The sequence below is a fragment of the Pipistrellus kuhlii genome, unplaced genomic scaffold, assembly GCF_014108245.1.
Source record: "Pipistrellus kuhlii isolate mPipKuh1 unplaced genomic scaffold, mPipKuh1.p scaffold_m20_p_2, whole genome shotgun sequence".
Taxonomy (NCBI): Eukaryota; Metazoa; Chordata; class Mammalia; order Chiroptera; family Vespertilionidae; genus Pipistrellus; species Pipistrellus kuhlii.
Genome location: NW_023425515.1, coordinates 134,914,443 through 134,968,864, shown reverse-complemented (window position 1 = coordinate 134,968,864; position 54,422 = coordinate 134,914,443). Strand labels below are relative to the sequence as shown.

At 40.2% G+C, this 54,422-nt stretch overlaps 1 protein-coding gene and 1 long non-coding RNA gene across 2 annotated transcripts; one reads left to right on the top strand and one right to left on the bottom strand.

Moving 5' to 3' along the window:
* Window positions 1-6,973: 6,973 nt before the first annotated feature.
* Window positions 6,974-39,248, top strand: CLCA1 (chloride channel accessory 1). Its single transcript, XM_036445636.2, is given in 14 exon segments — window positions 6,974-7,214; window positions 13,514-13,654; window positions 13,824-13,971; window positions 17,614-17,719; window positions 22,569-22,746; window positions 25,386-25,604; window positions 26,103-26,330; window positions 29,218-29,392; window positions 31,511-31,617; window positions 33,576-33,791; window positions 34,328-34,589; window positions 35,626-35,796; window positions 37,610-37,849; window positions 38,822-39,248. Coding segments are annotated over 14 exon segments (2,742 nt in total). The 5' UTR covers window positions 6,974-7,052; the 3' UTR covers window positions 39,211-39,248.
* Window positions 32,932-53,456, bottom strand: LOC118723385. The gene is made up of 3 exons (XR_004989247.2): window positions 53,293-53,456; window positions 50,617-50,626; window positions 32,932-32,941 (listed from the first exon to the last, which is right to left on the bottom strand). It is a non-coding gene; the product is annotated as an uncharacterized LOC118723385 (long non-coding RNA).
* Window positions 53,457-54,422: the final 966 nt, after the last annotated feature.

Below are 54,422 nucleotides of genomic sequence, written 5' to 3'. Positions count from 1 at the left end.
ATGTATGGTCAATAGATTTTCTATAAAGGCATGTGCAAGCCAGTGGGGCAAGGCAGCCCAATTGGTGAAAGAGTTCTTTTCAATAAGTGATATTGGAACAACTAGACATATATTTTGGAAAACAATTTTATTCCAACCTTAAAATATGAATTCATGATAGATCATAAAAAGAAGTCATAACTACCGTATTTTTCGGACCATAAGACACACTTTTTTTCCCCCAGAAGTGGGGGGAAAAAGTTCCTGCGTCTTATGGTCCAAAAATAGCCTACACATATACTTTTTTTAAAAAAGTTTTTTTACTTGCCCAGCTCTGTGTGGTCTCTGTGTGCTTGCCCGGCTCTAAAATGGTTCTAAATGCTGCTGTTTACTTTACAGGGTTGATTACATGTGTTTATGACTGTGATGTTGGGTTTTAATGCACATAAAATATTTTAGGACACTATTTGTTTCAGAATCTTTTTTTCTTCATTTCCCTTCTCTAAAAACTGGTGCGTCTTATGGTCCGGAGCGTCTTATGGTCCAAAAAATACGGTATGTATTAAGATCTATGGCCCAACCAGAGTGGCTTAGTTAATTGAATGTAGTTCCTGCAGCAAAGGGTTGTGGTTAGATTCCTAGTCAGGGCACATAACCTGGGTTGCTGATTTGATCCCTGGTTAGGGAGCCCGTGGAGGATGGCTGATCAATGTTTTTCTCTCACATCCATGTTTCTCTCTTTCCCTTCCTACCTCTAAGCATGTCCTCAGGTGAGGATAATAATAATAATAATAATAATAATACAATAATAAAGATAATATATCTGTGAATGTAAAATTCAGGAAACGGGAATAGAAGCAGAGAGGAAGTCAGATAAGCAATGGGCTCTGAAGAATTGAGAATCTGATTTACTGTGTATGTATCATAGGAAGTAGAAAAGGCATAGATCAGGTACAAAGAAAAAGACAAAATAAAACATGAAAGTGAGGGATACAGGTGATGGTAGAGTGAGAAGCCATCAAGGACACAGAAACAGATGATCATATCCAGGAAGGTAATCAGAGCTTGTCCCAAAAGGTCAAAAGGAATCAATAAATCCCTCCTGTGTGTAAATGCCTATCTCTTATCAGCAAGAGGGTTTCTGGGATGGGTGGGGAGTAACCCAGATGGTAGCCAATTTCATTTCCCACTCCCTCTCAGCTACAAGCTTATGTGTCTTATCAAAACACTACTTTCTGAGATCAATTGCCTCAAAGCAATTGACTCAATTGCACAAAAATGAGAAAGCTATTCAGTACAGTGGGAAATTGCTTTCTATATCTTTGACACTGGGGAACAGAAGCAATATAAATGAACAAACATCCAAAGGAAACATTTCTTAAAATTGACATGACCTTATTATTCACCAATATAGGAAAGAAGAACCAAGAACCCAAAGAAGATAAAAGGAAATGAAGAGAGTAAAATGGAAAAGAGAAAAAAAAGGATTAGAAATTAAAAGTAGAGAAGACAGGACCACCACTCTTATGTTAATATGTTAGGATTTCAAAATGATGGCCATTAGTACAATATTTTTATTTTTATGTATAAATTTATTTCCATTACAAAAGTAATACATGCTATTATAAAAAGTACAGATGTTTAAGTAAGATGTGACAAACAAAATAGATATGAAATAAATAAGCTTACTTATTATTTTATTAATGGACATTTGGTAATTCAGTTTCTTATTATTATAAAGTAGGCTTTGAGAGAAAGTTATATTACCTTTTTACATATAATTGTATGTTCCTGTATTGTCTCTTGTATATGTAATCTGTGTACCTGTGTGAGTATTATCTGTAAGGTAAATTCCTAAGAGTAGAATTGCTATATTAAAAGATACATATACTTCCCTGGCTGGTGTTGCTCAATCGTTGAGCATTGACCTATGAACCAGGAGGTCTTCATTCAATTCCTGGTCAGGATACATGCTCAGTCCGTAGTAGGTGGCATGCAGGAGCAAGCCGGTCAATGAATCTCTCTCATCATTGATGTTTCTCTCTCTCCCTTTACCTTCCTCTCTGAAATTAATAAAAATATAGTTAAAAAGGATACTCATCCTTAAATATTGATAAGTATTTCCCTCTAAAACATCTATACTAATTTTTGTTCCATCATTAATTATGAATACCTGTTTCCTCATGGCCTGAAACAAGTAATGAACTGGGGGTTGAACATCAATGTCTTTAAAATATACTTTGGTCATCCTTTCATGTTGCCAGCTAATGTAAATTCCCAGCTTTCTCCATCTTGATGAATTCTCTCCTATCTCTCCCTTCAAGGCTAAGACTTGAATAATTGGGAAAAAAGGGGAAGTGTAAATATGTTTTGTTTACTGAATGAATTCTGTGTGTCAGGCATTGTATTGGCTGAGTTGCATTTGTTTTGTTTAAATTTTCAACCTTCAAAATACCAGTATGCCATAACTAATATCTAAAAACTAGATTTTGATAAAAGTGATATTATTAGAAATAGAAAGACATTTTATAATGCAATCCAAAATTTGCATGCACCAAAAACAAAGCTTTAAAATATATAAAGCAGAAGTTGATGGAACTAAAACAAACAAACAAACAAAACAAAACAAAACAAAAAAAGAAATGAACAAATTCACAATCTTAATTGGAGATTTTAACACACGTCTCAGAACAGAATAGGGAGTCAAGAAAGACTTGAACATCTGTGGTCACATCATTCACAACAAAAGCACAACTACAATTCAGTGGAGGAAAGGGTTGTCCTTTCAATAAAAGATCTGGGCCTATTGTTGTCCATAAAGGAAAACAAAACAAGACAAAAATCCTGAATTTACATAATACACACAAAAATATTTGAGGTAGATTACAGACCTGAAAGTGAAAGGTAAAACAATAAAGCATCTAGTACAGAATATTGTATAATATCTTTATGGCCCTAACTGGTTTGGCTCAGTGAATAGAGTGTCAGCCTGTGGACTGAAGGGACCCAGTCAAGGACATGTACAATGCGGGCACATCCCCAGTAATGGCTGTGCAGGAGGCAACTGATGGATATAAAATTTCTAGCTCTCTATCCTTCTCCCTTCCTCTCTGTGAAAAATCAATAAAATATATTTTAAAAATATATATCTTTATGAACTTGAGAAAACTATCTTAAATATGACCACATAAAACATTACCCATAAAAGAAAAAATTAAATTGGATTTCATTAAAATTAAAAATCTCTGCTCATTCAAAGATACCATTAAGGCAAGCCACAAACTTGAAAAAGATATTTGCAATATATATATCCAATAATGGATTCAATACTAAGAATGTATAAAAAAACTTCTATAAATCAATAAGATAAAGACAACCTGATTAAAAGTTGGGCAAAAATACTTAAATAATCACTTCACAATGACTATCAAAATGAAAATAAGTATATGGAAAGGTATGTTACACCTATAATAATAAAATCATAATATTCTAATTAGACCGGATGTCCTTCAGGACAACCCTCTGGATGAAGCCACCACGGCAGGGCCCGATGCAGAGGCCAACAGCCACTGCAGTGGGTGGGGGCTGAGCCCCTTGCACAAATTTCATGTATCAGGTCTCTAGTTGGTTATAAAAGAAAATGTAAATTAAAACCACAGTAAAATATGATTGCACTTGTACCAGAATAGCTAAAATAATAAAGACTGGCAGTAGCATGTACTGGTAGAAATGTGGAACAACTGGTACAATCACTTTGAAAAGAGTTTGGGAGATCAACTAAAGTTAGGCATAGATACAACCTGTAACTCAGAAATTCCACTCTAGTACATACCCAACAAAAATCAATGCTTGCACCTATGGCAGTTTTATTTATAATAGCCCAAACAGGAAATACACATGTTCATGAACAGGAATTGGTAAGTAAATTGTGGTTTATTTTTACAATGAGGTACAATGAAAAATAACATATTACTGCTACCTAAAATAGCATGGCTGAACTTTATGCAGAAAATGTTGTGTGAAAGTAGTCAGACACAAGAAGACATACTGTATATTTCTGTTTATATTAAATATAAACACAAGTAAAATTAGTCTATATGGCAATGGAAGTCAGAAGAGTGATTACCATTTGGGAGTTTTCACTAGAAGGAAACCTAAGAGAGATCTGGCATATCTTTGGTGAAAGTTTGTCTCTCAGATGTTACCTGTCTTTCCTTCAAGTTTCCTCCCTGTCACCTGGCCTCCAAGAAAGCTAGATTCCAGGTGCCATGGTGCAATGCTTTATGTGAGTGAAAACCTCTGAGAATCCGTTTAAGTTGGACTTGGGCACCAGAGATTGTGGCACTACCACCACAGCCTGCCCAGTGGAGGTCATGCCAAATTAGGCCCCCTCCCCGGGGAAACAGAGTCAAGCCCCTGGTGTTACAAGACGAAGCAACTGTGGCAGCAGCAAGGACACTCCATTGAGCAAGAGGCAAAGGCCTAGCCAGCAAAGTTGGGGAGGCACCTAAACTGGTCCGTCACACCAGGTGACCCCTGCCACAGGCATCTGCAGCAGCTACAGCCCAACACGAGTTCAGAGCCCTCAGAAATGAAGGGTTGAGTTACAGCAACAGGCATACAAACAATACAGGTCAGCCAAAATGCTGACTAAAAGAGGGAGATTGGTGATGAAGATGAAGGAAGGAGGTAATAAGTATCTATAATGGCCTTGATTCATGCTGTAGCATTAGGCACTACAATTTATTTCAATAACTCTTGCTCTGGGTTTCTCAGGATGTTGCAGTTGGTCACCATCTGGAAGGAGATTCTATGAATGATTGGACCTGTACTTTCACGGTATAAGTGAAACTGCTTGTACACACACACACATACACACACACACACACACACACACACACACACACACTAACCCAAACTCTACATTACAATATTGGAGCTAGACATGAAGGAAGGGTATGAATGGATCTGAGCAGTTCAAGCAATGAGTTGTGTTGGACTCATCTCCTGGAACCTCCCTAAGGCTTGGCTTCCTCTACTTTACTGGATCCTCGGTCACTTACTCCACCTCTGTCACTACACCTCCTTGCAGTTCTGAGTGGTTCCACTGCCAGAGATCAACCAGGCACCAGTTGGAATCCTTGACTCCTCATACACCACAGGGCATGGGATTTCTCTGTACAGTAGCTATTTGAAGGACTGGATGACAGAGCCAGGAGGTTCAAGGGAATTGATCACCTGTAGAATATGAGAAGGAGACAAACACTTTCCCTTCCTCCCTCCAATGGACTGCCCCAAGGCATGGTTTCTTTGTATAGCCTGTTAGGAGACATCCCAGATGGTAGGGCAGGTGCACCAGCAGCTTGACTGCATTGTACCCCAATAGTCAGCTTAGTAATACTTCATCTTTCATTGCATCTCAGCCTTCCCTAACTCATTTCCCCTTTCCCTAATTCTCACTGTTTTGGGATCAAACTCTCAAATCATTAACACATAAGCTTGCCTTATATTTTTTTAGAGAATCCAGGAAAGATACCTGTGGTTGGGGATTTGAGATATTTTGAAATCTAAAAAATTTATATCATCCTAACACATAAAAAGCCAGGGGCCATCCTGTCTGAAACAACCAGATGGATGACCGAACAGCAGGTTGTGTGGGCGACCAGGCCAGCAAGGGGGGGGGGGGCGGAGGTAGTAAGGGGCAACCAGACTGGTGGAAGGGGCAGTTGAGGGCAACCAGGCTGGCAGGGAGGGTAGTTGGGGGTGACCAGGCCGGCAAGGGGGGGCAGTTGGAGGTGACTAGGCTGGGCTGAGGGGACACCCCTCGCTGTGCGCAAATTTTGTGCACCAGGCCTCTAGTATGCATAATAAATGCATGCATTTATTAAATAAGCATTGAATAAATTGTTTTTATATAAAAGCATTTTAGGATTATCTGGACAACCACTTTAAAATTGAGTACATCCACTCTATTAAATGCTTCACTTTTGATTGCTTAAAATTACATACTTAAGCAATAGGTATTAATTATTAGTGGTAAGTAATAACTTAAGTTTTATGAGCTAATGTCAACAAAAAGGAACAGACAAGTTGAAACTGATGCTTTGAATCATGTGAGACCAAATAAACTGATGGGATGAGGGCTATTTCAAGTAATCTGAATACTACAGAAAAGTTGTAAACCAATTTGAGTTTTCATCTGAAGATTGTCTACATTTATTGATTGTGGATGATTCCACTAAGGCAAAAAGTGCATGTAGGTAGTAGCTAGCAGCCCACAGTTCATGTTTGAGAGACATTTAGCTTCAGTAAAATAATGGTGTTAATTTGAATTGCAGTAAAATAATGCAATATCGTGAATTTGAATTTTATTGAACAATAGAGGTCTGATGAGGAAACTTGAAGGAGTTTGCTTTGCACAGTGATATACAAATTTTTATCTATTCTCACAAATAGGAAATATTCAATAATATCTATGTTGTTTGCTAAGGCTTTTGATACAAGTGGATTATCTAAGGAGGCACCAAGAAGTGCTAAGGTTATGTCAAGGTCAATGAGGATAAAAATAATGACCACCTTGAGAGATAACTGGATATATGACTTACACTTCATGAATAGTTATTGAGTGCATAAAATAGCCAGGCCTCCCCTAGGCAGGGCAGGGTTGGAGGGTGACCTCATGTGGGCTAGTATCCCGGGTTGGGCAATCATTTATAAGAAGTAAACATTTTTCAATGGCTAAGCCGCTTGACACCTGTAAGTCTTTCTAGAAAACCAGATGTGGATTTCCCACCCTCTTTCCAAGCATCTGGCAAAGGTGAAGGCAAGGCTAATGATCCTTTCAAATAAAATATTTAAAGTACATAAAATTTAAGACTAAGGTATTGTTCCTCATAATGGAGACAAATGCACAAGTGAAAGAGTTTAGGGTCAAGAGGTTAAAGTCCTGTGATAAACCACCTCTGATAACTTGGGGAAATGTGTGTCTCGATAGTCATATAAATAGGGGTAAAGAAAGATGCCTCAAAAACCAAAATTTTTCCAAGAGAATAATCAAAGGGAGATATATAGTAATGGGATCACCTAAGAGTTCTGTTTTCATCTTGGTCCTTCACATTCTGGAAGGGGCCCTGAGCAATTCACTCATTCAGCTGAATAACAATGGCTATGAAGGTATTGTCATTGCAATTGACCCCAATGTGCCAGAAGATGAAACACTCATTCGAGAAATAAAGGTAAGCTGGAAACAGTAACTACCCATGCTTTAAAAAAAATTAAGTATAATGTGTGGAAGGGCAAACATGAGTTCTCTAACTCCATCTGTGTGATACTGGCAAATTATTTTTATGTCTACGTCTCAGGATCTTCGATTGCAAAATGAAAATAGAATAGTTAGCCATTAGAAGTCTTCTGAGGGAGAAGATAATAAAAGTAATGCACTTCACTAAGAGTTTCATACATTGTTGGTGCTTTATAAATGACTGTCTACGTTTATTGATTGTGGATGATTCCACTAAGGCAGAGCCAGCTGTATCTGGTAGATATTGTGAGATGTACAGAGAATAATTCCTTTGCCTGGCTCATATTAGATTCTCCTTTTATTCTTCTAATTATGAATATTTTCTCTGTGATCCTAATAGAGAAGCCCAGGATGCACATCTCTAACTTAAGAACAACCCCGATTCTTCCAATGGGAGGAAACTCTGCATTTTACCAGCCCCAATGCAAGGGGTCTTCTTCCATTGCTGAGCAGCCTTGCCTTACTTATTACTTCTTCCATGGGGGAAGGAAGAATTAGGGAGGAAGACACTTCCTGTCCAGGGCAGAGGTGTCTAATTGTGTAAGGTGGAGAGGTCATGTACAACAGCAAACAACTAAGAAAAAGAGGGAAATGCCTTATAAATAACCACCCAGAGATCTGGCAGTAGCACATCCAGAGGCAGTAGTGAGTAATGAGGAAAAGTACTGGTGTGTAAAGTGGGCAATAAGTACGGCCCCATAGGATTTTGTGAGGATTAAATTTAACAAGGCATGCACACAAGGGAAGCTTGATAAAGGGTATATGGGAGCTTTGTACAATTTTTGCATGTCTTATAAGTCTAAAATCATCTTTAGAGAACTTTAAAAATGCATGCATAATGTCTGGCACATAGTAAGAGCTCAGTTAATGGTAGGCATAACCATAATCCTTCTAAATGGAAAGGGTTCAATTTTTTAACCAAGCGCAAGTTCCTGAGTGTGAGTCCAAAAATTAATATCACAAGCGTCCCATTGGTTGTCCCCAAGTGTTCCTTGCTCTGAGCAGAAACAAACCCAGAAAGATGGAGTTTGGAGGGAGAACCAGCTCTACCATCTGGAGGAGTTTGGGGCTGGAGAATGGCAGTGGTTGTGGAAGGACGGGAATCTTACCTGTTTAACCTATCTGATATTACTGCCATGGTGAAAGGGAAAGCTTTACCTTTAGAAATCTCTCAATAATCAGAGAGCTTGGGTAAGCTTTTGATTGCATCTAACCTTAGAAATGGCATCAGGAAACATGAAAGTGCCCCTTGGAGCAACAGACACTGAAAGTATGGGAGAAAAATGTAGCCAACGTGTTTCTGTCTCTGGCTAGACAGTTGGGTTTGTGCCAGAAGAACATAAATTCCTTATCCAGAATGGCGATGCTAATTCACATTTACATGGTGCTTTAGAGCTTCCAGGTGCTTTCACCTCACTCTTGGGGGTTTTCCTCCTGAGAAATCTACTTCTTAACACAATTAGTAAGTTGGCTTTCTGGTATGAGTCCTACTAAATGAGTTGGCTTTGAGGTAAGTTGGTTTCCACGTATTATAAAATATATGATTGTCTAACACCTTGAATGTACAAAACAACATTGAATGTACAAAACAACATTGAATATACACTAAAATTGAAAAATAAAATTATACAGTTAAGGGCTATAGTGTACCCAGAATCCCTAACTAAGTAGTTTATAAAAGTGAGTTCCTCACTACTAAGGTTCAAATCTGCAGAGTTAAGGACCTTATTTGTGAGCTTGTCTGCCTTTCCTGGCCACCCCTCACTCTGTTTTCTGAGGGGAGACTCTCTCCTGGTGCTCTTGTGGGAACAGAAACCTTTAAGTCAGCTCTTAAATACTTGCTTCTGTTCAGGGCATTAATCTAAGTGAAATAAGCCAGTCAGAGGAAGACAAATACCATGTAATTTCACTCACATGTGGACTCTAATGAACAAAATAGAAATGGATTCATAGATTCAGAGAACAGACTGACAGCTGTCAGAAGAGAGGGGGGTCGGGGGGCTGTGTGAACTAAGTGAAGAAATTAAGCAAAAAACACAGAGAACAGTACGGTGATTACCAGAGGTAAGGGGGGATGGGAGCAGAAATGTACACTTGAAAACTACATAGTTTTGTTGACTAATGCAGCCAAAAAAAATTAATTTTAAAAAATTGAATGACAGTCCCTAAGGTTTCTCCACCTACAAATTGCACCCACTGCAATTACCCTGTCAGTGTGAGCTGTAGAGGCAGAGAGAGCACACACCATAAAATGAGGGAGTGAGAGTCAGGAAGAAATACTCTCTCTCTAAAACTCTCTCTCTCTCTCTCTCTCTCTCTCTCTCTCTCTCTCTCTCTCTCTCTCACACACACACACACACACACACACACACACACGATACATAATGGGAGCAGTATATCTTGGATGCATCCTCAATGTATGCAAATGCAGGAACCTCTTGTCTTGGCATTCCTGGACAATTTGCCATTCCTCTCAACCATTTTATTCATTCATTAATTCATTCAACAAGTATTTACAAAGTTGGTACCAGAGGAAGAAAGGACCATTTCTTTACCATTATTTCAGGTACCAGAAATCCAGTGGAGAACAATATCCTTATCACTAAGGAATTTCCAGCCAACCCTGTAAGCTGTCTCCTTGACCTCTCCAGGCCTCAAGGGTTTAAATGTCTACTTAGATATGAGGTTGTCTTCTCAAAATCAGCAACAGAGGCCAAAGCAAAAAACCATATTGATGTTTCTGTTAAAACATGGAAGACAAGAGCATTTCGTGCTGCTGCTGCTTCTTCCTAGGAGACACTGAAAATTCACATTTCACTGGTCAGATTCTAATGCACACTCTTACACAGAGAGCTTTATACCTACTTTTATTACTATCTGAAAAGAGGGAAACTGAAACTCAGAAAAATAATATAAATTCCCCAAATTTATCCCCTTAGGAAGTGGTAGAGAGGGATTCACCCGGCATTAATAATAATCATGTGCTGCTTCCCCTGTGAAGGGAAACTGGTTCTGTGCCTCATGCTTACCTTATGTGTAAGTGAAACTGCTTGTACACACACATATACACACACACACACACACACACACACACACACACACTAACCCAAACTCTACATTATAATGTTGGAGTCTAGGCACTTTGGTCTGCTCGGGGAAGGACTTTCCTCCTGCAATGGTACCTTTTTTCTCTGGTTTAACAGTGTTTTTTGTTTGTTTTCCCCCAATTATCACATACATACATCATAATAGTTCACATTTTTTAAAAAAAAATTCCCTTGCCTGAAGTGCTCCTTCAGCTTCTGCATCATGTCTCCATTCCCCTTTAATTTACAAAAAAACCTGCCTGAGCTGTTGTCTATATCCACTGCCTCCATTTCATCTCCCATTCTCTTGAATTTACTCATGTGGAGCTGTCGTCTCCATTCCACTAAAATGTCTCATCCAAGTTGCCAAATACTTTGGTCAGTTCTTATCCTCGCCTTTCTTTTTTATTATTATTAAATTTATTGGGGTGACATTGGTTAAGAAGATTACATATGTTTCAAGTGTACATTTTTATGGTGTATGATCTGTATATTGTATTGTGTGTTCACTATCCCTAAATCTTCTTCTGTCACCATATATGCAGTACCCTCACCCCCTTTCTCTTGTAACTACCATACTGTTATCTGTGTCTATGAGTTTTTGTTTATTTTTCCTTTCTTAATTGCTCAGCATCATTTGACACCGCTAATCACTCTCTTCTCCCTGAAACACCTTTGCCCCATGCTTGCTGATTTCCTTCCCATGCACCTGAGTCTCCTTGGCTGACTCCTCTTCCTATCACTAAATGCTAAATACCTGTGGCTCCCAGGACTCAGTCTTCAGCCCTCCTCTTTCCTCCACCCACACTCACTTTTAAGGGCAGTGATTTTCAGTCCTAATAGACTCCATGCCCTTTTCAATAGTAAATCTCCTATAATACCCTCTCTACTGTCTTCATAATGCATCTCAGGGGAATTTATAATTTAACACTACAGCTCCTTCATTTTAGAGAAATAAAGTTGTGTGTAACTTGAAAGTAAGTTATATAATTGTGCCACTCCCTTATATCTGACACTTAATATTATACTAAAAATAAATACTACCACAACATTTAGCTAGTCCTAAAGTAACTGCAAGAGCCAGAAGGTGAAGTCATATTTTAATTTGAGTTTCTCTCCAATATTAGTTGGTGTGGGACCTTGATACTTACACTCTCTAATTCTCAGTTTCTCCCTTAAAGGTTTATTGATCCTCAAAGGATCAAATGAGATGACACTCATTTCACAAGCATTTGTGCTAAGTAAACATGGTTCCCAGGACTTTCTTGACTTCATTTGATCCCCACAATATCTTATGAGCTAATCACCATAATATTTTCCATTTTATAAATGGTATAACTGAGGCTCAGGAGGGCTTAAGGAAATTGCCAGATGACGCACAACAATCCTCTTGGAGCCAGGATGAGTGTCAGCTTCTGAAGTCTGCATTGTTAATCATCACACTCTGACACAGAGCATGTGATAAGTGATTCAAAAAGATTAGCTATTATTCTAGACTAGGGACCCAGTGCACGAATTCATGCACCTTGAAAAGAACTGTGGGCCATGAGGTGGGAACAGGGGCTGGTCTGGTTCATCCTCTCTGCATCCCCGCCTGGCCCCTCCCTCCATGGCCCCAAGCCCTCTGTCTGCTGGCAGCCCCCCTCCAGCCACCACTTCTCCCATGCACTAACAGCACCAGCCCTGCTCACACCCACATATGGTGTGGAGTAATTGGGGCCAGTGCCAGCAGCAGGTGTGAGTGAGGCCATCACCATCAGTGGGTGTGAGCGGCAGCTGCTGCTCCAATCTTCCCTTAAGAGCAGGGGGAAGTGGAGAAGCTCCCAGGGGTGATTAGAGCCAGTAGTTGCCACTCGCACCCAGTGATAGCACTGAATGATCAGGATGGGCACCAGGCACTAGCAGCGGGTGCAAGAGGCGGCTGTTGGCCCTGATCACCCCTCAGGAGCAGGGGGAAGATGGAAAAGCCCTGAGGGGTAATCATGGATAGCAGTCATCACTCACACCCACTGCCAGCACCTGGTGCCAGCCCCAATCGCTCACACCGTCAGTGAGTGCAAGTGGCAGCTCCAGTGCCATCAGTGGATGTGAGCAGGGCCAGAGCTGACAGCAGATGTGAGCACCAGGTGGGACTGCAGCACACAGGAGCAAAGAATTTTCAGTAACCACTAGAGACTTGCCCCAATGACAATGACCAGCACCCCACCTTGGTCTGGCACCCCTGCTCACCTGCACCACCATCCTGCGATTAGGAGCCAGCATTCCTGAATTGTGATAGGGATGTTTGACTACCAATGGGATCGGGCCTCAATGGGCAGTCAGACATCCCTCGAGGGGTCCCAGATTGGAGAGGGAGCAGGCTGGGCTGAGGGACACAACTCCCCTCACAAATTTCATGCACTGGGCCTGTAGTAGATAATGAAAAGCTAATATGCAAATCTAAATGGTGGATCAACCGATCGCTATGATGCACACTAACCATCAGAAGACATACGCTCAATGCAGGCATTGCCCTCTGGTGGTCAGTGTGCTCCCACAGGGGAAGCTCTCAGCCAGAAGCTCATGGCTGGTGAGCACAGTGGGGGTAGTGGGATCCTATCCCACCTCCATGACAGTGCTAAGGATGTCCTACTGCCAGCTTAGGCCCGCTCCCCCAGACATTGCCTGAGGGCTCCCAGGCTGCCAGAGGGTGCAGGCTGAGGGAAAACCCCCCAAGTGCACGAACTTTGTGCACTAGTCTTTAGTTATCAATAAAAGGTATTTCTACATCTCCCCTTCCAGTCTTTTTATATATATATATATATATATATATTTTATTGATTTTTTTTCAGAGAAGAAAGGAGAGGGAGAGAGAGTTAGAAACATTGATCAGCTGCCTCCTGTACACCTCCTACTGGGAATGTGCCTGCAACCAAGGTACATGCCCTTGATCAGAATCGAACCTGGGGCCCTTCAGTCCGCAGGCCAATGTTCTATCCATTGAGCCAAACCAGTTAGGGCTCCCCTTCCAGTCTTGATAAATAACTAGTCTTTACTAGCTAGTTTTTCTAATGTGAAATACAAATGTAAATTTGAATGATTGGTATTTAGTCTACAGTCCTAATTGTGCTTGCTAGATATGTTTTCTTCCCCCCCCCCCCCCCCCCAGGATATGGTGACTCAGGCATCTCCATATCTGTTTGAAGCTATAGAAAAAAGATTCTATTTCAAAAATGTTGCCATTTTGATTCCTGAGAAATGGAAAACAAAACCTGAGTATATGAGACCAAAACTGGAAACCTACAAAAATGTGAGATTATCAAGTTCTTTTTTTAAATTCAGTTTCCTTGAGTGATTTATATTTTTTTCATCATAATATTCTAGAACCAAATGAAATTGTTTCACAATACTCCAGTGTGAACAAGGTCGATTCGTTTGTTAAAATTTTGTAATGATGAAAACATTTTCTTGAATTTCAGGCTGATGTTCTAGTTGCTGAACCTAATCCTCCAGGAAACGATGAACCCTATACTGAGCAGATGGGAAATTGTGGAGAAAAGGGTGAAAGGATTCATTTCACTCCTGACTTCATAGTAGGAAAAAAGTTGTTTCAGTATGGACCACAAGGTATGGGTAGAGAAGAAACATTCCGCTATGTTCTTCATAACTTAATCATTTTATATTCACAGTAGGTCAAAATAGCATTATCTTTCCGAGTAAGCACATATGAGCCAAATAACGTCACAGCATGCATTTTCACTTAAAGCAGGGGTTCAGAATAGTGTGTTTCTCAGTTAGAAATTTAATGTATTAATATTCTGCAAAAATATGTAACTATAGTGTTTTTAATTTTATAATTATTATTATCATAAAATAGTTGTTGTAATTTATTGAAATGTTATTAGGTTTCTATGGATCTGTTGAGTCTGCTGAACAAAGTAAACCTCCTGCCCGTAATTCACATAGTAGCCAGCAGATGGCGGAGACTCACAGTGCTCTCAGACTTAGTTCAAGCAAATTGACAAGGAGGATTGTTAATCAGATTCTGATTCAGTAGGTGTGGGGTGGGTCTCAACAATTTGCATTTTTAACAAACTCCCAGGTGATGCTGATCTGCTGGACTATGGACCATACTTTAAGCAGCACAGAGAATATCCCTGCAGCTCAGCTCGCAAAAAAACTATAACTAAAGAAAAACATCCAATTTTCCTTCACAAAATGAGCTTTTTATCACGCCCATGGGCTACATAAAACAATCTCTGGAGAAAAAAATGTTAAAACAAACAAGCAAGGAAGTATATATAAAATATGTACTCTCCAGGTATAATCAAATGTGATTAGTATTAGCAAATTAGGTTATTTAATAACTACTACAGGCATTTTATTATTTTCAAAGTATTAGAATCAGCTAGATTTTCTTCACTCAAACAAAAGAGCCCTGGTACCTCCATGCCCCCTCCCCCCACATTCACTGGAGCACTACAGACTTATCAGAAAGATTTATCAAACATATCTCTTGTGCTTCTACAACCCTCTCTTTCACCTCCATAATAGGACCAGAAAATTCCCAATGGATGGCTCAGTCAGTATGTGCTGAATTGATACACTAATTGCCCCATCTCACTTCTGGGCCCACTCCAGCCATCTTAGTCACCACAGAGAATGGCATTCCTTCATAATCTCTCCTTCCTGTTCTGTGACCCCACTTATACTCTCTCCCAGTCTTTCCTTACCTCTAAGAGGCAATCCTCTGCTCCCAGCACCTCCAGAACAGGGTCCAAATCCTCAGTGTTAGATACCAGCATTTCCTCAGGGGTACCCCCTCACCTAACCCTCCAAATTCAGCCTATCTAGGAATTTACATTCCAGGAAAACTGAGCTGTACATAAGGAATTAGTGAATTCCTCCAAATTTAACAAGTACTCAGTGAGCACCTATTAAGTTCTGGGTGCTATATGCCCAGGCATGACAATGAGGAAGTCATGGAGCCTGTCCTCATGGAGACAAGTATTTAGTGTGGGAGACAGGAAGAAAGCAGCAACTATAATAGAATGGAAGTGCCATATGGAATATGATGAAAGAGTTAAAGAGGGGTTCTGGGCCTAGACTGGGGATGTCAGAGACAGCTTCTAGGAGGATATAAGCTTGATTTTGAAAGAAGAGAAGCAATTATCCAGACAGAGCGAGGGAAAGTATCCCACACAGAGAAAGAATACGTGAAAAGAACAAGAGATGAGAAGGGGCCGCAAGTGGCTCTGGAAAGTAAAAGCAGTGCCAGGGATTCATTGTGATTATAGAGTCCTAGAAGTAGGTAGAGAACAGCAAGACACATGGCTGCAGAGAAGAGCAGAGCTGGGGTTATCAGGGACCCCATATTAAGGAGCGAATTTAGCCCTGAGCACTATAAGGTAGCCTCTAAAGACTGGAGACATGGAGGGCAGCTGGGTGGCTATGGTAGTAATTCAGGAGTAAGTGGCAATAAGACTGGAAGGTGAAGCCAAAGCCGGTTTGGCTCAGTGGATAGAGCATCAGCCTGCAGACTGAGGGGTCCCAGGTTCGATTCTGGTCAAGGGCATGTGCCTTGGTTGCAGGCACATCCCCAGTGGGGGGTGTGCAAGAGGCAGCTGATCGACGATTCTCTCTCATTGATGTTTCTGACTCTCTATCCCTCTCTCTTCCTCTCTGTAGAAAATCAATAACATATATATATATATATATAAAGGCTGGAGGGTAAAGTAGGCAAACCTTGGGGTTTGAGCCACTGGGGGTGCTGCCTGGCTGCCCTACCACTGCTCCAGGCCCCACAGCAGCATGTCCCGCCCTCCATCACTGCACTTGCACCAGTAAGGATTTTAGTTATCTAATTGGCATGCCATCCACTAGACCACATGTGTCAAACACAAGGCCCGCGGGCCAAATCCGTCCCGCCAGGCCTTGCAATGTGGCCCGCACTGCGCTGTCATCACTGCACTCTGCTGCGTTTCCATCACAATGACAGTTTATGACTGTTCAGTAAACCATTCGGCCCGCGATTTAGGCTGGATTTTAGATTTTGGCCCCTTCTCTGATTGAGTTCGACACCCCTACACTAGACTGTTCGCTATGCCAAGGACAGAGCAGTTGTTCTTTCTTTTTTTTTTTTTTAATATATTTTTATTGATTTTTTACAGAGAGGAAGGGAGATGCCCTTGACCGGAATCGAACCCGGGACCTTTCAACCCGCAGACCGACGCTCTACCACTGAGCCAAACCGGTTTCGGCTATTCTTTCTTTGTATAAAAACTCTCTGGCACTTCCTGTGTGCCTAATTAGCATTTGATGAGCCAAAAAAGTAGTTACATTTTTAAGAAATGTAGAGTTGTCATATTAGAGTTTTCTTTCTAAGGAAGCCAAGATTTAAAAAAATAATAATAATAATTAACATAGCATAATTGTTTGGAGTTCTGTGCGTTTCCTGGACTTGTAAGTCTAATTCTTTCACCAGGTGGGGAAAGTTTTCAAACAAAAGGAATCCAAAGAGGACCACACCAAGACAAATCATAATTAAGATTCCAAGAGCAAAAGACAAAGAGAGAATATTAAAAGAAGCAAGAGCAAAGAAGGTAGTTACCTATAAAGGAGCACCTATACGATTGTCAGCTGATTTCTCAACAGAAACCATGCAGGCCAGACAGGAATGGCAAGAAATATTCAAGGTGATGAATAGCAAGAACCTACAGCCAAAGATAATCTATCCAGCAAAGCTATCACTCAGATTCGAAGGTCAGATAAAGAGCTTCACGAATAAAAAAAAGCTAAAGGAGTTCATCACCACCAAACCAGAATTATATGAATTGCTGAAGGGGGTTCTTTCAGAAGAGAAAGTAAATAAAGATAAAAATTATGAACAACAAATACATAACTATCAACAAGTGAATCTAAAAACCAAGGAAACTAAAAAAAAAAAAATCTGAGGAACAATATTAACTGTTGAATATAATAGAATCAGAGGTATGGAAGGGGAGTGAACTGTTTATTCTTGGGGAAAAGGGGAGAGGGGGATGTGGGAAGAGACTGAACATAAACTGTGCACCTATGGATGAGGACAATGGGGGGTGGGGAAAGGGCAGAGGGTGGGGTGAGAAGGGGGGGGAAAGGAACATTTGTAATAATATGAACAATAAAAATTTATTTAAAAAAAAAAAAGTCAGGAGAATTACTTTCTCCCTGCATTAGAAAGTAATTTTAGCATTCTTACTGTAACTAAGTATTTAAAACATTTTCTCACAGGAAGGGTATTTGTCCATGAATGGGCACATCTTTGATGGGGAGTATTTGATGAATACAATAAAGACCAGAAATTCTTCTTATCTAATGGAAGAAACAAAGCAATAAGGTAAGGATATGTTGACTTGACTTTTTCCAAACTATTTTAAATCACAACCCATTTTTTCTTGATTACTTTTTTAATGTCCATTTTTGGGGGGGCCTTGTTTTCTGTCTCTCATTCTCTATTAGTGGCTCCTGTTACAGAGTTCCACAAAACTACCACTTTTGCTTAGCTTACAAGCACTTCAATTAGTTGAGTTCTCTATTCTTCAGTTAAAAACCATTTGCCTTTAAGAATGTGCATATACAATTATAAGAAATCCACAGGTGCTATGTTCAGGGACTCAATCTTTCTGTATCTGAGTCGGCGAAATAAACAAAGCTACTGGGGCTATTCAATGCTTTGAAAGCAGAGTGATATCTGTGTGGACTTGGTCAGTATGAATGGGCCCAGGAGAGATTATGGAACTTACCTGAAAGACTATCCAAATATTAAAAGAAAGCAGAAAACTTCTCCCAGTTTAATTAACTATGTGATGTCAATAGAAAGCAAACTGAACACTTGGAAAGTAACCTTGGCTGCCATGATTGTATAGGTGAATTCTTGCAACCAACAGTTTCAGTGAACTGCTTTAGTACAAACATAAAAGATAGGGAACTTCACAATTTATTTAAAAGAGCTAACACAATTCAGATACTTAAAGCTGACAGAAGACATGAAAAAGAATTCTGCAGATCAGATGCAGCTTTCTAAAAAAAAAATATTTTAAATAAAAGAACAGTAAGTTATATCTGGCAGAATCAAAGGAATAACAAACACATCAAGCCCACATAACAAGTCTTCCAGAAATCCCAAAATGCTGTGATATTAAGTAATTAATATAATATGTTGAGTCATGAAGACAAGCAAACATTTTTTCCAATAGATTCTCAGGAGGAATTTGAATACTTTGAACACCTATGCCTGAGTCAGGAAATAAGAGTTTCTTTTTAAATACTGGAAATTGGTACAACACCCACTTTTGCTTCCAATGCTCTTGCCTGATGACCCCGTAAGGGTGTGGTTTAGCCAAATTTATTATTCTCTTAGATATATTTTTGGTGTGGTTCCTCTTTATTTGGAACTTGCTTCCAAGCAGAGCATAGCCTTGGCTTAGAGCTCAGCCTTGGCTTCCCATTCTCCCAGAGGGACATCACTGCTCTCCACTTTTTCCCTTTCTTCATTACATTCAGACTCTGTCAGCTTGGTGCACTTCCATTATATTGTATTTTTCCTCATGGTTATATCACTTCAGGCATAAATAGACTAAGTGCCAAGTAGCGCCATGCACAGTGTACCAGATTCCTTTAGCTCTTCCCTCTGCACTATGTAAACTACAGCCCAGGGTCACTTCCCTGATGTGATCATTCATTGGGTTCACCTCTGAAATCTCAGCCAATGGATGTTATTCCATGTCTTGCATGTACCTTTCCCACTTCTCTAAATTTCTCTTCAGTTAGACTACTATATATTCCTTCAAGAGAGAAGCTGATTAATACGTATTTCTTTCTAGAGATAGTCTAGAAATATCTAAGTCTGTAGTATGTTCTTCCTTCCACAGATAACATTAGCAAATTTGGCTAATTACCATGTCCTTTGAAAAAGAAATTTTATTGAAACATATTAATAATTTATTATTATCTTTTAAATTTAAAAAATTATTTTAAGGCCTAGAAGCAATCACAAAATGGCAATACTGCCCACAATAGATGGCTATTTCTTTAATATAATGCAAAACATTAATTGAAAGCCAACAGCCCACATCGTATTTAATAGGAAAATACTAGAAACATTACTAGAGATAACATAGGATGGCCACTATTAGCGCAGCTAGTGAACCTTTTTTAGAAAGTTGTATCCAATGCAATAACACATGAAACCCAGGAGGTTAAAAAATGGGAGTGTGGGGGAAAGCTATGAGAAAGAGAGAAAACTGCTTTTATGCACATGCTACGTGGTCCACTTAGAAAACCCTGGGGAATAAATAGAAATAAAAAGCAGAGGAAGTCAATAAGGTGACCAGATACAAAATTCAAATTCAAATTTTCTTCTCAAATATTAACAATAACCAGTTCAAAAATATAAAGGACAGAATACTCCATTCAAGATAGCAATTAAAGTTATAATGAAGTGTAAAACTCTAAGAATGGTAGATGTCATATTTTAAGAAAACTATAAAATCCTTCTAAAGGCTTTAAAAGAAAATTAAGAAAAATTGAGAGATTTTTTTTCATTTATGAATGATTTAAATTCAACCCAAATTAATATATAAGTTTTCTAAAACTAGTCAAAAGCACATCAATTTTAGTTCATTTTAAAAAATATCAGAATTCACTCAATAGATAGTACCTAAGAACATTTTTTTAAATACTAATAAAGGGAACTTTTATTTACTGAATTTTAGATACATATACTAAACTATACTAACTAAAGCAATGTGAATTGGCAGATACATATATAATAATTTACTCTTTAAGACAGCTAGAATTATAGATGTATGAGAAAAACAGAATTTCTTAAGATATCAGGACAATTTAAACTGTATGGGGAAAATATAAACATCTTCTTTCAATTGAATATACTCATTAAATATAACTATCATAATCATAATGATAACTAAAGGATTCTTAATAAAATCATACATCTATGTGGTGAAGGTCTTTCTATGCATTCAAGAATTATAGAAAAATACAATATAACTAAGAGAATAATAAATTTGGCTACATAGTCATTAAAACTTTTGTTATATATAAATTAAAAAAACTAAATAAAAAGGTAAAAAAAATTTTTTAATTTTGCAAAATAAAAAAAAAACACTTTTTAAAAACTTAGTATTGTAACACATACTGGAAACCAGTAGAAAAACAATAACATCATAATATAGAAATAGAAACAGGAGAATAAATAATCCACAGGAAAAGAAATAAAAATGGTGAATAAACATATAAAAAATGTTTAGACTTACTAGCGATCACAGTGGTGCAAATTTGACAAAGATGAGAATCGTTTATTACCTAGTAAGTTACTGTCAGTGGGTGAAAGCTCTCACAGATGGTTGTTAGAGAGATAAATTGGCACAAGTATAGAAAACAATTTGGTGACACATATCAAATCTCCAAACTATTTCCTTTTTCTTAATCCAGTAATTTCATGTTTAAGACCGATTTTATGGAAAATGGTAGAATAAGCTATATCAGCAATCTATAAAATATTCACACTTTTGATCTGATAATTTAGTCTGTAAACCAATCATGTTGCAAACTTGGAAATAGAGACAAAATTTTATGTGAAATTTTATTTATCCATTGAAGTTTTATTTTTAGTTCTGACTAGTTGGGGAAAATCAAATGAAATAAATTAAGCTAAACTTATTTTATAGTATGAGAACATGCAATTTTTAAAATTACAGTTTGAAAGAATGTTATAAATTATAATAAGGTATTAAATTTTTAATTATACTAACATACTAAGTTTTTTAAAAGCCTGAAGCAAAACTCTAGGTGCCATGTTATGCTGATATACAGAGAGGAAATGCTTCATGTTGACAGTAGTTTATTGCTGATTGTGGAACATGATGTTTTTCTTTTCTTCTTTATACTTTTTTGTAATTTTCCAAATTTTCTATAGTGTTCATATATTATTTATATACTAAATAAGAAGATGTTAGAGAAAAGCATTACACTTATGATAGCAACAAGACTTACAAGCATGCATATATATATATATATATATATATATATATGTGTGTGTGTGTGTGTGTGTGTGTATTTTTTTAATATATTTTATTGATTTTTACAGAGAGGAAGGGAAAGGGATAAAGAGTCAGAAACATCAGTGAAAGAGAGACACCGATCAGCCGCCTCTTGCACACCCCCCACTGGGAATGTGCCCACAACCAAGGAACATGCCTTGACCAGAATCAAACCAGGGACCTCTCAGTCCACAGGCTGACACTATATCCACTGAGCCAAATCGGTTTTGGCTGTTTATTTATTTATAAAAAGAGGTAATATGCAAATTAGGCTGGGATGCTGTAACAGGTCACGACCTGGCAAAAGGAGGTTGTGCCCGCAGGTGAGGCCCTGAGCGGAGATGGACACAGAGACAGTGGGGTCTGCCTGAGCCAGCACTGCGGTTCAGGTGGCCCTGGAGCAGACACAGGCAGGGTGGCAGGGGGACATGTGAGTCAGGCGCAGGTCCCGGCTCCCACGGCAGGAGGTGGGCCACTTCCTCATGCGATTTCAATTGCACGCTGGGCCTCTAGTATAATATAAAGGAAAATATACAATACTTAGGAACATATAAGAACTATGTATTATAAAAACCATATGACACAAACTAATTAGAACCACAAAACCCAGGAAATGTCAACACGCCTTTTGAGCCAAACAGAGGCCAGATTTTCCAGGAAGGAGGAGACTACATTGGGCAGTGCCTCAGGTCTGCAACCCCTGTTCATTCTAACAGCAACCATAAACCAGGCTTCGCTTTTGTGCTGCATAGAAACGATTTCTGATCCCATTTTGGGAACCCCTCAGATACATTCTGGCAAACAGAAATATTTTTTCTATTTAAGGATGTATGTGTCTCTTGAATTATGAGAGGACATCATGGACAAGGTCATCAGTAGAGCTCAACCACAGAGTCTAGCAGGCATCTTCAAACTACGGCCCGCGGGCCACATGCGGCCCGCAGAGGAGTCTGATCCGGCCCGCCAGGTTTTTTGGGCAGTGAGCGCAGCTGAGGTGTTACAGTAGAAATTAGTAGTTCATATAGTCCGGCCCTCCAGCTCTCTGAGGGACCGTGATCTGGCCCCCACCTGGTAGCCCTTTGAAATAATCATGCCACTTAAATATCTAACCTTAATAATTTTCAGGTGTTCGGCCGATGTTACTGGTAGAAATGTAGTAAAGAAGTGTCAAGGAGACAGCTGTGTGATCAAACCCTGCAAAATCGACAGGGTAACAGGGCTGCTTGAAAAAGGAAGTGAGTTCATACCTGATGGTGAGCAGCCTGAGAAGGCTTCCATAACGTTTCCACAACATGTTAATTCTGTAAGTATCTTTCTTTTTGCCCTCAACACTGTGAATTCAATGAGGTTTTTATCCCAGATGCTGCAAGAGAGGATAAAATTTTAGGAAGGCATCACTAAGTAGCTGATTCTCTGTGGGACCAGCCCAGAGTGCACAATCAGGGCAAAGTCCAGTCTCCCACTTCCTCTTCTTCAGGTCCGTTCTTGCTTCTCCATCCTCTCTCTCCCACTGGCTTTTAGTTTCAGTGTTTAGAATGACCACAAATATCCTGAAAGGCACACAAACACAATTTTTTTTTCATTAAATAAGAAACTTACCCATGGGAATTCTTTTAATTAGTTAATAAGGACAAGACCAGTAGCCTTTAATTTAATTTTCAGAGATCTCTTTTCAGCCTGCCTGTTTACTTTTAGTTGTTAAGTAAAATTTTCTCTCATGGTGTTTGTTCACTTTTTGTGTGTTGTTTTTTTTTGTTGTTGTTGTTGTTGTTGTTTATGAGTTTATCTGAGCCAAGCTGACAACATATGCAAGGGAGCAAGGTCTTAAATGCTCCTGAAATTTTCTCTTTTTAAGAGTGTCTGTGCCCTTATGGAGTTTATGCATAATTTTAATAGCTTTAAATAGTTTACAAATATTTCTTAGTGGTTTTTTAATGACCAATTGGCCACAAGATAAACTTGAAAAATTACCCTTATTAATGCTAAACATATACATCCATGAATTTGCACAAACTAAGATTAAGTGCATCAGTTAATTAGTGAGGAGTCCCTCTTATCTTCCAAGGAATAGAGGGTAAATTGTCAATAACAACGTGATACACCATGGTTTCTAGGCCCACCCTTCACTCTGGTTTTGCAGTCCACTTCCAGACTTGTTCAGGATTTTCCCAGAGGCTCCCAGAGTGTATGTTCTAAATTAACCAAGCTAGAGTTGAAGCTGATGCACAGTGAAGTTTGAGAACCTCTGCCTAGGATTTTACGCAGGAGTTTTTCAGATTTTCTTGCTAAAAAGTAAGGAGAATGATAACATGGAAACACTACCAAAACGATCTGAAAAATGCAAAGAAAAAACTGTTTTACAGCTAATGATTACATTTTAAATTATAGAATCCCAGGTACTTAAGATTTTTAATTGAATGATAATACTATAAAATCACTGAGAAAGAGGACCTAAATTATACCTATTTTAGGTATACTATGCCTCTTTTTTTAATCCCCCAAGTGTTAGGAAGGTAAATATGTAACAAAAGGAAGAGAGAGAAAAAAAAAAACATCACTTATTGGCTTTGTTAGTAGTGATCCTATTGCATATGTTTTTATGTAATTCTTACATAGTAACTACTGCCATTTTGTAGATTAAAAAACTACAAAATATTGAGCTTTTGTATGTGTCAGATACTGGACTAGGTTTTGAGGAAGCAAAATTTAATAAGACAGGTTTCTGTCAGAGGAAGATTTACAGCTCAGTGAATACACTACAATGTTGAAGGGGCCTTACTAAAGTTTCCATAGGCAGGGTTAAGTGAAAATTCCCTTTTCTTTGGTGGAAAGGTAGAAAATGAGAAACTATTTTGAAAATGAACTTTTGGCTGAAACATGAAGGTGAGGTTCACAATGCAGGGGACAGAAGAAGAGGAGCTCCTTTACAGATGGGGATCATGAGCCCTCAAGATATACAGCAGCCTGGCAAGGCTACAGCGGGGGAAATCAAAGTCTTGGACTGCACAGCCAGAGTGAAGTGGAGAGTGAAGGAAAAATGCATTTTATAGAGATTGCCGTTTGCTATGTGAAGTAATACAGACTATCTGGAGACCAAGTAAGAGCCACCAAAGGGTCTTAAATTCAGGAGTAAGAAGATAGATACCTCTGGCAGCTGTGGAGTGGACCAATTGGAAGGAGAGCAAGGGAGAAAGGTCCGATAAGAGACTGCAATAGTGTGAGGAGGGACTGTGAGGACTTGAATAATGGAGAGCCCATTGGAAAAGAAGAAAAGATGAACTGGAAAGACAGTGAACTGTATTGATCTTGGCTATTTTGTAGGGGGCTGGCTGCTAGGAAAACTCTCAGGTTCCTGAGTTAGGGGACTGAGTGAATACTGGTGGCATCAAGCTAGGAAATACATGAGGAGGAGGAATAAAGTTAGAGGAAAGGTGATGAGTTCAATTATGAACATGAGCAGTTTGAGGAGCCGGCGGAATGAACACCCAAGTGGGTTTGGAGAGAGCTGAACGTAGGGTGTTAAAAGTTGGAATGTGAGGTGTTGGCAAGTGATTGGGAAGGAATGAAGTGAGTGGTAAGTGAAAGGATGGAAAGATAAGATGGTATCAAGAGAGGAATGTTGAAATGCAGATGTCTTGGTGATGATGGTGATGGCCCAAAATAGAAAACTAGGAAGGAAGCCAAAAGCAAGCAGATGATTGCTGTGAAGTCCTAAGGTGTCCACAAGGTTAAGCGCATGTTTGGAGATAGGAATTCTAATTATGACTGTGATTTTCTCCGGCAGTGCTCTGCAGTGATTTGGAGATTGGACCAAGATGATGAGTTAACAAAGCAGACTGGGGAGGAGGGCAAGGGATTAACATGTTTTAAATCAATCAAATCATTAAAGATTTTAACCAGTAGGTTATTATTATCTATGTCATTTTTTATCAACAATTTCAGGTGGTCGAATTCTGTACCGAAACAAACCACAACAAAGAAGCCCCAAACCTGCAGAACCAAAAATGCAACCTCCGAAGCACCTGGGAAGTGATTAGCGACTCTGAGGACTTTAAGAAAACCACTCCTATGACTACACCACCACCCAAACCCACCTTCTCATTGCTGCAGATCGGAAAGAGAATTGTGTGCTTGGTCCTAGATAAATCTGGAAGCATGAAAGTATGTGCAATGAGTCTCAATCTCTGGACCCAGATCTCACATTTGCATACAATATAATCTAGACAGCCCCGAGAGTCCGACGTTACAGTGCTAACACTGCCATCAGGAATGCCTACTGCCACTTTATTCAACAAACATTCAGCATCAGGTGCCTCACTTGCCAAATTAAATTAGCTTCCGATTTATGAATTACACAGCCTTAACATATATGTTTCACTGACAGTGCATAGGCTATTTCTAAAGCCTCGTGGTTGAACTAAAGCTTTATCTGGTTTTGTCTTTTAGGGCTATTTTTTACAAAGGCCCTAAACTTCTACTCCAAAATACTACCAAATATGAAGGAGAACATTTCTCCCATAGAAGGATATGGCTTGAGTAAGCTCGCTGCCACTTACTCTCTGTTGAGACAACCCTGTTCAAATTCCCTCTGGCCTGTTCTGTTCTTAGTCTGACCACCTAACCACAACCTGGCTGCCTGTCTTCTGCTTCTCCATTCAGGCTGGTGACCGCCTAAAACGAATGAATCAAGCAGCCAAACTTTTCCTGCTGCAGACCATTGAGCAAGGGTCCTGGGTAGGCATGGTGATGTTTGACAAGGCTGCCCAGGTCCAAAGTGAACTCATGCGGATAAAAGGCGGTGCAGAAAGGGACACACTCATCAGAAACTTACCCACAGTGGCTGGAGGAGGCACGTCCATCTGCACTGGGCTTCGATCAGCATTTACTGTGAGACAAGTTCCCCTGTTGTAGCTCGTCAGTGTTTACAATTTACGGTTAAGAGAGTCCTCCTTCCCAGTGTTTCCATACATGCCTCATAGCTGGTTGAAACAGACAATTAAGGGTAGAGCAGTGGTTCAAGTGATACAAAGACACAGCCCTGCAAAACTATTGTTAACTACTTCATTCTTGCTTTTGTGCTTTTCTACATCAATGCCTTCCTGCTTTTCCTCATGCATGCCTGCATTCAGAATATTCATGTGTGCCTGCTACAAGCGAGGCACTGTGTTGGGCATTAAGAACACCATAAGGGCCAAAGAGATACTACACATCCTCTGTTCACAGAGCTTATAATCTTATTGGGCAGATACATTAACCACATAGTTACACAAGTTAATATGCAGAAACTATAATGATTGCTATGAAGAAGGTACACAGGGACATGGATCAAACATTCCCTCAAATGCAGTCTGTCCCTCTGGCCCTTGTAGGCCGGTTCCCTGAGAGAAGTTTCTATTGTGTACACAGTCAGTTGGAAAACCCTTTGCCAGATGCCTATGTGCATCTGGGTTCTCTTGCCCTGCCACTCACTCAAGCTTTGATTAAAGAAGCAAATAAAGGAGGAAAACTGACAGTGAAATCACTGACATATACTGAACCCCTGTTATGCAAACCCTGAGGGAGATGACTAATGCCAGATGGCCTGGCGATGAGGAGAGAATGTGTGGTTCTGCATTTTCCACTCGGATGGGTAAGAGAGTGTGAGGGATACAGTTGGAGTTTAAATGCTTCTCTTGCCCTATGGGATCTGAATGGAGGGTCAGAAGGAGCTTGTGGGTGACTTTAGGGTGATGAGGTAAAGGGCCTTGGATCCTACACTGTCCTCAAGATCCCCCTGGTCCTCGTTAGAGGACCCTGAACAGGTCTGTCCTGGGCCCCTGGTAGTGATGTCTGGTGAGATATGGCCACTGTGCTTTTCCTGTTCTCTTGGCTTGATCGGGGCCCAGTGGTCCTCCCTAGCTACCTCAGCCCTACCCTGACTCTCACTGTTGGAGCAGAGCCTGAGCTTTATTGATTAAGGTATTACATATGTGTCCTTATCTACTCATTACCCCCCACCCCACCCCCACTCATGCTCTCAGCCTCTAAGGCAAGATGAACTGTTCTCTTGCTTGCTGACTCTCACATCAGCTGTCTTCTATCTCCATAATAGTGTGTGTGGGAATATCTGCATGTTTTCCATGACCTGTAGTAGTGATGGGGAGCGTTGACAAGGGAATCCAAGTTAAGCTCTTTCTCTAGCTTCTAAGATCCTGCAGCTCAGGCAGACCAAGGCCATGGCCATGGCTGATAGGTTCCTGGGCTCTGGGCTCCTTCACATGACAACAGTCACAGTTCTTCTCTCTTCCCTTGTGTGGCTGCCCCTCTCAGACTTCAAAATAGTGGGGCGAAAGTCGTCTCTGCTCCAAGCTTTCCTTTCAACCTACTTCAGACGCCTCCCCTTCGGAGAGTCTGGTTCAGAGAAGGGGGGCTTGATTGCTTGTTTCCCCTCCTTCTGGGTCTTCCTTCCATTCTTTTTAGAAGAGTAGGACTCATGCCGACCTCTTCTTAGGAGGATAACACTGTTCTTTTATGTGCTTTTCCTTCCATCATAATCTTATTCAATATTGTCCTCTCTATACTATGTAAAAACTGTAGTTTATGTTTGGCAGTTACTACTTAGATGTCATAGGACAAGTAGGGAGTGGGATTACTAGGAATAAAATGTTTTGTTTTAGTCACAGAGTACTTTAATTTTTTATGGCTACAATTTCTTTATTTTTTCTTTATTGATTAAGATATTACATATGTGTCCTTATCCTTCCATTGCACCCCACCCCACCCCATTCATACCCTCAACCCCCCCACACTGATGTCTGTGTCATTTGGCTAGGCTTATATGCATGTATACAAGTCCTTTGGTTGATCTTGATCCCTTACCCCCGCCCTCCCCTACCTTCCATCTGAGGTTTGAAGGTCTGATCCATACTTCTCTGTCTCTGGAACTGTTCTTGTTCATCAGTTTATGTTATTCATTCTATTCCACAAATGAGTGAGATCATGTGATATTTATCTTTCTCTGACTGGCTTATTTCACTCAGCATAATGCTCTCCAGTTCCATCCATGCTGTTGCAAATGGTAAGAATTCCTTCTTTTTTACCGCAGCATAGTATTCTACTGCAGAGATGTACCACGGTTTTTTAATCCACTCATCTGCTGATGGGCACTTACTAGTAGGCTGTTTCCAAATCTTAGCTATGGTACATTGTGCTGCTATGTACATAAGGATGCATATATCCTTTCTGATTGGTATTTCTAATTTCTTAGGATACACCCTGAGTGGCACAAAGGATAAATAAATTTTTTAACAGCTCATGTGAGCTGGGTATTGACCAATCAGAACCAATGTGAGCCATAAACCATTGGTATGGCCAGATGAGTTAATATCATACAAGCTAAAATCTACCGTGGGTCTAATATTCCTCTAATATGATCCCCATTAAGTGAGGATGCTTTCTGAGGATGTCTTGGAACCCATGAAAGCTCTTGAGGAGATTATGTGAAGGAAACTTCTTTCCTGCTTCCCCAGGGCTGCTCACCCCTGGAACTGCCCTGAGCCACACTTTATAAAGCTCTCACTGTAGCAGGCTGGTCAAGAGGAAAGAGTACAGCAAGTACCATGAATGTTTTCCATTTAAGAGTGTATCATTTCAAAACAGAGAAACATTTGACCATCCCTAGACACTTTGGTTTGTTCTCTCCGGAATTTCTTTTCTTGTTCTCTATACTTGCAATTTTCACAAGCACCTTGGCCGCCCTGAGTTTGGTAACTCACTCTCTTAATTATGTCCTTAGGTGATTAGGAAGAAATACCCAACTGATGGATCTGAAATTGTGCTACTAACTGATGGGGAGGACACCTCCATAAGCACATGCTCTCCTGAGGTGAAACAGAGCAGAGCCATCACCCACACAGTTGCCCTAGGGCCCGATGCCTCGAAGGAACTGGAGGAGCTGTCTAAAATGACAGGTGAGGGGCAATCTGCTGAGCCCCACAGCATTGTTGCTTCCACTGGACTGTGAGCTCCAGTGAACTGGGGAAGAGGGGAAAGGTGGGAGAGGGAGAAGAAGGGTCATTTCACTGGTCAAGTGACTGACTTATCCCCAAATAACCATTAGAACCTACTCCACCCATTTATTGTAAGGCATTGGTTCTAGGATTAGGGCAGTATGGAGAAGATGGAACCAGCATCGCACCCTAATGAGGACCTGGGACTCTCTTCCCAGGAACTTTGTAAGAGCTGGGAGGAGTCTACTAGGTTAGCCAGGAACACTCACTTCCAGTTGGCAGCTGCAAGAGACCCGTGGAGACACCAGTTACATTAGGCCATGATACAGGGCTCTGTTGGCAATAGAAAGTACGAAGAGGCACAAAGAAGGGAAGAAGAGGGTCCAGAGAGATGACATCTGAGTTGGGACTTTTAACGAAGAGTAGCAGGGGAAGAGCGAAGAAAGGGTCTGCTCAGCCACACGGAAGGTCACTCTGAAAATGTGGAATACAATGTACGTCTCTGTAAAACATTAATCAATTGTGCTTCTAGCACAACAGATGGTAAAAATAGATCCCATATGCTCCTGGCTTCTTTAGCAGAATGGATGGGCATGATTTGTTTTGATGTATTTATTTTACTTAGGACCAGAATTATGGATAGCAATTATTATGCTGAGTTTCTCCTTCTGAGGCAGCTAAAATGACAGGGCGGTTTGCTCCTAACATTCGCCGTGTTGGGCTGGGTTTCCTAGAGGCAGAAACTGAGGCAGGGGTTTAGGTGCATGTAACTTACAGAGGGAGAGCTCTCATGAAGAGGAGGGAGGGGTGGGAAGAGCGTAGGGTAGGAGAGGGGAAGGAGCTGGGTATGGATCCGACTGGACTTGGAGTCCAGCGGAAGCCTGGCTCCATAGAAGACTCAGAGCTGGAACTGCACTGCAAGCTCGGTCCATTTTTAAAGCAAGGGCACTGGCCTTCTGTGCCACTGTGTCCATCAGTCCATGGCTGTGGACTGTCAGGGCAGAGCAGGGGTGGGGGGCCACATTATTCCCTAGCTTGGGGCTTGGGACTCCCCTTTTGGTAAGGCCATTCTCTGGGAAATGGGGCAGCTATATGCCATTAGCAGCTGACAGAGCAGCTGAGAAGAGATGCACTCACCCAGATAAAGGATCTAGGTAGGGCACCAATTGTATTATCAACAGGATTATCAAAACCTTTTCTTTAGACTGGATGGCATTAATAGTTTAAAAGCACTTTCACATCAACTATTTTAGTTTCACCTATTCTAAATAGCCCAAAACTGCTTCGTGTAGAATAATATCATTTTTATCACATATTGTATTTTTCTACAACTGTTCCTTGCCAGCTTTTATTTCTTCCTTTGTCAGATGCACAGCTTTCCTGACTTAGGAGAAAACTCAGAAGTCATCCTTCTTAGGATTATGTCTAAAAAAAGAATAAATCCATAGGCTTAGAGTAAGGCTTCGTGGATTCTCTACTATGAAAGTGCATGGTCCCTGGGTCAATGCTCAACCACCAAGCCACACCCACTGGGCAAAACATGAATTTTATAAAGTCAGTTTGGGCTTGTCAGGTTCATGCTTGCTAGCACATAGATGAAGTAGCCATACCACCGAGATGTTGCTGGAGTTATTATTTAGTGTGATTAAAAAGCTAGTATCAACTTCTGAGTTAATCTGGATACTTATTTGATGTTTATCTGTTAATACTTTAATAACATAGTAGAGCCCTAGCCGGTTTGGCTCAGTGGATGGAGTGTTGGCCTGTGGACTGAAGGGTCCCGGGTTTGATTCCGGTCAAGGGCATGTATTGTACCTTGGTTGCAGGCTCGATCCCCCATAGGGGGCGTGCAGGAGGCAGCCCATCCATGATTCTCTCTCATTGTGGATGTTTCTCGCTCTCTCACTCCCTCTCCCTTCCTCTCTGAAATCAATAAAAAATGTATATTAACAATATATACTTAAAAAAATAACACAGTAGAATATTTATTTTGTGTATTCTGTTACCTTAAGAAAAGCAAAAATGATGCACATACTTGATTTCTACCAAGTAACTTCTGACTATGTAATTTCTTCTCAGGAGGTTTGCAGACATATGCTTCGGATCAGGCTCAGAACAATGGCCTCATTGACGCTTTTGGGGCCCTCTCATCAGGAAACGGAGTTCTCTCCCAGCGCTCCATCCAGGTCAGACTTCTTCCTCTGGGATTTTTCATGTTTATAAATAATGCTAGCCAAGATGGAGAGTTTACTGGTTAAAAGTTTTAAGTTCTGCTCTCTCCTACTAGTGACTTAAAATTAAAATACATGTTTAGGCTAAAACGTTATTCCTAAAATGCAACACTACTCATTTAAACAAAGCAACAGTGTTTACTTGTTTGGAAATAGTACTAAGTGACTCCTCATAAAAACCACAACATAAAATATAATGGGTCCAAGAATTCTTTTTTTTTAACATCTGTTAACAAGCACCCATAGCAATATAATTGGCTCAGAATTTTCTTCAGAGTAGATCATCTCAATACAAAATTTCCAGGAAAAGTGTTCAGGGATTACTTGCTCTATTTTTCCATTACTGCAAGTCTCTGATATTGGCCAAGATTTTCATATAATGGATGGAAAGTGCTTTGTTCTGTGAAAAGCCCATGCTGTCAGTCCAGACACCTGGAGTCTTGTCCAGGGTCGGTCATTAACTCTACGACCACGGGCAATGAACTTCATCCATCTGGGCTTCAGCTTCTCAGACAGATCTGAACCAGAAAACTCCTGGTTTTCTGAAAAATCAGGCAGGCCTTTCTGATTCTAAAATTTCAAAAAAACAAAGTTTTCTTTTAAAAACCGTGATACTATTTGGAAAAAAAAAAAACTGGACAAACATTTTAAAATGCTCTTATTTAATAGTGCAAAAACTACTTACATGGTGTGTGCTTTTTAACTAGAGAGAGTAAACAATCAGTACTCATACCTGTGTGAATTATAACTTTTATTGTGAAAGTTTGGATAAAAGTAAAGGAATGCCTGATGTCAAAGCCAAATAATGATAAGATTTCAAAACAACAGGCTTTCTGATCTACCAATATAGCAATTATTCAGTCAAAGAAGAAAGCAATTATACTCCTTTGGGTTATCCTAGTTCAAATTTAGAAAATTAAACTTGAGAGCCTGGTTTAGAAATGGGAGGAATGTGTCTTAGAAAAGTAATTAAACTGATAAAAGGGCAAGTTCACAATCAGGCCATTTCTGCCCATTTGTATTTTACTTAAGAAACCTAACAGGAAGAGTGATGAAGAAATGAGTGTGACTCATTTACCCACTTGTCATAAGAATCAGATCCAAGATTGTATCTCCCTATGGAACTACAAAGTCTGGCTCCATGACTAGGCCTCCTTATCTTCTAGTAAGAGTTCAATTTAAGGACAATAAGTAATATTCTAGGCCATAATCCTCAGAATCACACTTTTTACAAAATTCTTTCTAATGCATCTTAATCCAGCTTCTCAGCTCCATTCTACTCCAAGAAACAAACAACCTTGGCAATTGACTTATTTATCTTTACCCGGACTGCAATAATACTCAACCTAACAGTTATTTGCAATCCAAACTATCCATATATGGATGAAAAGAAGTCCCAGTCATAGTTATAGTGTAGTAAATAAGATGAGCTCTGTATACCGGTAGGTATAAAGCAAAACACAACGCGAGAATATCAAAGGACTGAGAGAAACAGCCCCCTGTGGGAGCTCACGGGAGGGAGCAGTTACTCTCAGCTGGTAAGTGAGATGGACATCAGAGAACGTTTGAAGTGAAATTTGAAGGATAGGTGAGGCTTGGACAAATAGAGAGGAACACACATACTTCCAAGAGAAGTGAGTGTGTGATAGTCATAGAATCGTTTAGGGAAGTTGTCTGGTTTGGGTGCAGGAATCAACCTTGTGGAAGCTAAAGCTGGAGAGGTAATTTAGAATTAGATCATAATAGCAAAATACCAAACCGAGGACGCAAGCACTCAGGGCTTTTCAATGGGACAACTGAATGTTGGGGGACAGATGGAAGAGACCCTGTGATGGGAGCTATAGTCTCCAGAAAGTAAAGAGTTGTTTTCTTTGGTTGTTTGTTTGTTTGTTTGTTTGTTTGTTTCTGAGCAGCTTGAGAGTACAGGAGCAACTCTCCAGGCCAGCCAGTGGATGAATGGCACAGTAATTGTGGACAGCACTGTGGGAAACGACACCTTGTTTCTCATCACCTGGACAGCACAGCCTCCCCAGATCCTTCTCTGGGATCCCAGAGGAAAGAAACAAGGTGGCTTCGTAGTGGACGCAGACACTAAAATGGCCTACCTCCCAATCCCAGGCACTGCCAAGGTATGGACTCAGCATGCCCCTTTCTCACAATTTGACAAGGTGAAGTTTATATAGAATAACCATAGCTTTTTAAATGTGGTTAGTTGTTAAAGGGAAAGTCAGTGTTGAATGAAAGAGAGAACCGGAAAGAATCTCCATCCAAAGGAAATCACTCAGTATGACAGCAAGTCAAAAGAAAGGAAAGTTGTGTTGTTTTCTCTAGGTTCAAATTACAAGATGCAACATCACCCTTGAAGAGTCAGGTTCATGAGAACTGTTTCTTCTACCCCAGTAACCCAGCCATTTGATCCTGCCCTTGAGAAACCAAGGCAAAGATAAGAACAAAGTTTTCAGACTTCATTTTCCCCAATTAGGACTTTCTTGACAATTAGAATCATGTAGTTAGCTCAAGCATACAGAAGAAGTTTCCCTTGGCTGCGAGTAGCAAAAACCATCTTAGATTGCTTTAACATGCTTGTATCAGATAGGCTCCTCACAGAAGTCAGGTCTGTGTCACCTGGATCCTAACTGGAAATGTCTCCATTTGTTTCAGTCAGGTTGGCCCTTGGAATTACAGTCTGCAAGCAAGCTCCCAGACCCTGACTTTGACTGTCACCACCCGCGCATCAAGTGCTACCTTGCCTCCACTTACAGTGACCTCTAAGATGAACAAAGACAAAGGCAAATTCCCTAGCCCTATGGTAGTTTATGCAAAGGTTCACCAAGGAGCCTTGCCGATTCTGGGGGCCAGTGTCACAGCCCTGATAGAATCAGCGATCGGAAAAACAGTTACCTTGGAACTATTGGACAATGGAGCAGGTAACCACCTAAGAAATTGGAAAACACATTTTTCTTTTTCAAGAAACAACAGCAGGAGGGCATGGTCTGCTGAGGACCCTTAGAAACAGGAAGTGCAGCACTGAGGGTCTGGTTGGGAGAGCTTTCTGCTCCCCACACCAATTCCTGTATTTCTAAATGGTGGACAACATGAAAAGGGGCCTACTTTTAGTTTCTGCAAAGCCCAAACATATTGGTGGCTCAAGCTCAATAGCTCAGAGATTCTAGGGAGTTATCAGAGGGCATTCATATGCTCCAAAAAATTAATACCTATCTTACATTAGGGTTTTGTGTGACCAAATATATATACATTTTTATCTGTACCCCACACTGTTGAGATATCTCTATCCCTACATTACAAATGAAGAAACTGAGGCTTTCAGAAAGCAGCAGAGATAAATTCAAGTAGTTTTATGTGACTCCTGTATCTATGCAGACTCTATATTTTCTTGTTCCCAAAGTGAAAATCCTGACCATTATTTTTTATTTAAGAAATCTAACAGGAAGAAAAAAAGAAAGAATTCTACATTTCTTTTTAGGAGGAACTTTGCTGCTTACTGTGATACAAGTAATCTTTTTAGGACAAAATCTATAAATGAATTTCCTTCCTAAATCCACCCTGGGAGAAGCCATGAATTTTTTTAAAATAATCATATAACATTTTTTTTTTCTTCTCAGTAACATAACAGCGATTCAATTCAATACAACAGAAATCTATCAAGTAGTTAACCTGCACTGGGTTGGATGTAACAGAGACACATGACATGATCTTTGATTTCAAAAAGAAAGACAACAGTTCAGGAAGATAAGGTGTACACATATGAAACTATACAGACATACATATCACACACACATGCGAAAAAGTAGTAGACATCATCCTTTACATAGTCAAATCCTAAACTCTCTTGAAGATCATGCTGAATTCTCTTAGAAAATTTTAACGCACCTTTGTTTTGGAAATATACAAATGCACAGTTACTTTTAGGATATCCATTAATTTCTCCATCTCCCTATCAAGGTGCTGATGCTACTAAAGATGATGGTATCTATTCGAGGTATTTTACAGCTTACTATACAAATGGTAGATACAGTGTAAAAGTGCGGGCGCTGCGAGGAGTGAACACAGCCAGACGGAGAGTTATGCCCCATCAGAATGGAGCCATGTACATACCTGGCTGGATGGAGAATGGTAAGTACTCTGTAATAACACACCTGACTTGAGTAAAAGGCTTGCAATCAAGAGGAAAGCATTAAGCTTTCGGGAGAATGGCACAGGATTAAATTAGGGTTTCTCAGCCTTGGCACTATTGATCTTTTGGGCCACATAATTATCTGTTGTGGGGGGTTGTCCTGTGCTTTGTAGGATGGTTAGCAGCATTCCTGGCCTCTACTCACTAGAAAACAAAAGCAACCCTCGCTGTCATAACAATCAAAAATGTCTCCAGACTTCACCCATTGTCCCTTGGGGGCAAAATAGCCCCCAATTGAAGACACTAGATTGAATTTATTTTTTCACTGCCTCAGTTCAAGTTCCAGCCCTCTATCAAGTCAATTATTTCAGTTCATCTCTTTGTTCTTCATTTTCCTCAGTTGTAAAATAGGGATAATGGTTACTAGCACATAAAATGGTTATAAGGAATAATCAAGGAACTATATACCTAATAAGTTATTGCCAGTAAACAGTAAGTATTCAATAACTGTTTATTATATCTAATAAGTTTAAAAACATTTTGTAATGAAGCTCTTTCCACTGACATGGGCATTCCCAAAGAATAGAAAAAATAATAACAATTTAAGGCTTGTTATTTACATCAATATTTTCATAAACCTATCTTCTTCCCTTTCTTCTTCTCTTCTGCTCAGACCAGGAAGAATAGTAGATGAATGTATGCTTCTCTTCACTTGGATGTATGCTTAGGAAAGGGAGAACTCTGAGCCATGTGGTATCTCCTCATGCAAATGTAAATCATAGGAAAAAAAATGCTCTAAAAGATACTATTGCTTGAAAAGCTCTGTCTAAAATGTTAGCTTATTTTGTCCCCATGTGTCCTTTTTTTTTTTTTAGTTAGGAGAAGGCAGGAAGGAACTGATTTAGTGCCTATATCTGACCTAGGCTCAGAGTCTTAATTACATTATTACATTTAATTATCCTAATTACCTCATTTTACAGATAGAGAAACAGAGGCTAGAGAAGTTATTGACTCTCATAACTATTAGTAATAGCACCGGGCTTGGCATTGGGAAGACATGTTCTTCCCTCGATACCTTGATGAGCCTTAGTAACAAGAGAGATGGTCTCTATTGATGAGTCCAATACTAACCCTTCACCTGCCGAGATACCTACTTCATGTTTGCCCAAGACCAGATTAATGAGTATGAAGATCAATTTGTCTTACAGGCAAAATTTTTAAGGGCTAAAAGTAGAGTTTATGAGAAAGTGAATTTGCTATAAGAACTAAGTTTCCATGCATTCATTGAGAAAATCAGAAGTCATTCAAATGCATAAAGTCATACAATCCCTAACATAGAACATTTCATGCACAGAATAAATAATCAAGACAATTCTTAAAGGTCCAGGTGATTAATTACCAAATAAATAGAAAAGATAATGGAACTCACAGTATTGCTTAGGTGGAAGAGACTTCTTGAGGCAATCTGAGAAGGTTTAAAACAGAAGTAGTATTTATACTACTTGTGGAAGGGTTCGATCAGGATAGGCTAAAAGTTGGAAAAAGAAATAATTCCAGGACAAATGTCATGAAAATAAATTATGAAAGTTATTCCACTAAATATCTGTAAGATAAAGAACTGGGACTCTCTCTTTGCTTCTTTCTCTATGATCTGGCATCTTTACACCAAATAATTAAATGAATTTTGTGTGCGGGGGGGAAAAAAAGAAGGGAAAGGGTAAAGTAGGAAGAGGGCAGTCCAATAACACAAAACAGAGGAAAGTGTAGCCAGTTTGTGCAGCTTACCATGTACTGAAGAATATCTTAATGCAGGTGAAGTAAAATGAAATCCACCAAGACCTGAAATTTATAAAAATGATCTTCAATGCAAGCACATGCCTTTCAGCAGAACATCCTCAGGAGGTTCTTTTGTGGCCTCCAGAATCCCAAAGGCTCCCATACCTGATCTCTTTCCACCTTGCCAAATCACTGACCTAAAGGCAAAGATCCAAGGGGACAATCGTATCAATCTCACATGGACAGCCCCTGGGGACGACTATGATCATGGAAGAGGTAAGCTGAATGCTGTGTGGACCCTGTGAAGGAGTTTAACATCCCAGCAAAGGTGCAGAAGGGAGAGAGGCAGGCAGGTGTTTTGTGATGCATGTGGAAGACAGGGGGCAGGAAGGATTTTGATTGTTCTTTGAAATTAAGGGGGGGGGGAGGCAAGGACAAAATGGATAAAGGGGCTCCAATGTATATGATAAGTAATACTAAAAAATGCTCTAATTAGACTTTTGGTGGTAAGCATACAACAGAGTATACAGGTGGAGAGTTATAATGTTGTACACCTGGAATTTGTATAATATTATTAACCAATGTTACCTCAATTTAAAAAATTTTATTTAAACAACAATTTAAAAATGAGAAGTTTAGAATCTTAAAAGCTGGCCTACTTTGGGTGTCAGAGGTTTCAACCAGGAAAAGGCTATCTTCAGCTTTTTCCTGAAATCTTGCCAAAGTGCCCTTTAATACGCCCCATGTTTAGTAACGACTCCTCGAGAGGATGGAGAATAAAGCACAGATATCTATGGAGCAGAGCTCTCCTTTGGGAGAAGCCTGTCGAGGCCTGGTCTTAGAATCACAACAATCCTTTTTATAGACTGTACAATTTCAGCCCTGCTCCCCTACCCCAAACCAAACCAGAATCTAAACTTCAAGATATCTGGGTAATTTATGTGCACATTAGAATTTAAGAAGCACTGGTACCAAAAATTCCTATAGAAATAATAAAATAATAATCAAACAACCTCCTCTGTTGGCCAGGTTCTATGCCCAAAAAAATTGACTAAACCTGACCCAGTCTACATTTATTACTCTGTCAAGATATTATATACAGACAAGAATGTAAAAAGATACTACGCTTGTAAAAATGAAGCATCAATTGCATTTACCCATTGGAACTTTATGGGATGGTGATATAAGGTTTCTAATAGCCTTTTAAAACTTGAGAATTGCAAATTATGTCTTTTTTTTTTTTTTTAGCTTACAAGTATATCATTGGAATAAGCACAAGTATTCTTGATCTCAGAGACAAGTTCAATGGATCGGTTCAAGTGAATACTATTAATCTCATTCCAAAGGAGGCCAACTCTGAGGAAATCTTTGAGTTTAAACCAGAAAGCATCCCTTTTGAAAATGGCACAGATCTCTTCGTTGCTGTTCAGGCTATTGATAAAGTCAACCTGACATCAGAAATATCCAACATTGCACGAATATCTTTGTTTATTCCCCCACAGACTCCTCCTGAGGCACCTAGTTCTTCTCTTCCTTGTCCTGAAATTATTGTCAACAGCACCATTCCTGGCATTCACATTTTAAAAATTATGTGGAAGTGGCTGGGAGAATTGCAGCTGTCAGTAGCCTTGGGTTGAGTTTTCATGAGGTAAATAAATCATCCATCCTTTGGATCATAAAATTTTCTAAAGTTTATTTTAGACTTCCTGCAGGGGACGAGTTAATGAAATAAAAGGCTAAACAGCTGGGTATGTGTGTATAAAAACTATCAATTCACATCCAAAAGTTTAATCATCACTTTTTAATACTAGAAAGGAATGCTTGCTTTGATAAATAAAAGTAAGCTTTAATTCATTTTAAGGAGCTTTGCCAGTTAAAAAGAGCAAATAATTACATATGAAAGATGCTATAAATGTCCCACTAGATAAAACTATCCTATATAATAAAAGGCTAATATGCAAATTGTCCCCTCGGGAGTTCAACTGACAGGGAGTTCATTATGACATGTGCTGACTACCAAGCGGTGGCGTGGAACAAAGTAAGGCCCTGGCCAGCAGCCAGCAGCCAGCAGCTGGGGGAAGGTCCTGATCAGCCCTGTCACTGGCCAGGCCTAGGAATCCTACCCGTGTATGAATTTCGTGCACTGGGCCTCTAGTTTAAATATGTAAATCATAACTTGTTATAGAGAAAATGTGAACTAACATCATCAGGAATATGTATTATTTTCTCTAAATTTGAGCATGAATGATGCATTTAAGGAAGAGACTACATGTAGAAAGAACAGCATTTATATTCCCATGGTCATAGAAAGGTATGTTATGTGCATAAAATTATGAATCATTGATGATTAAAGTCACAGTGGTGGGAGATGAGGTGGGAAAGGTAGGTTCTTACCAAGTGTGAAGGGAAAGAGATTGAGTAGTAAACATATTTTGTGCCAAGGGCTCACCTAATGCCTTGCATGTATTATGTTATGTAATGCAATTCAGTTCATTCAACAAACATTCATCAGCTGCCTATTATAGTATAGGTCTATGCTAAATATTGAATACAAAAAGATGAGTAAAAGCTGGCCTTTTTCCTATAGGCAATAAAAAACATTTGACTATTTTATTTTTATAATCAGAACTATGCTTGAAAAGGGGGACTTTGATGGCCACATGAAGGACTGAATAAAGGTGAGAGTGTCTAGAAGCATGATAGATGGAGGAGGAAAGAGAAGAAAAGGAAAAATGGAGCCAAACAGACTTAGCAGTATAGTAGTCCCCATCAAGAACTAATCACAGACACTAGTGTCTCCAACAGAAAGTATTCAGATGAAAGACTTTTAAATTCTCCATTTCAGCCTGGCCAGTGTAGCTTTCAGTGGCTGAGCTTCAACCCAGGCACCAAGAGGTCACCAGTTCAATTCCTGGTCAGGGCATGTTCCTAGATTTCAGGCTCAATCCCCAGTAGGGGAAATGCAGGAGGCAGTCAATTGATCTTTCTGTCTCTCTCTCTAAAACTGAATACAAACATATACTTCTAAAAATTCCTCCATTTAATTAGCATAATGAGTTTAAGCTGTGGGTGACTCTCTGATTGAAAACAAAATAGGAGATTATTTCTGCATATACCCAATTTTATTTCTTTATTTATAGACTAGAGGCCCAGTGCATAAAAATTCATGCACTGGAATGGGGGGTGTCCCTCAGCCCAGCCTGTCCCATCTCACAGTCCGGGAGCCCTCAGGGGTGGGAAGTGACCCAGCAATCAGGGCAAGGCGATGCCCCATCACACCTCTGCTGCTGCCACTGCCAGCAGCGCAAGCCTTGGCTGGCCCTGGTTACCTGTGCCTCAGGCTAGCTGGTAGGTATGATGCGCACTGACCAGCAGGGGGCAGACACTCGATGCAGGAGCTGCCAAGCAACAGCAACTTTGCAGAGTTCCATCTCACACTCAGGGACATCTTGGGGGATGTTGGACTGCTGGTTTTGGCCCAATCCCCACAGGTCAGGCTGAGGGACCCCACCTGCTGGAGGGACCTTGCTCATTCTACAGATGCCCAACATGCCCCAGGTGTGGCTGGCCAGGGAGAAACTGGGAAAGGTTGGCTCCAGGGTGTGTTCAGCCCATCTTACCCAGTCCCACCCTGCTGCCACCTTCTAATTAATTTCCTTTTTTTAATTTTATTTTATTTTTTAATTAATTTCCTTTCAATGTGCACAAATCCACGCACTGGGCCTCTAGGTTATCAAAACAATGGAACAACAGAGAGTTCTGAAGCTAGGAAGACACTGATATCCTAAAATTTAGTATTGTTTGTTGAGGGCACATCCAGGTGGCTTGCCAACAGATGGACAGAGGATCAGATTAAAACCTTCTTCTGAAAGTTATGAAACCAAACTAGAAGCGCATGCCTGAATAGAGAGCCATTCACCTGCCCCATGTGGACAAATGAGTCTGAGGCCCCAAACTCAGCCCCATGAATATGGCTGCCATGAGTTCTGCGTAAGTCACTAATTGAGATTTTTTATTTCCATTTAGGTAAACTCAGTGGAATGTACATTGGAATATCATGAGGAACTGCACAGGGATATATACCGTTACTTCAGAGAAATGAGGTAAATGTCAGCATAAAGATAAGACAGAAAGTAGATAATAGCAAAGGAAACATTCTTGTTTACTCTGGATTAAAGGCCAGCTTGTTGCAAAGTGAAAATGGGTTGTCACGTATGAAAAATAAACCAAGGTTTTGCTTTAAGCCATCGTTACTGCACAGTGACCTTAGTTTTTTAGTGTCTGATAGGTCAATTAAGTAAATGGGTAAATCTGGTGAATAGATCCTATGCATTGGTAAATTAAAATTTTCAAATTAAAGCCTCTCTCCTACCTAGGCTCTCTCTTCTGGAAACACAGCTTTGTCCTCCTTCCTCTGAAAATGTCTTCTCTGCCTCCTTTACTTAACTGAGCCTGAACATCGTTTCTTAATCCTCAACCAAGGCTATTTTTTTCAATGATTTTTAGAGAGTTCAAAGGATGGGGAGAGCCAAAACCGGTTTGGCTCAGCAGTAGAGCATCAGTATGCAGACTGAAAGGTCTCGGGTTCGATTCTGGTCAAGGGCATGTACCTTGGTTGCGGGCACATCCCCAGTAGGGGGTGTGCAAGAGGCAGCTGGTCGATGTTTCTCTCTCATCGATGTTTCTAGCTCTCTATCTCTCTCCCTTCCTCTCTGTAAGAAAATCAATAAAAAAATATATATTTAAAAAAATATATTAAAAAAAAAAAAGGATGGGGAGAAACAGAGAGAGGGAAACATCAATGTGAGATGTTTGACTCCTGCATTCACCTCAACTGAAGCCTGCAACCAAGATACATGTTCTTGACTGGAATCAAACCTGGATCCTTGACTCCACAGGTCAACACTCTATCCACTAAGCCAAACCAGCCAGGGCTGAACTTTTATTGGGAGACTCTCTTCCTTCTAGAAGAGTCTGCTGGGGAGAAGCATTCTCTAAGCTCTCCTTTGCAATTTCCAAACTAGGCATACGCTTATGGTCTCTTTGCTTTGATGGTATTTTCAAATCTTCTATCCTACACTGTTGAACTATTCCATCCTTCATCCCTCTATTCACTGTCATCTAACAGTCCCACCCAAGACAGGCACCTGAATCACAACACTCCTCCCCACTTGCTCTCCTAAAAGCACTCTCCCTAGTGTCAGAATCTATATTAATAATTTTATCAATATCTTAATTTAAAAATTCATGATACATCTACAGTAGACTTTATCAAACTATTGGATTTAATCATGAAAGAAAGGGTCTTTTATAAATAAAAAATGGGGGGGGGGACTGGTGAGCAGGCAGTGCCAGGCCAGCCAAGGTGGGTGCAAGTGGGGGTCCCCAATCATCCCGCTGGTCGCCCCACAGATTGGCCCTGATTACTGGCCAGGCCTAGGGACCCTGCCCGTGCAAGAATTTTGTGCACCAGGCCTCTAGTAAATAAATAAAAATAAAAAAATAAAAACTACCTGGCATATGGCCTGAGAGATTTCTACCTACCCCCTAATAATTCTCCATAATTTATTCAGACTTTTGAAGAAAGGCTAAAATCTTTCCAAAGAATGTGCTTTCCAAGCATATTTGTCAGAGGGACTCATAAAACAAAGAAAGAGAAGGCAAAGCAACAAAACAGTGTTCAAGGAGGTTCACATTAAATTGTCACAGAAGCCATCAAAGATGACAATCTAGGTGAGAAGTAAATAATGAGGACAGGAAATTCACTGAATTACAAAGCCTAAGCAATGCATAGTTAATGTAATTCAGGAAAATCTTTTTAAAATCAGATCCTACACCCAATTAAAAAGTGAAACATGATAAATGGTTCTTTTTAGCCTATCTAAACTGTCACAGAGATAAATCTTACCTAGATTTCAAACATAATTCCAAATGCTTTAGGAGAAAAACAAAATGCAGGTGATTAGCTCAGAGTGGACAGCACAATTCAAATTGCAGGGGGCATACTGGGCTCATGCATGATTCAGGCAGGCACAGGACCCAGCTGATCCTACACGCAGGGCATGGCTGTGGGACTCAGGACAGTACTTTAAGGATCCAGGCAACCCATCTAGAGCAAGGCCTTAGTAACTGGGCATCAGAACACAGTACTACCACTACCACTATAACCCCACTGACTGGAAGTGAGGAAGAGGTGTAGAGGGGAGAAAGGTGAGCAGTGTTTCAGGACGTTGGCCAAAGGAGAGAATGTATATTCCGTATCTTGAGGTGAAATGCTTTGAAGATGTCCATTAGTTTCACCTGATCTAGTGAGTCATTTAGGACTACTGTTTCTTTGTTGAATTCTTTTTTGTCTAGAAGATTTATTTAGGGGTGTCAATGGGGTATTTAAGTTCCCTACTATCATTGTATTGCTGATGATCTCTGCATTGATATCTTTCAGAAGTTTTTTTGTTTGTTTGTTTGTTTTTTAATGTATTTGGGTGCTCCTGTATTGGGTGCATTTGTATTTACCAGTTATATCCTCTTGTTGTATCGATCCCTTTAGTATTATGAAGTGGCCTTCCTTATCTCTTGTTATGGCCTTCACTTTGAGGTCTATTTTGTCAGATATAAGTATTGCTACCCCAGTTTGGTGTTACATTATTATCATCATTATTTGTTCTATTATCTGATATTGATAGTGGCCAAAATATTCTGGGTTTTTACTAAGTGCTAGGTACTAGGTGCTCTCCACACTCACATCCAGGCCCTTCCATGAAAATAAGAAGCCCTGGGGCAAAGTGCAAATAGAGGTCCACATACCATAGGTCTAAGTATGCAACTCTTATAAATCAGGTTAATGAGCTGTTAAAATGTGTAATCTCCTATTTTGACAACTATACTCTCATAGTGACTAAGAAGGCCAGGTTCCAATTTAAAACTCTTGTACCACTCCTATATTCTGTTGGAACATGGTGGCTGAGGGACAGATGAACCATGGAGCACCCTCTTCTTCTTACCTTCCCAGACTCCAGTCCTCACCCTCACTGACTCTCAGGTGCCTCACCTACATGGGTGTGGCCCTTTCCGTCCACATACTACATCCACAGTTGCCCTTTATCCTCTCTCCTGCCTGGGCACTTACGCACCATTAGCAATCAGCCCTAAGACAGGACTGACCCTGGCATCCAAGTCAGTTCTAATCTATGCAGTCTCGAAAGGATCATGACTTATCAGGGAATGTCAGGTGTCATGTATTTGCTGTATGTTCTCTAAGAGATGAGCGGTCACCCACTAGATGGGCACAACCCTTGGCCCCGTGGACTGCTCACCCCATAGAAAGAGGATAGGGCCAACTCATTAACTTGGGGGACCCAGTACAAAAGGAAAATGCAGGACAACCTTGTTCAAACAGCATTGAAAATGCTGTGATCAAAGCTACGAAAATATAAAGACTTTTTCCTTTCTTCCATAGTTTTTCTCAGCTTGTTATGGTGTATTCTATTTGTTTTTTAAAGTTGTTCTAAATACAGAAAAATTACTATTTTAAAGTATCCATATGACTTTTACCATCCATCTTTATATTGTGCAATGCCAGTTCTAAATGTGAGGATAAGACATTTAACTTGTATATGGAATACACAATTTATATATTTTTATAGCTCATTCTTGCATGTGTATTTCATTCTTGCCAAAGCAGTGAAAAAAACGCACAAAACTGACTCAAGTGTTTTTATTTCATGTATTGCTACATGCTACTTACATTAGGCTCACTGATAAGGAAGGAAGGACTGAAAGAAAAAGAAACTATGGGTTGCCCTTGTTTTTTCTTTTCTTCTAGGTCATCATTTTCAACATAACTAGTTGGATACAAAGGGAAACAGCATCCTATGTAATAAATAGGGAATATGCAAATTGACCATCACACCATACAAGGATGGTGGCACCCACAGCCGAGGAGGGGGGTGGGGGTTGTAACACAAGATGGTTGCACCCACAGTGGAGGTCAAGTGCCCCTAATGAGCTTTAGAGAACAATCAAAAGGGACTTGAGGCTGAGCCCCCTGACCAAGTGGGGCTTGACAGGGGCCCTCAGGCCCCGCCCCCTACCAGGCAGAGCTTGACAGGGTACCTCAAGGTGAGCCCCCCCGCCCCAGTGCTGGGCCAGGGCACCTCAGGCTTCTCCCCAACCCCAGGTCAGGAGTCGTCAGGCTGCACCCCACACCCCAGCACTAGAGGGCCTGAGGCTGCACCACCCACCCAGCAGGACTTGCCAGGAGATCCGAGGCTGTGCTCCCCACCCGGCAGGGCTTGACTGGGGACCTGATGCTGCACCCCCCAACCAGGTGGGGCTTGACAAGGGTGGGGCCAGCCAGGTCTGGATCTTGCCCAATGGGGGTGGGGCCAGCTGGGTCTGGGTCTTGCATGATGTTGAAGCATTGCAGATGGGCAGAGACTTGGCTCTGGATCCCACAGCACACCGCAGACTCTGACAGGAGGAAGATTTTCATATACATTTTACTAATTTTCTTTCACCTCTGACATTTCTATTGCAGAAAAAGGGAAAATAGCAATATTAAAATATTTCCTCTAATTAGTCCCCTTTTAATGTCATGAATTTTGTGCACCAGCCACTGGTAAATAATGAAGGATACGATACAATTTCTGGGTCATTTGTGTTTCTCAGAATGTCACTGCTTTCTTCTGAATTCAAACAAAGTTCTTGGTCAAACTGGAATCACAGCCTCTCTAGGCTGACAGGGAACTGCTTACTCAGCCATAAATGCAGCAGGTTCACTTTGTACTCAATTCGAGTCCCACTGACCTCCAATATGTTGTGGGTCCAACCAAATTCTGTAGTCATGAGACATCGTGAATGTTATTATATGCAAATGGAAAGAAAAGAAATGAAAGACACACCTATTGCATGTTTCTCCTCTACTTAAATGCATGATGCACCTTGTGGGGGGAGGGGGATATATGTAATACTTTAAACAATAAAATACATCCATCTATACATACATCCATACATCCATGATGTATTAACCCATCAGACTTCACTTACAAACATCGGCCAAAAGACAAAACCATTAAGAATTTCAAGACAACTACAGCAGAGCATTAAACCAAGCACAGTATCAGTCTGAGTGCAGGGCCGTATCTAACAGAGGTCTCTCACCCATGAAGCCAGGCCTGAGAGAGGCACAGCCAGCAAGGCGCCAAACCAGAGCCCTCTGAAGGGAAGACATGTCACCCTGAAAGGCTGTAGAAATGGGCAGCTAAAGCTTGGAGTGGAGTAATCTGCTGGCAATCTGATATAAGTATTATGTAAAACAAAGTTATTCAAAATCTTGAGATCAACCTCTTTAATGAGAAGCCATACTCCTTCTTGAAATAGAAGCCCCTCTGCAAGAACTGGGCCAGCCCTGTACAAGCCTCAGATGTTTAGGTGATCTTTTCGCCGTGGCCACGAGGCACTTCCAGGTTGACTTGCCGGCATGCTGGCTCCAGACACGTGATTGCAATTACTCCAACACTATTTATATATAAAGCATTAGCCTGATGAAGAGAGGGAGCAGGCAAGCAACTTTCCTTAGTAGTAAGAGTTGGAATACATAGAATAACAATAACAAGACTACTTCTTATTTAGTAGTAATAATAAGAATAGGTGATATTTATTTAGCACTTACTGTGTGCCAGGTACTTAGAGCTTCTGCTAATTATCTCTTTTGTTTTCCCCCCTCACAGAAATTTCATGAGTTTGGTAATGGTATTATCTACATTTTACAGATGAGTAAGCTGAGGCAAAGAGTAATCCAACAAATTGAGTAAGGTCACACATTTAATTAGTGACAAGTCAGCATTTTTAACACAGACAGTTCTGCTATTTTGAACCATCTGTCTCTAATAATCCATCCCTATATTAGCGACGTCGACTTGAAGGCAGTTGAAACTAAACCAGCTGACCCAGCCAAAATGGTCAGGGGACCTGGGGCTGCGCTCCCCCCGCCCCAACCCAGCTTGTCGGGGGACCTGAGGCTGTGCCCCCTCTTCAGCCGCTGGGCTGGGGACCTGAGACTGCACACCCTCCCCGCCCGTCGGGGCTTGATGGGGGATTTCAGACTACACCCTCTGCCATGTCTAGAGTAATAATACAGGGAACTTTAACAACAGTTTAGTTTAACTGACATAACTACAACCTCACATTAACCAGTTTTTTCTTGCATATTATAGGCCCAAGTTTTATCATGTAGCCAACATTCTATATACAGGAAGCATTGTATATTTAATTCCATATTCTGTGAACCTTTCTTATCTACACTTACCAGGAACCAGAAAATAAGGGGAAAACCCTGCTAACTAACAGAACTGCCACAAGGAACTCTTCTCAACATTGTTATTTACTTTTGAATTGAGTGCCAATCAAATTTGCTAACAATGTACAGAGTCCATTGCCTGGCTTGCTTGTTTGCTTGTTTTTCCTGTTTTAATGCTGGATAATGTATATATCAAATTTAATGTAATGTCTAGTTAGGTTGTTTTGTTCCCCTATTTTACTAATAGATAGGGTTGGATCTATGTAGAAACTCATGTGTCAAATATGCATTCCTGGTAGTGAATCAGTGGTTGTGACCAAGGTTACCAAGAATAATAAACAGAAGATACTAGGCTCAGAACTGATTGACTCATTACCTTTTCTCATCTGGGAATGGGGTGTCTCCCACCCCTAATTCTCTGTGTGCTGTGAGCAGTGCTATTGACTGAAAATGACAACAACAATATAATTCATGTTACTAAAATTTTAAAAATATATAGGATATATTTTTTCTTTTCTAAATAATGAAAATATCAATAAGTGTTAATACTTCTAAAGTGTAATAAGATACATAGCCTCATATACTACCTCAGGGGCTATACGTGGAAACTGTCTTCCTAGAAAGCAATTGGCAATGACAAGGGCCATGAATATCTTCACCCCTTGGCACATCCGCTCACGTCCAGGTATCTATCATGTGGAAATAACTAAAACTGTCAACGAAGATGTTCATAACAGCATTACCTGAAAGGTACCCAAACTGGAGATAATCTCAATATCTAACAATTATGATGTATTCATGCAATAAAATTCTACTCAGGCATTTAAAATGAGATTTATGAGCCGGGACCGGTTTGGCTCAGTGGATAGAGCGTCGGCCTGCGGACTGAAAGGTCCCGGGTTTGATTCTGGGCAAGGGCATGTACCTTGGTTGCAGGCACATCCCCAGTGGGGGGTGTGCAAGAGGCAGCTGATCAATGATTCTCTCTCATCGATGTTTCTAACTCTCTATCCCTCTCTCTTCCTCTCTGTGAAAAATCAATAAAATATATTAAAAAATAAAAATAAAAAAAATAAAATGAGATTTATGAAATATTCAATATTATAAGAAAGTGCTTTAACAATATCCACTCACTATGGAACATTGGACGAATTACTTATCTGGCTATCCTACTACTTCCTTATCTGTAATAGAGGAAAAGGCATCATAGGGTTGATATGGAAGTTAATTGAAAAAAAAAATATCAGCAGAATGGTTAGAACAGGGCCTGGCACAGATGAATCACTAAGTCAAATTATTTATCTCATCACCTCCATCATTTTCATCCTCATTCCAAAAAAGTCTTTCAATCGAATGCTTATAGGTATCCAGTTTTTAAATGTATGCAAAAATAAACAGCATAAATACAGTACTCAAAATCTCCCACAACCCCATCAAAATGATAACTAAATACAGAACAACCATTACTCAGAATTGCCTGAAATCTAGAACAGCAGTCCTATAAGGAAGCAGCCACATTGAGAATGTTAGGAGGAGTAGAGATAAGAAACAGTCTGGCCGGGACTGGTTTGGCTCAATGGATAGAGCGTCGGCTTGGGGACTGAAAGGTCCCGGGTTCGATTCCAGTCAAGGGCATGTACCTTGGTTGTGGGCATATCCCCAGTAGGGGGTGTGCAAGAGGCAGCTGATCGATGACTCTCTCTCATCGATGTTTCTAACTCTCTATCTCTCTCCCTTCCTCTCTGTACAAAATCAATAAAATATATTTTTTTTAAAAAAATAAAAAATAAAAATAAAAAAATAAAAAAATAAAAAGAAACAGTCTGGTCCCACACCCACAGGCAGCAGTTAAAAAATTGGGAGGGTTATATTGGCTACAGATGTCCCCCCTGAGACATGAGGGGGTGGACAGGCTCACTGCAGGCTCCCCACCCCAGAGTTCCAATGCCAGAAAGAGAAGTCCTAATACCTGGCTGGGTAGCTCAGTTGGTTGAGCATCATCCCATACAGAAAAAGGATTGAAGGTCAATCCCTGGTCAGGGCATGTATTGGAGGCAACCAATTGATATTTCTCTCACACATCAATATTTCTCTTCTCTCTCTCTCTCTCTCTCTCTCTCTCTCTCTCTCTCTCTCTCTCTCTCTCTCTCTCTCTCTCTCTTTCTCTCTCTCTCTCTCTCTCATCATCATCATCATCATCATCATCATCATCATCAAAGACATATCCTTAGTTGAGGCTTAAAAAAAAAAAGTGCCCATAATTTCTGGCTATAAAAACCAGCAGAGATTATGGCTGAATGAGATGGAGGGCTGCTGACTCTCGGGCATTCTTCTCAAAGGGTCCCCCACACACATTAACATAAACTCAGTAACTCTGAACTCCAGCTTTGGAGCAATAGCTCAAAAGGCACCAGGGACACACGGGAAGGAACCAAATTGTCTGGCTTTGGGATAAGAGTTGGAGATGAAGCTTTTTCCCAGACAGAAGTTCTGGCAGAGGCTATTGTTCCTGGATGAGCCCTCCCCACACAGAGAGGAAAGGCTAACAATGCCCCTCACCTTGGTGATTCCCCGAGACCCACCTCATCTAAGTTATGGGCCCAATAGATCCTTTTCCAGCAGCTTCTTCATACTAGTGGCCAGTTTTGGCTCATGCTGTGGACTTCCCTAAAATCTCTCAAAGATTCATAGATCCCAAACAAGCAGTATCTGGCCTCAATATGCCCCATTCCTCTTGCTAAGTGACCCCATCCACACTAGTGGCAGCCTGCCTTGGTTCGCAGTTTGGCCTCACCTAGGCACCTCTAAGCCCCAGTTTAAGTAGAAGCCAAATGCAGACCACTCTGTAGCTCATGCTGGGTGGCCCTGAGCTGAGTAGAGGTGGCAGATGATCTGGGTCTGTACTTCCTAGGAGGCTCCAGAACCAGTAGTCAGCTATAGACCATACTAGAAGACGACCAACCCACCTCCACAAATGACACACTCAAGGGGTAGACTCACTGAGTACCAGAACCCCACCGAAGCAGTCCTGCTCTTTAGGGTTGAGCAGTTCCTCCCCTGAAGTCACAGCCAGTTCTCCCAACCTATCAGTCTGGGGGTGGGGTAATTCCCTCAAATTGACATGCCAAGAGCTATTAAGGTTCAACTAAAACAGGAGGGTGCACATATCCCACAAGGAGACATACCTGGAATGCCCAGCTCAGGTAACCAGGAATGTGACACTGGGCTCCATGGGGTCCTTATTACATAAGACTACTCTACCAAGATTGGGAGATGTAGTATCTCCACTTAATAATTACAAACACACACGGGGAGGTAGGCAAAATGAGGAGACAAATAAACATGTGCCAAATGAAAAAACAAAACAAAAACAAAAACAAAAACAGAACAAGCTTCCAGAAAAAGAACTAAATAAAATGGTGACAAGAAATCTTCCAGAAGCATGGGGCCAAAACACTGATTATATAGATGTTCAGTAAACTTAGGGGAAGAGTAGATGCACTTAGTGAGAACTTCAACAAAGAAATAGGAAACAACAACAGAGATAGGAAATATAAAAAAGAACCATTCAGAAATGAAGACTATAGTTACTGAAATAGAGAATATATTACAGGGAATCAACAGTATGTAGATGAAGCAGAGGATCAAATCAGCAATTTGGAGGATAAGGAAGCAGAAAATACCCCCATCAGAACAGCAAAAAATAATCCAAAAATATGAGAACAGTTTAAGGAGTCTCTAGGACAACTTTAAGCATACTAACATTTGCATCATGAGGGTGCTGAAAGGAGAAGAAAGAGAGAAAGAAATTGAAAATCTATTTTAAAAACAAGGACAGAAAACTTCCCTAACATGGTGAAGAAAATAGACATACAAATCCAGGAAGTGAAAAGAGTCTCAAAGAAGATGAACCCAAAGAGGCCCACACCAAGGCATATCATAATTAAAATGTAAAAGGTTAAGGACAAAGAGAGAATCTTAAAAGCAACAAGAAAATAGCAGTTAGTTATCTATAAGGGAGCTCCCATAAGACTGATTTCTCAACAGAAATATTTTAGGCCAGAAGGGATTGGCACAAAATATTCAAAATGACGAAAAGCAAGGACCTACAACCAAGCTTACTTTACTCAGAAAAACTATCATTTAGAATGGAAGGACAGATAAAGAGCTTCTAGACAAGAAAAAGCTAAAGGAGTTCATTACCACCAAACTAGTATTACAAGAAATGTTAAAAAGCCTTCTAGAAGAAGAAGGAGAAAGAGAAGGAGGAAAAGGAGGAGGAGGAGGAGGAGGAGGAGGAGGAGGAGGAGATAGATAGATACATATTTATCAATGATTACTTTAAATGAAAATGGATTAAATGGTCCAATCAAAAGACATTGGGGCTTGAATGGATACTAACATAAGACCCTCACACATACTATCTATTAAAGATTCACTTCAGATCAAAAGACATACACAGACTGAAAGTAAAGTAATAAAAAAAGATATTTCATGAAAATGAAAAGAAAAAGAAAACCCTGGGTAGCAACACTTATATCATACAAAATAGACAGGAGATAAAAAAGGACCCAGCAATTCCACTTCTGGGTATTTATCCAAAGAAACCCAAAACAGCAACTCAAAAAGACATTTTCATTCATATGTTCATTGCAGCATTATTTACAACTAGAGGCCCAGTACATGAAATTCATGCATGGGTGGGATCCCTAGCAGCTGCTGGCTGCCAGCCTGGGCCTCCCTTACCCTGGCTGCCTGCCACTGCCAGCCAGAACCTCCCTTCCCCAGGTGGCTGCCTGATGCTGGCCAGGACCTCCCTTCCTGCAGTTGGCCAGCTGGCCCTGCCCTCTGGTCAGACTCCCAGTTGAGGGAACAATTTGCATATTGGGCTTTTATTTTATAGAATAGCTAAGACACAGAAGCCATTAAAAATTAGAAATCTTATCATCTGCAACACTGATGAAGTTAGAGGTACTGTGCTAAGTGAAATAAGTCAGATAGAGAAAGACAACATGATGTCACTTATATGTGGGACTAAAAAAAATAAATAAATGAACAAGTGGACCACATAGATACAGAGAACATTTTAATGGTTGTCAGATGGGAGGGGGCTTGCTGGGATGGGTGAGAAAGGTGAAGAGATTAAGAAGTAGAAATTGAGGAAGAATGGGAATTCCGGTGGCCTCCTCCTAGCAACACGAGGGGTCAAGTTGACTCCTGTAGAGGAAGACACTGTGGCTTGTCTGTAGCAACCATGACTGCCAGGCCGGGAACTGGAGCTGAACAAGTCATCATCAGATTGCCGGGCAAAGACCAAACTGAAATCTTTCCCTCGCAAATGGCACAGACCATCACGAAGGCTCGATTAAAAGGAGCACAGGCAGGTTGAAACCTCCTGAAGAAAAAAATCTGATGCCTTAACCCCCTGGCGCTGTTATCTGAGGGAGCTGCGGCCATCCTGTGTTTCTGTGGTACTTCTCCAGCTTTAGGAAAGCCTTCACTTAATTTTACTTTGCATGACAGATCTCTGTTCTCTCTGTCATGCAATAGTTAGAATGTGACTGCGGTATAAACAGTAAAATGACTTTTTTAAAAGAAGTTCAAATTGACAGTTACAAAATAATCATAGTGATGTAAAATATAGCATAGGGAATATAGTCAATAATATTGTAATAACTATGTGTAGTGTCAGATGGGTAATAGATTTATTGAGGGGAACACTTTGTAAGTTATATAAATATTTAATCACTGAGTTGGACACCTGAAACTCTGAAACTAATATAATATTGCACATAAATTGTAATTGAAAAATAAAAAATGTCAAAATAAATAAACATACAGTATGATCTTAATGATTCAAGAAATTATATATATTTAATAGGTAATTAAAATTTACTTCTCTAAATGCTGTAATGTCTTACAATTTTTTACAATCACCACATATTATTTATAAGCAGTATGAAGATTTTCACATATGAAAAAGAAACAATTTCAGTAATACAAAAGTCCAAAACATGAATGGGGGAGATGGAGGAACCACAAAAGGATAATGTCAGAAATTCAAAATGGCAACAAAAAATGGGTACTTGGAAGACAGAAAAAAGTAATGAATGAGGAAAAGGAGAATATACAGTCTGCAGCATAAGGACAACATTTCAGCAGTGCCTTCAGGGGCCGATGTGTCATGCTAAGGCCACATGGGACACCACACACTTCTAAGATTAACTAATTTTCAAGAATATTGCATTTGTCTCCAGAGGAGATCCCAAATGTTGTTATACAGAATAATGATTCTGGGTTTGCTGCTAAACTTATTCTAACATTATAGGTGTGGCCACAGAGGGCAAACTTAAGAAACCCTCAGAGAAAAGAGGTTCTCTACCCCTTTTCCCCATAACTGACTACCTCATAAATTTACTTGAAATTCATCACAAAAAATTTTTTTAATCTGGCATTTTTCTTCCATGGAAATATTTGTATATATCAATAAAAATTCATACTTTTGGATAGATTTGGAATAGATGATCCTGGTGCCTTCGGGACAGCATTCAT